We start from the raw sequence: 61,648 nt of genomic DNA on the forward strand, positions 1-61,648 counted from the left end.
TGATAGCTGCTAGTCCTCACAAGTTCAAGGACCACGGGGTGTTCTCCAGTTGCGATGGGAATTTCCTATCCGTCTCCGAGGCTGTGTCATCCTGTGTTTCACAAGCACTTTGCCAAAGGAACAGAGAAACAGCTTTGCTGCTTGTCAGGCACAGCCCGGCCCCAGCTGCCACGAGTACAAGTGCACTTGTGCGCGGTTTTTTCCAAGGGCGTGACCTAGCTGCGATGCAGAGGCCGGGATGCGGGAGGAGCGATCGCCAGGGCATCGCCAGGCCTCCAGACAGGCAACTGGCAAAAGGTGTCCGCATAGCCCTGGGGAGAGGCCGGGAGGAGGACAGCATGCAGAGGTGTAGTGCCCTGTTCCCACAGGGGCCGAGATGAGCACCCGGGCTGTGGGAGCCAGACCGCCCTCCCTCCGGGCATGCAGGAGATACAGGAACTGCAAGAAGCTGCGTCCTGCCTTTGCCACCCACGCGTGACCGAAGCGAAGCCTGCAGAGCAGCACAAGCACAGACAAGGGGAAGAAACCAACCACCAGCACTCACGCCATCTCTTCGAGGGCCTGGTTAACCAACCTTCCTCCAGCCTCATCCATCGTTCAGCATTTCACCGCACGGCAGAGAGCCCAGCAGATCCATGCACAAACACTACTCCTTCCTGATTACTCTGGGTGAAGAAGAGAAAGAAAAACCTCTCCGCAACCAGGAGAGACCAGCATACACACATATGTAGGTCTGTGTAGCACTTCCTACCCACCTTCTGTTGTGCATTTGGACGTCAGACTTTGCATCTGTGGCTAAAGCAACCCACAGTGATTTAGAAGTGATTGCACAGCATTTTGTACTGGGTTAGGAGGAGATTTCTGTTTTGTGTATCATTACGGCAAGCAACAGCGGTTTCTCAGGCTCGGATCTAGCCTTACCACAAGGCGAAGAGGAAATTGCAATTATTTGTTGATGGTTTTTCAAAGCCCTCATCACAGCTCCCCTGAACCCATCACCAGGCAGCCTACATGCCTTCCAAAAGCTGCCAACAGGAGCCCATCGTCTCTGCTCCACCACGACTCACTTCACCACGTACCTGCTTCTCTCCAGCACAAGGGAACACCCCTGCCAAGCCAACTCCCAGGGCGGCTGTGGGAAGACTTGGCTTGGAAAAAAGTAATATTTTAAAGCCCAACATAAAACCCAAAAATGGGGAAAAGGCAGAAAACTTTTCCCCTCAGGTCCCGTCGCCCCCTCCACAGCCCAGAGGCACCGTGACAGTCAGGAGGCACCAGCTTGGAGAAAGGACTTCCCAGAAGAGATGAAGTTCTCTGTGCCCAGAACCAAACTCCACAGAAGTCGTAAGGAATTCAACCAGCTTTTCTAGGGCACAGACCAAGCTTTCAGCTGTCCCCGGGCCACCAGTGTGCTGCCCCAGGAACAGAGCACTAGGCACTACAGGAGTATGTGGATCATCACGTAACTGTACCGGACCTGGAGCCAGACCTCATGCTTTCGTGTCCCTGCTTTCACTCTCCTCACACGCTGCAGCATTTGCTGCTGCCAGAGCGCCCCGTTAGGGCAGCAAACACAGATGAAGCAGGCAGCCCAGCACAGGCAGGGCGATCTTTGGCATGACAGAAAGTCTCCCCACGACGGGCTCCTTCCTTCTGTCTCACAAGGGGACAATAAGCCAAAAAGAGATCTTTACCCATTAGAAATTTTACCTTCTGAATGCCAGGGCATCAGACCTGGATCAGGTAAGGGTTTTGGTGTGCTGATGCTCAACCCAGCCCACCCGGTCTCTAGAAGGACCTGCCGGTGGCTTCCAGCCAGCCCTGAAGGTAACACAAGCAGCAGGCCAACAAAGCTGACCCTTTAACGCAGGCAAACCAAGAACACGGGAGCTCTCGCTGGAGCGCAGTGCTTGTGGCTGAAACCCAGCAGCCCACCACGTGCACGGGGCTGCTAACACAGGCCCTTGCAGCGTCAGGCCCAGCAAGCGATGCAGGAAACAGCTCTACGAAGGCAGGGCTCCCGCTTAGCGGAGACTCTGAGTCAGCTCGAGCTCCGCCACGAAGCTGCGGCCCAACCTCAGAGCTACTCAGCACTCCTCGCCCTGGATCAGTCCAGAAGTCTGGCTGCAGAGGTGGGGTGCAGGCACCGGTTATGGCACAGCTGCCTCCAGGAAGCACCGCTAACCTCTCGCGTTGCAAACGCCCCCAGCCAGGGCGGGCGCCCGCCGCCTTGCATGAAATGCAAGGAGAGATTTGCGTAAGCGGCTGAACCTTGTGGGAGCGGCGCTGGTATTTCGCACGAGGCGATGAGAGGGGCCATCCAAGCAAGAAGGGCTCAGTTGCAATTAGGAGGACAATTTTCTGTAATGTTTTTATTGGGAGGGTTTCACATGCCGATGGTCTCCAGAGGCAGAACTCATGCCTGTGAGGTTTTGCTTCTCAGCCCATCCCTTTGTGTGATACTTAGCTTAAGCTGTATCTGAAAGAATCAGTCTCTCTTATTATCAAAGCCACAAGCCATCTGGTTCCACTTTCCTGGGGAAAGGGAATGAGTGGAAGTCTGGTTTCACTTGGGTTTTCCTTCCCTGGGTTATGGTTTGCTCTATGTTTAATGTTGTTACTGCAATATGATATTTGGGCAGTGGGTGGCCTGTTTCCCCCATTTGAAACTAATTTACAGCTTTGTCTGGCAAAATTGTTGCTTCCAATCAATTAGCACTGACACAGAAATTAAACCATCCTGGGGTCTCGACACAGAAGGAAGCAGGTCCACATTTGTTGGAAGAAATTCTCTATTCAGCGGGGAATCTGGTGGCTCACCCTTGCTCTGTGCCAGGCTGGATTTTTATTTTTAAAGATCCAGACTGCACTTTAAAAGAGATTTAATAGGCAAGACTGAAATCCGTCGTGGATGCTATTTTTGTTTTACAGCCATGACCTTGTTAAGGAGATGGACAAACAAGCCAAAAATGGAACATTAATAAATAAAGCCTGAATCCATCAAAACATCCACCACTGCCTCCATCATTTCTTCTTTGAAAACACTCTGAAGAATTCCCCAGCACCTCCCTCTCCACCATTTCCAACCAGCCTGCTCCAAAGACCAGCTCCCTTCCCATCAGACACCACACACGGTTCAGCTGCTTTCTGAGGGCTTCAGCTTGGCGTGACCTGAGGATGGTATGACAAGACTCACCATACAGAACTCCCCTAGGACTGCTACCTTCCTCCCGTTCTTCCAACACATTTTAGAAACAAATCCCCAAAAATGCAGGTGATACGAGGGGTAGAGAACGCTTCACATCATAAGTGCTGAGCCAGAGCCCAGGCTTGTCCAAAGACTGCCCATGGAAGGCTTGGCTGGCTTCAAAGGCAGCAATCACAGCCACGGAGGGCTTAGGCTCTAGAAACTGAGAATGTAGAGTCCCTGGAGAACAAACACTGCCCTGAGACAGAGGCCAGGCTCCACGGCATGCCTGGCAGCGACGGGGTTTGGGCTCAGAGCTGGGAAGCAACACGACTCACTTAGTGCGGTGATGCCACCCTTAAGCCCTCCTACCAACAGCACCTGGTCTAACCCGCAGTCAGAAGTGCAGCGTTCATTTCTGACGTAGCCCTACGGGGTGCACCAGCGCTGGGTATCAACAACGAGCTTCAACCCAAGGCAGGCCTCCAAACCTCCATGCAGGGTTTCAGCTCTAGACCCAGGAGCCGAGCACGAAGACTGAGCACCCTAGCCAGTGCTGAGCGCCTGGGAAACTCACTGGTTTGCTCTTCACGCCCTGGGCAGGGGGTACACTCCGAGGTCCCGGGTTACACGTATTACAGGACAAAGCTGGGATTAGCCTTGGCAGGGGACAGGTGACAGCAGGCATGCTCGCTTTCTCACATCACTTCTACAAGTACTATGACCCTCTCCGCTTTGCCTCCCCTCCTGCACGCAGCCAGATGGCTCCTTGAACAACCCCCTCCCAATTCGAGGCAGACTCTCCATCTGGCAGTTACAGAGAGCTGATATTTAGAGCCTGGTCAGGAGCTCACATCCTGGTCAGGCACACCTCTGGTCGATGCTGCAGCCATCCAAGCAAAGGAGAACCACCCAGGTCTGCTGCAGAGCCACGCTCAGCCCAGCCTGTGCTGCTGGGACAAGGGCAGGCGCCAGCAGCCTCTGTGCAGAGCAGCGGCACAACATGCAGGAGCGCAGGAGCTCTGGGAAACCAGCATCACCCTGCCTTCACCGTGCAACGGGCAGGACCTGCTGCAGACCACGCGGCCAGGGCTGCCTCTGCTGCAGCTGGGAGAGGGCACCAACCACCAGTGCCTGCAGCCCCTTCCAGAGGCAACGCGCACAGTCGGGGCATTGGGTGGAGGAAACCTTGGCCCCAAGTGCTTTGCTGAACACCAGCCTTGACTTGAGCCCTTTGCTCTTCCGAACACTCAGCCTTCCCTGCGTGCAGGCCAGCACATGAGCCCATGCACTGCTGCTTTGAGATGCTGCCACATGGCACGAGCACTGCACAGACAACTCCTGCAAGAGCTCAGCAGCAGCACCGCCTTCCCCAGACCCAGCAGCTGCTAAGAACTGGAGTTTCTAAACCTTCCTGGAGCATTCGGACCCTCAACAGTGCTGCAGGAGCATGGATTGTTTGGAACGAGCAAACAAAACAAAAAAATCTAACCTCTCTCCCAACAGGAAGAAAAATATTTTCTGAATTATCAAAGTTTTTACAGCTGGTGAGAGACAGCAACGGGGAAGGCTGGAGGGCAGTCCTGGCCAGCAAATTCTAGTAAGAGCATGGGAGAATACTGAACCAGATCGGAAGAAAGGAGATGAAGCAGCTCAGATAAAAACGAGACAGCTGCCAGCCTGGTGCCCATGGAGAAGGGCACCAGAGCCTCGCAGCTGAAGATGCACCAGCTATAGCTGGGAAAACTCCCTGGCTTTGAAGACCACATCTTCCTGGAGACAAACAGCTCTAATCCACACTCCTGAGTAATTCCCTCTTTGGCAACACATCATACCAGCATTGATTCAAACCTCAGGGCAGCTGTACTGGCTTTAATCTAGGTTTTATTTTTGTAAACTACAGTTTCAAGGAGAATGCTCGCTAAGTGGATCTGGGGATGGGTGGCAGGGAGCAGAGCCAGAATCACTAATGTCTGCAGTGGAAACACTTGAGCTTCTTCAAGTCCAGGGACGAAATGTGAAAAGCTTTGATCCTAAAAAGCTAACAGCCCTGTCAGGGAGAAAAGGGGTCAACTTCTTCCACTTTTGCTAGGGCAGCTCCCTCTGCTGTCTTTGCTCACCAGCTGTTACCCAAAGACGCGGGTCAGTTCCAGATGGGCTCACAGCAGTATTTCATCAACATGTGGTCATTAGTCTCCTCTGTAAAGTTATCACCTACGAAGAAACTAGTCTCCACAGACACCAGACTTGAAAAGGAAAATGCCATCCATGCTACCCCATTCGGCAGCCAGCTGGATTGTCCACAGAAAAGAAATTATGTCCACGGGCTATTGCAAAGCCAGACAAGAATCAGTCCCTGCCTCTAACATCCCTTTCGCACGTGGCCTGCTCAGTGGGGATTCAGCAGAGGAATCGGCGCGGTGGACACAGGGGGCACAGCACTGCCTACAAGCATGCTGCGACTAAGAAAGCCGAGTCCACAGAGGCTGGTTGGGCGCTACCCACGACCAGCTCACCCAGTGCCATGTGCAGCGGCCATTTGGTCTCAGCTTCCTCCAAGGACGCTGCCCCTGGACATCAGTAGGAAGAGGCTCTGCTCTGGGGGGGCACGGCAGGACGCTTCACCTCTTTCAGGGGAGAGATGCACCCCAATTCTGTACAATCAGTGCTTCCCCAAGAGATCGTGCTTGGCTGAGCAGGTCCGGCTGAGTCCGGTGTGAACAGAGCTCTTATGGCAGGGTTGTGCTGGAAGCAGACATCCCCTGCAGCGGGAGGAACCAGGGATTTCTTTTATTAGAACCTGTAGTTGACCCCCAACTCTTAGCAACTACAAGTGCTTTTTGCAGGGAAGCAAACAGTCAATCTGACATCTTTGGAAATTAAGAGATCAAGTATTGCAGCCCTGTCATAGCTATGAACCACAGCAGATATACTGCTGCTCTCCAGGCATCCTTGTTTTCTCAATGAAAGAATAATTCAATTGCCTGCCCGCCTACCCTTAGCTTTTTTCATAACTGTGTTAAACCCTCTCATATTGAGGGATTAATGAAAATGGTCTTCAAGGACATTCAGAACCAGGGGAGATGCTCATGGAACAGCCGAAACACCAGACAGGATGGGTAAGTGAGCTGGCATTCGGCCTCCGGCACACAAGGCTGATGGGGGGTGTGCACCTCCTTTAGGTATTCTTCACAGAGCAAACCTTGCTGCTTTCTTTGCGTCCATCACCCTTCACTGCACAAACAGGGTCCAGGACCAGACCTAACTGGTGCTAGAGCAGATACAGTGCAGAAGAATGACGAAGCCATGAAGACTTTTTTTATAAAAGTGGGGGACTTTTCCACCATCTTAGTCTTGTTTTCAACGCTGCTCCTGCTTCAAGGTAATATTCTCAACCACCTGAAGCAGTAGGTTTTATAACAGCTTTCCCTGAACTTCGGAACACTCTTGATAGAGGTTTCCTCTCAATTTCCACTTACTTCCCAGTATTACTTTCGTATTACCTCTGTGCCGCTGAGCACAGTATTCCCCCAAAAGCAGCATTAGGGCAGAGAACGACCAGCCCGCTCTTGTCCACGGCTCTGGCACCATCTGCAGGTTGCAGCGCCGTCGGCAGCCCAGGGCTCCTGCACCTCCCGTCCCCAAAGGGACAAGCAAAGGGCGCACGGGAAGCAGAAGGATCTTCAAAATCGTGTGTTTAACCACAGCAGAACAGCACGCGCCTGGTAACTCGAAGCCCAGCCAGCAGAGAACGACGCCGCAATATGCAATGTGATAGCCTCTCCTATTAACATGAGAATCACTCAATTAAGATCATTCAGCGAAGCAAAAGAGAACTAATAAGTGTATGTGCGAAAAGGGCAGCCTGGTGCTTCGAGATGCCAGCAGAGAGCTCCCTCAGCATTAGCCCGTCCCAATTTCTATTGCATTCAGTTTCACAAATCTCTGCTGCATTTATCCTTCCGGGCCCCCGGAGAGGCACAGCAGCACGCGGACAGAAAGCTGAAGCAAAGAGGCGTTCGGGGACCAAACCAAAACCTGCCCGCAGCCAGTCCAGAAAGCCGAGCGTCTCCCCCAGCTTCTCAGCTTACCACGGAGTGGTCCTTTGTGACAGGAGAACCAGGTCTGCCCGTGCAGATCTTTTGGCACAGGGCAAGTAAACATTTCCAAAGGTCGTGAGCCGAAGAGGGCTTCTAGGAGCCTCACGGGACTGTGGATCCGATCCCGGGTGCTCTTGGGCACATGCCCGGCTCACTAGGGCTCAGAAGCAGCACTCACAAGCCTACTTCAGTATTTCTAAGTCGGGGCCAAAAGATGCCCCAATGAGGTCCAACCAGCCCCAGGAGGAAAGAATGTACCAACTTATAAAGCCTGAATTCCCCAAATCAAGCCCAGTATGCCTTTTTTCCCCCAACCCCCCCTCAACACCGCTCTCTGTTCTCCTGTCCAATCTGCAGGTGAGCCGCCCAAGTACTCATACACGGCAGGAAGAAAACCTTTCAGGGAGCGCATGCCCACTATAACCCTCCCATCAAGGTGTCCACCAGCCGCACACCCATGGCCAAGCCTCTGGGCGACACCTGGACCCGAGCACGTCACTGCGGTCCAGGGGTCCCCAGGCTGGCTCCACACTCCCCTTGGCCTGACAGCTTTACCTGCTCCACCGCAGATGGCAGGGTTCAGCCCCTCAAACGAGGAGGGGATAAGCCTTCCAACACTGGCTAGGAGTGTGTCCCTCCCTCCGTGAGCTGCCGTTTCACTTGCACCATCGCCTGTCGTAGTCCCTGCTGACAAGGCACTTACCAGCAGTTATCTGGTTTTGGCTGGAGCTAGGGGAGTTTATTTCTCATTGTCTGGAGAAGGAAACAGCTGTGATGGTTATAGGGAAGGAACTGCAATGAAAAGCAACCACTGGCACGGGGATGAAGAATTCAGGAGGTCGGAGGTGCTAGAAACCCTGGTTTGCTCAGGAGATGGGTGTAGCAAGGCTGGTCTGATCCAGGGCATCTGGCCCCTTGCCCACCCTCCACAAGCAGCAAAACAGCCTAAGGACTTCCACCCCCGGTGGGAAGCCCAGCTCCCCAGGCAATGAACCAAACCCACGGTGGAAGGTGGATTTTTCCACAGTGACCTGAAGAGGCGTCAGCACAACCTCCCATACCAGGCGCTTGGGTGGGAGCGGGCACGGGGAATTCTTCACCTCGCTCTTTGGCACGGCGGAGGCTGACTTATCTAACAGCTCGATGCCAGTTAAACAGCACCTCCCATAAGGCAAAAACAAACAAGGAGACATGCCTCTGAAGAGCTTTTGGCTCCGATTTTATCGTGGAATGTGCTAAAGATTTCACATTTCTAGTTCTGCCTTTCTGGACACCTGTAAGTGTTTCCTCAAGTATCTACTCAGCACAGCTTAGTATTGAGGAAATTCCACACCTGAGACGTGCACCAAGCCATCCCGCTCAGCTGTCCCGGCTCTCCAGCACACGGGTTAGCTTTAGCAGCATTTAAGTTATTCTGATACTGGCCTTAGAAGAGGCAAAGCCCAAGCACGGAAAATGGAAGAAGCCCTCATTCCACAGACTTTATCACCTAAGAGACTTCAGACGTAACATCCCGGCACAATGAGAAATGCCGCCGGATTGGCATATTTCCTTCCTGAAGATTTTGCAAAATACACTTTTTTTTCCTGCAGCAAAATCAAAGCCAGACTCAGCATCAAATGATTAAAGGTTAAATAAGACTTCAAACAAGTATCATATGATGGGTCATTCTCCTAAGAATTACGGAACATAAACTAGGCTTCGGTTTTAATATCTGCATTTAATTATGGCCATGTCTGAAGGCGATGAGCAGAAAAAATACAAGCTTTGTTACAGATGTGCAATTCCCTCTGGAAATTCTTTGGAAAGGAAAATATTGCTCCACCTGTTAGGTGCAAAACGCTAATGATTTCTCAGCGCTGTGGGGAAAGTGTCCTGAGTTTAGGGTGAAATGCAGTTGGAATTATTTTAAAATAAGCAGAAGATTCCACTAAAATACACTGCCTTTTTATTCTACGGGAAACAAGGTCCGCTGGCTTAGGATGTGAGAATGCAAACACAAAACAGGCTAGAAGGAAACTTCGTAAAGCGTGCTGCGCTGCAGTTGGGTTTCTGCTCAAGAAACTTGGCCTCTAGAAAACATAAGCAACCAACACAGCAAAGAGGAAAGCAACGCGCCCCGCGCTGGAAACCAGCATCTGCTTCCAGGCACATCCTTTTCACACTTCTCTCCATCCCTCACTGAAGCCTGATCACAGCAGCCCTTTAATTAAAAGAGGTGGCTCAATGCACCTTTTTCCTATTGATCTGGAGTCAACAAGAAACCATAAACCAAGAAATTAAAATAATAATTTATAGCCTTTGGCCTGGCTGCCTGCTAGCTCTGTTTGCCATATTGTACACAATGGTTTCCTGCCTCTGCCAGTATATAAACTTGATACAAGAGCTCCAAAAAGAAGAAAGAAAAAAAAAACCCACCCACCCCCCCCACAACCCTATAAGGCTTCCTCTAGAAACCGGCTCTGAGGATGGTTTTCAGCTCACCCTTTGTCTGATCTGGGGCCAATCCTTGGTTCCAACCATAACAGAAAACAGAAAAGATGAAAGGCCAAACTCCGTTTCTTTCCAGCCTGAGCCAGGTGTACAGCTGGCACCAGCAGCCTCCGATGGTAACATGTTCCAGTGAAGACATGTTAAAGCAATAAAAAGAAAATGAGTAACATGTGGCTAAAAACGTCTATTCATTTCACTTATTTTCTATAAATGAATTTTCCCAGGGCAGTGTTTTGGGGTTTCTTTTTAACAGCGTTCAGTTCCACAGGCATAACAGGGTTTCCAAGACAGTGTGATCCCTCTGAGAGGTTTGAAATGCCAGCAAGCATGTCTCTTATAAACTAATAGCCTATTATTTACAATCGTGAGTGGCTCAAATAGCTGATTTAAAACCTTCAAATGACAAAAATTCCTCTGAGGCAAGATGCCAAAGTTGAGCAAACAATTTGTACGGTATGTTAAGTGTAGGGGGAAGCCATAGAACTTGTAATGAAGCCATGTCTTGTGTTTCCAATCAGAGGCAGGCAGAGACTAAATGCGTTATGGCAAGCTACTGAGTGAAACAACAAACCACAGGGGGGGCGGGTGGGTGGGAGGAAGAAGGGGGAAGCAAGGTTGGATTAAAATATTATTTTCTGCGGCTTGTTGAACAACATGACGTAGTTATTCCTTGGTATGGAGAGGATGGGTGCTTCAGAGAGCACAGAGCCATCTGCTGCTTGTCAGATTCCAAAGCAGATTAGAGAATGCGGGTGGTTTGGTTATTTTAAAAAAAATAAAAAAACAAAAATCACTTCTGTTGCCCAGCCTATACAGGAAAACCCACAAGTGACAGCATGAGAGAAAGCACTGAGGTCAGGGCAGCTCCCAGGCAGTACTTCAGAGCAAGTTTCAAAGAACAGCTGATGGGATGGAGATAAACGGGAAAGTGGGGATGAGCTACGGAGGGAGCTTCCCCCAGCGGGCCATGCGAGGCGGCCCCGAGAGGGCTGGCTTTAATGTGCTGATCCTCCAAAGGCCAGCCGTGAGCCGCAGCTGTATTTCCAGAAGGCACCTGATGCCATACCCATGGAACTACCTACCTTTGATGGAAAAGGCAGCACAAAGGCCCCGTACAAGAGATGAGCAGGGAGCAAGCATTGAAGTGGTTGTGTCAGACTGCTCCTAGCACACAACCAGCGTCCTTCACAGCTCGCAGAGCAGCCTGAGGATCACCAGGAGTTAACAGAGAGCAGGTTGTTTGGTGCATGCTTGAGACACCGCGGAGATGGTGTTGAGTGGCTGCCAGCACCCAGGGAGAACAAAGTTTTACAAGTCTAGAAGAGCCTCACCACCCAAAAAGCTTTGGAGCGCTGTGCAGAAGCACAGAGGCATCGCGGCAGTAAGCACTGGGAACGCAGAACAGCCTCTGTGCTGAAGGCCAACGGCGGTGTGAGACCAGAACCGGTACAAAGCTGGCCACGAACCAGTTCAGGTCAGAAGCGACGAGCACCAGCCATGCAAGCAGCAAGGCTCAGCGGAACAACCTCCTCCTCAGAGCGGTCGACAGAGGCATCCAACCTGCTCCTGCTGCAAGGGAGATCATCGCGCTGCCAGGCGTGCCAAACCCCAAACCCCAGCAGGAGCCTGCACAAGCTACTTGCCCTGGCTAAGGTGCTAGAAACAGGCCCTGCAAAGCACCTCGCCCATCAGCTCTCCCCACGCAGGCCAAGAGTTACCCACGTGAAACACTCAAATGAAAACTGCGCATGGAACAGGGTCAGGGAGGCTTAATCACAGCTTTAAGGAGGTTATTGAATGGAATTGGAGCCTTCAGTCTCGATCTCCTCCCCGAAGTATTTCCACGGTTTGTGGGAGTCCAAAGCCCGGTCTCAGGGAGCGTGTCAGAGCGTGCACAATTCAGCTAAGTTCGTGCCAAATGTTAAAAACCATGAGTAATCCCAAAGCACAAGGTTTCTCTAGGCCTGCACAGCTCTGCTTCTGCCAAGTCAGCACACGACTACCCCCTCTTTTTCAATGAAACCCGGTTACATCAGGGTAGGGCAAACTACCTTTACGTTAGAATTAATTGCCATGTCTTCCCCTAAGCATAAGTATTCAGAAGCCCTTGTTTCCCTAAATTGCTTATTTATGGAAATTCTAGTTTTAAGACAAGTTTTAGAATTACTTATTTCTTTTAAAAGGATGCATCTCCCACTTACTCTCCACCTCTTTCCCTTCGTGCCACGCAGCATTTCTACAGCAAACGTGGGAAGCTTTGAAGTGCCCACGCAAACACTCGGAGAAGAAACGCCTCTTCACAATACCTCTGACCAGCTGTACAGAATGCACCACGCAGCAGGCATTTTCCTTCCTACATAAACGCTTCCGCCTAACAGCGTTCATTTCCTATTCATTCATCCTGGATGCTGGCAAAAGTCAGGACGCCTGCCACCTTGTTATTTGTCTGCTATTCATACTGGGCAATGCTTACAGCACTTCAAACCACCCGGCTCTTTTCAGAAGCTTATAAAAGCTAGGAAAGCACCCGTCTAGCCAGGCCATCGCTAGTCTGAGCTTCCCATGACCCGCAATTAATGAAGAGACACTTTTTCCCTTTCCGCTTCCACAAACAGTATTAACACACAGTTTTCAGGTTTGTTTTGATGGCCCAATAGTTTGGGATACCCTATTAGGGATACCCTATTAGGTGAGGGGCTGCGCGGCCGCGCAGAGTGGCAGCCCAGGCTGCAGAGGTCTGACAGGTGGAGCGTTAGCCCGCTCCAGAGGAGCGCGGAGGAGCCGCAGTCCCGCAGAGACGCTGCGCCTGGGCCGGATCCAGGCTCGCCCAGGGAGCGACGCCGGGCAGGGCGCTGCGCGGTTCAGCGCCCATCGGTTCCCCGGTACTGAGCCTCGGGGGATTCCACATTCAGCCACGAGATGACACATCGAACACTGGTCCACCTGAGAAGTTAAAGCTGGCTTGCTGCCCAGCTCCGGCCTATTTGTGGTGTTCACTTCTCCGCCTCCTGTCCCCTACAGCACCTTCCCAGAATTTCAGGACAGTTAAGCCAGTCACATATATGCTCTGTCCTGACGAGGCGAGCCCGCTGACAAAGGTAACGTTATACCTTCCCGTAGCCCAAGCAAAGTCCACCTGCAGTATTTTTAACCTCTCCCAGGCATCTCTATTTCAACAGAAATACAACAGCATCTCATGCCTGAGATGGGAATACACCAGGTAAGCACATTCCTGGGTAAGCGCTTTGTATCAGGGTAGAGCCAGAATCCTCTCGCCAGCTTTCCCTCCCCTGTAGCACTAGTTATACAGTTTATGACTTGCCGTATCGGTGCCGAGCGAATGCTGTCAATTAAGAAAGTCGGCTGGCACAAAAAAACCTCGGAGCCACAGGGCAGAACGTCATCTCTGCCAGAGCCTGCGGGCAGAAGCTCTGTAAGTACATTGCAATTAAATGCATTTGAAACTAACAGGGGAAAGTATGCATCTTTCAGAGACAAACCTGATCGGAACCTTGACGTGACAAGCGAGATGCCTTCTCTTCCCCCCGGCAGTCACTTGCTGAAATAGCAGGTTTGCTAATCAGGGTCTACAGCCCCTCTGGTTCTTTATATTGAATCTAGAAAACTGCACAGCTTTCCCTCTCTCCCCAGCCCCCTCCTGGTCTCAGAAAGGATGCTGAGAAACCAGCTACCATTAGCATAAGAAAAGCTCATCTGAATAACCGTGTGGCCAAACCCAGACCCGCATAGGAGAAAACATCTCCAAATCTCACCCAGCTTCAAGAAGAGACTGGACATAAAACCAGCTTGCAACGCAACAACCAGAGATGGACTACAGCGTAGACCCTCTTTTAGGCGTTTTAATCACTTTTCAGCTCTGAGGTATCCAATACAGGAGGAAAACATGCTGTAAGCACGTAGCCCAGAAGTGCTGATCCAGTATAAACTCCCTGAGCCAGTTCAAACACATTCCTGAAGCGTTGGCACATCAACTTTGTCCTGGCAGGCTCTGTGCCAGATCAGGTAACCTCTGTCCTCAGCCTAGCGTTATCTGATTGCAGAGACGAGGTTATGCCAGAGCAGGTACCATCTGTTATCCCACAGCTGGCAGCAAAACCACAAAGCCAGCATGAGCTCAGGACTGCCTGTTCTAGCTAGTCTGACAAATATGATGACAGGATCATGCTTGAGGTAGACAAATTTGTACTGCCAGGTGATCTGATGGCACACAGGCACGTTGTTAATGATCGCTAGCCCACAGCCGGGAACACTTGAAACACAGCCCACAGCACAAAGCCATTGCTATGAATTCTGCCTAAGCCCAAGAGACATCGATAACAAGCACATACATCAGCGAACGGCGGACCTCTGCCTCAGAGCAAGGAGGCTAAGAGCAGGCTTGGATATAAAAGGCAGGAAGAGAAAGAGGAGGAGACCAGGTCGCCCTGACCAGCCCGATGCTCCCAGGGGCTCCCTTTCTGTCCTGGCTAGCAAACGGACAAACTGCCCGAAGTGGCTCCAAAGAGACTTTTCCGTGCTTGTTCTTGGCCAAGCGCACACCGCAGCAGTGGCGCTGGCTGCCACCAGAGCTCCGACCCTGGGGTGCAGCAAAGCCTTTGGCAAAGGAGTAATTGCAGCGTCCTCACCACTGCGGCTGTCTGAGCAGGCTGGTGTAGATTAAAAACAAACATCTCCTAAGCAGACACCCACATCACTGGGGTGGCTTTTTTTTTGGTTCAGTTGTTGCCTTTTTCTTTTTGATTTTTTTTTTTTAAGGTCAACTCAATTAGAACGAATAAAAATACCCTTAAAAACCGCAGCAGATAGTCAGTGTTTTCAAAGGCACAAGAGCACTTTAGAAGCAGATTGGTTTATTTGTTCCATGTAATTTACTTTAAAATGTGTCCCTGGATTCCCCATCAACTGCATCTGAGATACTGCAAAGGTGACCCGGGAAGTTTTAAATCACATGCTCTACCAGATGCCACAAGTAAACCCTCAGCCAGCCAGGGTTCAGTGTGTGGGCCAGGGCCAGGGGGATTGTGCTGGTGTGTGTTGTGGGGGTGTTTAAATAATCTCACCTCGGCTTTCCAAGGTCACATTTCTGGCAAGGACAGCAGCGAACGCCTGCCGACAGCCTTGACTCTGGGATTCAGAGGAACCATCTCTAAAACAGAACACGACAGACTTGTGCAAGCTGAAGCTGGTGATCTGTTGAAGTGGGTCTGAGCAGCAAGTCTTCATCCATTCAGCTGGGGCAAATCTTTAACCAGAATGGAGTTCCTCCTCCCCTGAGGACCCTCTTGGAGGGGTGAGCAATTGCCTGTCCCTCTTCCTACCAGCAGCCCCCTCCCCACAGCTACCCAGGGGAAGAACTGGGGAGTGGCAGGAGTCCTCTCCTGGGCACAGGGGAATTGTATCCTCCTCCCTCTGCTCTTTTTATACTCTCCTTCAGAAGAGAGAAAAAAAATAGCAGAAGAGTGCCAGGATTCTTCGAAGGTACCTAAATTAATGTATTTTTGTACTTCCTTCACTCTCCCCAGGTAAATCTGAAACCCTAAGAGAACCCTGCCCTGCTCTCCCATCCACCCTAACCTCCTGCAAGTTTCTGCTTTTCACCAGAGAACTCCCTCCTATCACCGTGTGCCATTTCTTAAGGGCCCACTGATTTTCTTCACTTTCTAGCAACAGTAGGAAGTGAGAGACTTAACTGGCCATGGCTGGGAGGAGACTGCTGGGAGAGGGTTACTGTATTTATTTCTGCCTCGGATTCCTTGTACAAAAATACACATGAACACCAGAGGTCCCATGTTTTCCGAGTGCATCACACCCACTCCTTGTACGTGTGGAAGATATCAACACAGCACCTCCAGAAAAACCTCCAACAGCTTGAGAGTGTCAGACTTGAGAGCTGCGATGCATACACACAGTTGTCTTTTATTCAGATTTATAGGGATCTGGCAACCCTGAGCTTCAGATCAGAGCAAGCTGCCAACAGCCCAGGATTCCTAAATGGAGACATGGTCATTTTCTTCTGGGCAGAGGACAACGTGAATATTACCATTTGAAAATACAGGCCCTACAGCTGGAATCCAGTTGATGCTGGAACGCATAGCTCTTGTAAGATCAGCATTTAAAGGTCTTATACCTATCACCTACCCTTTGAACGTGCACTTCTGCGGGCACTTTCCCTTGCAGTCCGCTGCAAAAGCTTCAAGACCCCAAGTCTGTCCATCCAGCAGCAAATAACTGTCCTAGGTATCTGGTTTCTGTAGGGGCACACAAGGTGAGAAAGCAGCTCCCACTTCAGCAGTATGCTTCCTCCCCGCTCCGTTTCGAACTGCAATCTGCCCTTTCCAATTCCTCGCCCATTAGAAGGCACGACAAATGCAGGCGCCACTGCAAGAAGCGCTGCAGGCGTGAGGCCATTTGCGCGCCGCAGAACTGCCGCTGTCGGAGAGGGGAGCTCTGTGCCTCATCAGGCCGCACAGCCAGCCACGAACACATCTCCAAGGAATTAAGCTCGCCAGCTTTATGCCTCAACCAAGCACATTCCCTGACGCAGGCTGATTTGTTCTGTAGCTGTTTTCAATACATGCCATACCAGCACTAGAAAGTGCTCATGCGTACATCATTTCAGCATCCTCTAAGCAGAAGCAGGTCTTCTGGAGTAATTTTCACTTCAGATTTGAAATACAAATGGCAGAAGTGCATGTACTTCCCTGTCTCACTGAAAGGAATTGAAGACTTCGGTAGTTCTTCACATATTACTGGGTAAAACTCAGCCGAGAATTTCCATGTTTTTCCATCTTTACCACACGAGTAGCAATGTTGCATTTCCCCACCAAACAAGCCGACACCGTGTCCTGCTCCAAGAGATGCAGTCTGCCAACTTCTTAAATACAGCTTGACAGGTCTCTTATCTCCTGACCCAAGCACTACCAACAGCAACCAGCATCTTCACAGGTTCATCTCAGCTGCGACTGCACGGATGCAGTCAGAGCGGGGAAGGCCCACTGCCTTTTAATTCATTCCTGAGCTAAAATTAAAGCTTTTCGAAATGTGATGTAACTCGCTAGGGTCCACCCGCAGTCAGCTCTCTCCTCGTTGTAGCTTTCAAGCCTAGAGGGCAATGTTCTCTCTGATTTTTAGGCCATGCACTGGTAGCTTTAATATCATACCTCACCACCCATTCTGCCATTTCCAGTATATTCCTGTAACAGCTCACCAGCTGGAACATATTCCAGTTTCATAATTTCAAGTCAGGCCCATAAATACTTAATGGGTATTTCTCAACCCATTTCTTTTAAGAACCTGTCCATTACTCTTACTTGCATCATGTATTCCTTTTCATCCCTTGGCTTCCTATACACACACACAAAAACCACGCCCCAGCTTTGGCTGTTTCCCTGAAGCTCAAGCCATTTTCACATTCTGGAAGGGTTTTTTATTCTGGTATCCCACAACTGGCACTTTTTCCCCCCCACAAAGTTTCTCTTCCTACTTTTTCCTAGTGAATTTCTCATTGACAAAAAGATCATCTACTTTACCTCTCCCATCCTTGCTTCCCTCAAAAAAATCCTCCACTACTTCTTTCTGAGGAATTTGCGAGCTGGAATACATCTGCGTGGTCAGGCGGTCACCCTTTGTCACAGCCGTGATGTTTATAAACAACTATTTATGGGGTTTTTTTTTTAACCAAAGGCATTTGTATTCCTCCCCATCAAGCCCCTTCGTGCCTGCAGGCAGAGACACTTGCCCAAGTCTGTCGCGACCAGATCACACTACGGCTTCACTTGATCTATACTCGCCAGCTGATCGCTGTGTTACAAGACCTCAGCTCCAGCAAGGAGCATGGCGAGACCAGACACCGACTAGAAGCGTCTTCACACCCAAAGTAATTCTCATACGACACCTGACCCTCAAGATGAGGAACCTTTAAAAGGATCCTGTCTTCCTTTGAAATATCCCCATTATATTATAGAACTCTAAAAATTCTCAGCAGGGCGTCAAGTTAAAGTCTTCTCCACTGTATTCTAAGAGCATGTAAGCAAAAAGCCCAACATTTAATGAAGTGTAAAACTAATTATTATGAAATAAAACTAGCTGTTCACAGAGTGGAAAAACATCGCATTTTCGTGTCCTGTTTTCCTTTAAAATGTATTCCCTTCCCATCATCTCGCATACTTTGCAAATGTAAAAATAAATATTCTTCACAGCAGAGCGCTGGCTTGAAGGCTACAAGTGCAACAATAAAGAGCTTCACAATTTAATGGCCCTTAAATGCTCAACATCTTTTTCACTTAATGTAAAATCCATCTGATCTAATAGCTGTGACTGAATTACATGTATGTTTTTTCTATTAAAAGTTAATTTTCTGAGTTGGCAGAGCAATACAAGCATTAGATTAAAAAAAGCAGTAATCTCTATAAACTTTCCAGGATTCAGAGGTATTTCCAAGTCAGTTACTCAAAACAAAAAGAAGTCACGTACTCACTTTATAAAGTGCTATTACATAATAGGAACATTGTGCCAGCAATCAACGATAAGCCGCGTTACCTCGTTAGAGTTGCTTTACTGTTTCATGGAACAGGTCACAAAACACCCCTTGTGAAGCATCCCTCAAACCTCTCAGATGCATTTCATTTACATTTGACATTTTTGTGACCTCCCATTTCTTCCTTTCATTTACCAGCGATGTTTGTCCACGAATACACGAACACCGAAAGCTTCCTTCACTAGGCAAGTGGTACCTCGCGGCTGATTTTACCAAACACATGGATTATGACTGCCACGGGGACCTCACGGATATGCAGGCACAGCCCAGATTTTACCTTCACGAGTCACTTGAGCCAAAAAAACCCCAAACTTATACGCAGCATTGCCAAGGGACTTGTTCATTCACTCTGAGCCTCGAGACGTCCCCATTTGTACAGTATTAAAACAATCCACACCTATTAAAACTCAAAACGTTAAGCTTATTCTTGCACGCTATGATTTTACAGTATCACCAACACCGAGGTAAAGAGAGAGGCTGAGCTACCATGTACTACATGAAATACTGAATTACAGCGTTCCCAAGGAACTTTAGATTTAGTATCTCATTTCTTTATCTTGCATTTACTTCTAAAGTAGGACTTTCTCCCCCGGGACGTACCTGAAAGTCCAGGTTGGACTTCCTTCCCAAGGGCAGTGCTATGCAAAGGGCAAGGTAAACACAATTACAGCTCCACAACAGCCTAGTGCCACCAAGCTGGCAAAAGCTCTGGGGCACCGCTCCCCCAAAAGGAAGCCACTTGCTGACGTGCAACTGAAATGTTACTCCAGAATATGCACAGCTGGGTTTGGTGGGTTTTCCTTCCCCCCCATCAAGCAGCAACTTCTTAACGTAATTATCTCCTGTTTAGTGCGATATTAACAGGAAGTACAGAGGAGTATTAAGGAAACATTTTAAGTACCAAAAACAAAAGCTAAAACCAAAACCCAACTTCCCAACCCCAGCTACCAATTCACATTTCAAAGCAAGATGGTAATTTTAATTATTCCTTTAAAAATATCTATGTGCTGCTGTGGGTGAAGCCAGTACTCATATGCATGCTTCAAGTAACATGGCATTGGGTTGAAGTTGCAAAAAAGTGACCTTGAAGTCGTTCAACATAACGAGAAACCTCAGATCTGAGCCACTTTAATTTGGCTTTAATACAATAATCAAGTCTCAACACAATAAAAGAACCAAGTGTACAACCTCAGCATTTCCAGGTAGCCGTTGTGGTATGGGCCGAGGAATGGAATAACAGCAACACTTTCAACTAGCCACTTGCTTTTGAAGATGGTTCAAGCTGGTGTTTAAGTGGCACGTTCATCTTCCCCTCCTCATAAAAAGTAAAATACTCTAGCAGAAAGAAATTACTTTGTCTACTAAAAAATAAAAGATGCAAATATAATTGAAAAAGCTTTTAAATAATTAGCCTTACTCTGCAGAAAAAGCATGGTTAGAGATCAAAACACCCATACAGCACACCTGAATATATAAAGCTATCAGAAATATCAGTGAAAAGCACTTTATAATACCCTGTAGATTAGCTGACAGAGCGTATTTCCTGGCAGAGGGAAGGTTTAGACCTATCAAATCTTGAAACAGTTCTACCTAAGTGCAAGTTCCTCTTCAGAGAAAACTCAAATGCATATATACTCATATACTTTTTTCTTCCCCCAAAGTCAAATTAGAGGTTTACAAGAACCTTAAAGAGCCTCTGCTTTCTACCTCAGAACGCAGGCAACTCCTTCAAAGGCCCAAGGAATAAACCATCGTTCCAGTCATTGTTTAAATACAGTGCAGTTTCACTTACACTGTTCCTACTTTAACGTAACCACCTGACTCATTTTGGTGTCCCACAGGCTGGATGAGATAATCCAAACCACCGAAAATTAAATTAAGCTAATAGTGGAATTAGAGCACCCTTCACTTTCAAGTTCCACCAAACGCATGGATTTTGGTAGTGCCAAGAAACTATTCTGCGAAGGTTGTGACCTGATTTCATGCTAAGCAGTGTGAGCTATTAAGTGAATATGCTTTCATTAAAAGCGGTGGTAAACTCCACTGGCTCACCCCCAAACCCAACGACTGATGTAAGAGCCAGCTTGCCCTGCTGGGAGTACAAGTGGCCAGAGAGCCCACTCTGAAGAACTACCTGGTTGAAGCTTTGAGTCTCGATCAACCTCACCACAATTTTACCAACCATAAACTCTGGAAATAAAGAAAAAACCCAGTAATCCCCATGGGCATCTAAAAAAAAACAATATGTTACCTGGTATTCGAGAGCACTCAAGTGAGTTTAGTATCCTTCACTATCCAGGCTAGTTCACCAAACTACTTACATTTCTTTACCTTTTACAGAATTGACCACTACAATAAAAAAAGAAGAAAACATTTTATTGATAATGTAATATGGGAGAAATTTAGAAAACCATACATAGAGCTTCCTCAATAAGGAAACGTACAATATCAAAAGAGTTAGTATCTCAAAACAAATTCTCTCTAATAAGAGTTTCAAGTAATGTAACCATAAAAGAATGGGCTAAAAAGTAACGTATACATACTGAGATGTTTTCTGTAATACTCCTCTAAGAAATTAAAGGAAAGCAGCAGTAGATCTGTTTAACTACAGACACATATTAAGTAAATATATTAAGTGTATTTATATAATAAAAACTGCCTTGCACATTCATCACTAGGTCTGTCTCCTCCTCTGTGGCAGCTGTCTCTTCACTTCTACAAGAGAGCCCAAAAAGGGACAAAAAAAAAGGAAACAAACATAACACTACTAAAAAAGCGAGACCCAAGCCTGTGAGGTTCAGCTTGTTGGGAAGTCCAGTTAACACGAAGCAGAGAAGTCAGCACTCTGACTCAAGTCCTTATTCTTCAGGAACATGGAAGAGGAAGTTTGTCTCTTTCACATCAGGATACCAGATTCCTACTTGCTAGTTACACGAAAACGCTCTCCACCACACAGACCGAAGCTGGCACTTACACTGTTTGCTCTTACGAACAGCCACATACCTTATCAGGCTCATTTTTTCAATTGCTTCCCTTGAATAGCCCCAAATTTCACGTTTTCTTTCATAAAACTTACTTATGGGAACGCCACCCTTCAGTTAAAAATGAAGTCCTGTCTTGTTTAACAGGTAGATTCCAAGCAAATAAAAATTCTCGTTTCATTAATCCTTACTTTTTGCATCTTTCCCCATAAATAAGATTATAGTACATAATTTACAGCTAAGAGGAAAATACCTTAAACTTCCATGAGATAGTGTTTGAAAATCCAATACCAGAATTACCTAGTGTGCAGCTTAATGAGCTGCTCAGTCTACACCCATGTTAAGGCTTAATGAAGAATGAAATTATACAGAAGTAGGACTATTGCATTTCGATCAAAATGCTGCTCTACAAACCATGACACTCCAGTCCCACTATTTTAGCCTACAGTAATCAATACTAAAAAGCATTCAGGAAAAATCCTGGGGGAGAAGGGAAGGGAGGCAAACATAAAAAGTTAGTGTTTTGATGGGAAACCTGAATTTTAAGTCTTGCATAAAGCAAAGGCACTACATCTTAAGCTTATATTTAAATATAAGTCTGTAACTTGGCCAGCCAAGTTACAACATACACCTAAATCCCTTTCATCTACCTTTGCAGCCGACTTGCTAAGCATGTAGTATGTCTTGATCAGCTTGTGACAAAACAGCCACTTTCTCCCAGTCATTAAAGGAGATAGACAGCTACAATACTTAGCCAAGCTCATTGGAGCATAGTTTTATTTTTAACCATCCCACGAGAGTTCAAGTCATAGGATAAATTGAAGATTCTGGGTATAGGCCTTACTTTAATAAGTGGTCAATCAGACATTAAAATAATTTAACTACTATGTCATCATTTTGACAGTCAGCTTGCACACCAAATTTAAAAGACGTTCTACATCTTTTATTAATCTAATGAAAGAAGTGTCAGATCTGAAACTTAGCCTTATTTTCCTGTTTTACAAGGAGAAAATATTTCAGCTCTGTAAGTTGTTTCATATTTGAAGGTTCTAACTGCAGCTATGTTATCATAATGACATAAATCTCGTGAAGGTTATCACTACCGTAATCACAGCACTCCTACAAGACGCAGCAGCCTTCATGAGCAATGGCACTAAGCACGTCAGCAAACAAGTCCCTGCCTCATTCGGATGATCTGTAGTAAAGCAGCTTGCACATCTTCATCCATGTGACCCTAGAGCAAGCAAACACTCAGTTAAAAGAAAAATTAAGAGTCCCATAAAGTATCAACCATCCATTACTAACTAACATCAGGAGATTCTTCAAATTACCCAAAAATCTTAACCCATTGCTGTATTTTCACCACACTGGGAAAAATCTAAAATACTTCAGGAATCCTGCTTTTTTTTTTCTCATGACAGAAAGAAGGGTCTGCCTGTCACAGCAGTTTCCTTTATGAAAATAGGATGTGGGAAAAAGTTACTCTTCCCATCCCCAGGACTCCACAGCCTGCTGCTGTAGTAACGCTCCCTCTTCTGCATGCTTAAGTATCTGAAGTCACAAGACTTGAATTAGCCGCTCAGCTCCTTGTGCGGCGAGAGCCACTGGAGAAGGCTGCGATAAGCTTCCAACTTCTACTCAATTCCTCTCCAGCGTTACCTGGGATGATACAGAATTAACAACATGCTCCCATCACCAGACACCATCACCCTTCGAAGCAGGTGACCGTTCTGTATAGTAACACGTAGACAAATGGTGGTAAGAAGATGGTAGGATAAGAGTACAGCTGTGGCGTGTTTGCTTTTTTGTTGGATCGGTCCGTTCTCAATTAAAATTCTCAACGTGAAAACAGGTACCTTATGTGCTAGTTTCAAGTTTGAGGTCTTCCAGTGTGGCAGTTAGAAACATGTCTTAATCTCTACATCGATATGACAGAATAAAACAATCTCAACTTGGGACTATCATACCTGTACAGCACTAAGAAGATGTGTCCGATAAACTGAAACTACCTCTTGATGCTGCCTTTTAGCATCCTATAAAAAGAAGACAGGAAGAGGAGGTGAAGTCAACAAGTTTCGAACATCTACTCTTGCCTATTTCCAGCTTTGCGGGCTTGGGTTTGTGCACTTACAGACTAGCCAAAGCAGAATTTCAAGGTTAAGGGTGGCTATATCCCCTCCATTAATCGAGAAAAAAGTCACTGCTTCACTTTATTGCTTACTTGCAGCAAAGCAAAAAGGCTATCAGAGACAGGCAGACCTAGTGTGCCAGCCCAGGTGCTGAGGTGAGAAACTGGTTTCATCAACAGGGTTAGCTATTTGGTTAAGATCACCCAATGTTACCAACGCTTTGTGGTCAGCCCTGCAAATACTGTTAAAAACGTACCCTACTTCTGTATAGATTTACAAAGAGCTAACTTTGCTCACATACGTGGCTTTAATTATGAGCTTGAGTGAAGTGATGGGCCACAATCGCATGTGGGCACAAACCCACGGTACTTACCATAGAGCGTTCCCCTTTACTGTTAGTACTTAATGATAAGCAATAGACTTCACAGTGCTTGCAGAAAAGGGAACACAGTCAAATCCATTAAGAAAGGACCACCTCACTCTCTTTCAAGGAAAAAAATACATAACTGGTAGTTTTTGCCTTTAATAGATACGTGAGGAAACGTAGCAACGAAGGATGAGGAAAGGGCTGAGGTACTTAATGCCTTCTTTGCATCAGTCTTTAATAGTAAGACCATTTGCTCTCCACATACACACCCCCCCGATCTGGAAGACAGGGATGGGGAGCAGAACAGAGCCCCCAGAGTCCAGAGGAAATGGTCAGTGACCCACTACACCACCTAGACACACACAAGTCTATGGGCCGGATGAGATCTGCCCGAGAGTGCTGAGGGAGCTCTACTTTTGAAGTCTAAGCCTGCAGTCACCCAGTGCTCCAGTGACTTTCTTTAAAGAAAAAAAGTGTAAGCAATGCTACTGCATGTCAGACACCACCTCAGGTGATTACTTACAGCTAGCTGTTGTTGCAGTGTTTTCACTTGGTTCTGGAGCATTTCAACCTGCTGGTTCTGCCTCTTTGAGGGAATCCCAGTGGTGTAAGTAAGTTGAGACAAGCCATTAAGAGCTTGTTTTAACCGCTCTACATCATTAAGCAGCTCGGTTATCTTGTAAAAGAAAAGCACACAAAAACCTCATTTAAGGATTTCTCAATTACCAAAAACTAATCTCTAACATTTTTTGAAGTCTGATGAAGACCAGCAAGCATCAAAGGGTCTTTGTCCCAGCTTGCCATCACACTGGCTACAAGGCTTTGCAAATACAGAGGACTTCATCTCCATGGCATGCTATCACTGGTTCACATTCTGCTTCCTCGCACTGAAACCTGTGGAGGCACGGACCCTGGAGGTCAGCCAGCGACAAACGACTTATGCTTTAAAGATATTCTAGGTCCAGTTTCTAAAGAGGGCAAGGAACAGTCAGACGGCAGGCCACAGATGCCAAACAAATACAGCTCTAACATACATGCAAACATAACCTACCTAAAGGAGGAACACCAACAGCAAACATTTAACACAAAGCATAGCTCTCAACAACAGAGTGCCTAAATCTCTGTCAAATATCTTCCAGATTCAGAGTTAGTGCTGTTTCTTACTCCTAGATTTTACTGTGAGAAAGCATTTTCATACTAACAATCTGCTAAAGTGAATCAGATGTATTTAAGATCAATAATAAGCCCCGCTGAGGCATTTCAAAAGCCAATTGGTCACAAAATCTTCCTCACATGGGGCAAACAACCTCTTTCACACAGAGAGTGCACAAGTAGTCTATCAACACAGGGAAACTAAGCCAGGAATATTTTTTTGTATTTAAAGGTGAACTGAAAACATTCAAGTCACCAAATCGCTGGAAGAATGAACTTACACGCCCCAGAAGTCTGCACCTCTGCTTGGAAGTTCTAGAGTTTAAATACAACAAGTGATGCCTGAAACATATGAGGAATTAGAAAAACTGGGTGTAATGCTACCAAATCCGGCCTTCCTCTTGGCAGATTTGGGCCAGTCCTGGGTACCTCATGCTCAGTACAAAGTCATGCTTGAAAACCTAAGTAGCTATATCTGAAGTCTAGGTCTTTACTGCTAAACTGATGTCAAGAGCATTAACTGACACATCCTACCTTGTTATCCTTGGCTTCCACCTGCTTTGCAGATTCCTGTATTCTCTTCTGCAAGTCAATAATCGTTGTCAATGATTTATCGCACCTTTCTTTCTGGTCTTTGATTTCTTGCTCGATACTGCAACTCCGTAACTGAAGCATCTCTTTTTCATCCTTTAAAGAAAGCTCGCTCTTCTTCGCTTGCAAAGCCTCCTCACATGCTTCCTCGTACTTTTTATTCAGATTGGACAGGTTTTCAGCTATGCTATTAATCTGGGCCTCCAGAGCACTCTTCATGGATTTGTATTCTGACAGGTCAATCACTTCTTTGCTCTCCAGGTCTGTTAAAGCTTGTTGAGTAAGCTGAATCTCAGACTGCAACTTCACGATTTCCTCATTTTTAACTTTGTTTTCGTCTTCCTTTTCTTTCAAGCTGTTTTTGATTGCTACAATTTCTTGTTCCAGCATTTCCTTCATTTGTGTATATTCTACCAAAGGTATTGAAGATTTTTTTAGATCTGACAACTCCTGCTGTAGTTCTCCTACTTTTAGTGTTTCTTTGTCGTAACATTCCTTCTTGCTTCTGAGGGCTTCCTTTAGATCCTCTATAGTGTGGCCAAGAGCCTTCTTCAAGGCTTCAATTTGTTCTGCTGAAAGATGCTGAGCCTGCATCATTACGGGCTGCTCGGTACTCTCTTGCAGGTCTTCCTTCTCTCCTTTTTGGCCTGTGTATTTCTGCAGCAATTCTCTCAATTGCTTATTCAACTCCTCCATTTTGCTTGCAAACATTTTTTCCATTTCACGGGACTTCTCAGCAAGGATATAGTTCTGCTGCAAGTCGTTTTGGATGGACAGCACGCCATTTTTGAGCTTTTCGTTCTCCTGTTTGCACTTCTTGATTTCCTCCTCGCTTTCTTTGCACTTCTGCACTTGCTCCTGTAGCTGTGCTTCTAGTTCTTTCACTGTGGCTTCAAAGCTTTGTTCTCTGTCTTCAAAGGAGGCAACCGGGGCGTATTTTGACTTAATGCATTCTTGAATTGTGTCAAGCTCCTTCTTTTGGGCTTCAATTTCTGCATGCAACTGTAGAATTTCTTCTTGACCCCTCTTATACTCAGCCATAATGGTGACATTGTTCTCCTGAAGTTCTTGCATGCTTTTATTTAAAGTAGCCACTGTAGTTTCATGATCTTTTAAACTTATATACTCGGATTGTAATTGATTCTGTAGGAGTTTCACTTTGTTTTTCAAAGTTCCATTTTCTTCATTTACCCTCATGAATTCCTGCTTTATCTCTTCAGTTTTTCCCTTCAGATCTGACAGCTCCCTGTTAGTCTTTTCTAGTGTGTTATTCATGACCGTTTTAATCTCTTCATGTGTTGTAGCCAACACGAACTGATCCCTGAGAGTCTCACTCATGACTGTGTTTTCAGAGACTAGTTTGCACACTTTTGCTTGTTCATCATCATATTTCTGCTGAAGCTCAGCAAGCTGCTTTTCAAGTTCAACGCCATTAGATTTTAAAGCTTCCACTTCTTTTTTGTGCTGCTCTGGAGACAGGTACACAGCTTGGAAGTGGCTGATAGTCTCACTTAAGTTATTCTTCTCTGCCAGCAGCTTTTCAGCTTCCGCTTTGCTTTCGTTGTACTTTTTTGTTGTTTCAAAAAGCTTTTTGGTCAGGTCACCAACAGTCAGATCATTTGTTTTCTTCAATTCTTCATGAATTTTTAAAGGCACGTTCTGGCTTTTAATTTCAGTTTTTAGCATTTGGATTTGCTGCTTAAGCATCTTGTTATCGATCTGCAATCTTTCAAGTTCCTTCTGCAGAGACTGATTCTTCTGTGATAATTCAGAAATTGTCTTCCCAAGTTCCTCTTTCCTTTGCTCAAACCCGCTCTTCATTTGTTCGTGGTCTTCTGGCTTTATGTGCTGAGCAAGTTTAGCTTTCTGACTCTCAGATTCCCTCTTTAAAAGCAGAATCTCTGCCTGCAGTTTTTCGTGCTCTCCTTCCATCTCTGCTAACTTCCTCGCTTTCTCATTCACTTCGTTTGATAACAAACTCTTCATGTTTTCAAATTTCTCTGAAGTTACAGAGTGGGCTAACTTTGCTGCTGTTTCTTTGAGCTGCCCTTCTAACTCCATGACATTTCTTCCCCTTTTATCTCGCTCCATCTCCAACTTAACAAGTTCCTTCTGCAACCTTTTATTTTCCTCCACTAGCCTTCCTTCATCTCTCTTAAATTCTGCCACCAGCAATTCATTCTGCTTAATCTGGTTCCTCAGTTTTCCCACCTCAGCAGAGGCTCCTTCATATTTCGTTTTCATTTCTTTCAACTGATCCTTCAGCTCCTCTGTTAGCTTACTGTTTCCCGAAGCAGCTTCACTAGTCAGGTGATCTTTCAGAGCAAGAAAGTGGGTCTGCATTTGCTTAACTTTGCCTTCAGAGTCAAACATCCTTTTCTGTACATCTTTTAAAGCATCTTCCAGTTGTTTTATCTGTCCGTCAGATTCCGCCTTGGTTCTTTCACACTCTGATGCCAGAGCTTTACATTCAGATGCCTTGTGAGACAGTTCTCTCTGCAGTTTGCTAATTTCTTCTTTTGCTGCACCATAGCAGGTCCTCACGTTGTCAAGCTCTTTCTTTAAAGCCTCCTTCTCTGAACTGGATGATTGGTTAGGCAGGGAGAGCTCCAGGGGTCTCAGCATAGACCTGGACTGGAGGTAAATCGGCACGCAAATGAATACCTGTTTACAAGTTTGACAAGCCACGTGTCTATGATGGCTCATATGTACAACTGTCTCAAACCTATGTTGATATGAGCACAAAATTTGTCCGAGAGATCTTTTTTCCTTAGAAACACGCTCATCTACTCTTGCCCATATTATAGAACCTGAGTATTTCAGCCTATAACAGTAAAAATCTTGATATAGCCCTACATTACTGTTTCCCAATCAATGGACCCTACTGACAGTGGAGTGCAGGTACAGTACATTCCTTTCCCTTGTTATTCATATTTAATCACTCATCTGCTAGAAGAAATTCAATAAATTAAGATATTTCCCCTGTGCCTCAAGCATGTGAAAGAAATTTTAAAAGGAACCAGAACAGAGTATGTCATGGCTAACAGAACCTTCTCTCTGAAAAGACTGAAGAAAACAGTCATCTAATTTACTGTCCAGTAAAGGATCTCTCAAAAAACAGTTTTGCTCCCCTGCCACGTGGTCTTCACGGCCAACCTTCGCTTCCCTACGAGCCGTGATGGCTATTACATGGCACAGGCTGGCTCCAACGATCTCAATCTCGTTCCAAGGTCCAGAGAGCAGTACGTGCTTCCAGTCATGACTAGCTTAGAGCCACTTAATTCCTGCCTTGGGACATGGTTTGGGGTTTTTTTTTGGTTGGCTTCCCTTTTTTTTTTTTTTTTTAAGAATTGCACATCAACTAATTTTAAACTTCAACTAAGAATAAAGAAAATCCTAAGACCATTTGGATAACTATGTAAAACATGGCAGAAGAGACTGGATTTCTATGTTACCAGCAGAACATACAAATATTGGTGAAATCTGGCAAGAAAGCATAGGATGTTGAGATTTATTTCTAGCTGTCACTCACGCCTGGAAGCATTCCAGCTGAAATACTCAAGTGTTAGAACAGTTTGTCAGTTAGGACCAATCCCTGTCACATATGATTCTCTGTAAGGGCCTGACAGGCCTTGTTAATATCTGAATTGGGGCTTTAAAAGGTAGCTATCTATCAGCAAACAAAGTCAGCAGCTAATTATTATATAGCTGGCAGGAAAATAAAGTCTTCTAAGTTTTAGCTGAATTTAAAATAGGAAAAAATTCTGGAGGTGAACAACCAGTTGCACTTTACTCTGCCTTTTGATCCAGCTTTAAGAATGTTCATAACAGACCGTTTAGATTTGACATTTTCCCAGCATTTAGAGCTATGTCACATACGTAACTCTAGAGGGCACCAGCAGTTAAAAATAAACTCAAAGCAAGTGTTACAGAAAATCTTGTATTCAGAAGCAATGTTTAATATATGTACATTTATATTTAGTTTTCCCAAGCATAACTATCTTAGAATTCTCTCAAGTGGCAAAATATTTATTACCTGTGATTCCACAGCAAACACTTGGCCTTGCTTAAGTAATAAATCTTCTTTCCCTAGATTTGCAAAGCAAACAGCACTTAGTCTCTGTTTAAAAACAGTAAAACATCATCACAAGAACTATGATTTTCCTTCCTAATTTTATTCTGTTCAACGGGACTGCGCTAAGCTGCAGGCTGGCGTTTAAGTACTTGGTATTAAAGCAACTCCTCCTTAATTAAGTCACATAGGAAGTCTGGGTAAACTCCCACTAACCAAAAAAATACCCCTACTATGCTTTGCATAACAATACAGAGCCTGGCAGTTGTGAAAGCCACCTGGAGCTGGCTGCAGGCCTGCACATGAACACTCCAGGGAAAAGCACCTGCTTGCACTCCAAACAAGCGATCCTCCCCAACAGGCAGTCCAGCAGCTCTCGCGACAGCTCATGACAGAGTAGTATTTTAAGTTACACAAGTGCAAGACAGGCCTGTAACCGAGTTGGATGCAAAAGACCTCAGTTTCTGCAAACAGATTTGTTGCCAATACAAGTGTAAACTGAGATCTTGTGTTTGAAGTCACTTTCAAACCTGCCTACGCTCAAGCTTTCACGATGACCACAGTTTTCTTGTCACAAGCTAGACGTGAGCGTTGTTTAAGATATGAAGAACGGAAAGGGGAAGACTCAGCCTGGAGCACGGGCCTTGCTCAGCTTGTTTTTCACATCATTAGAAGATGTGCAGGGTTACAATGCACCTTTCCTTCACAAGACCAGTCGCTCGTAAGCGAGACTGATCAATAGTGCCCTAGCACTCAGGTCTGTGCTTTGAGGCGTGGGCACACACCTTAGGCTTGGCTGTAGTGAAGACCAACAAAAGGAAGAGATGGCAGAAAAAACTCTACCCTTCACCTCTGTATTTTAACACTGTGTCACGCATGGCAAGTTCTAAGAATTAAATATACTTACTGTTACCGAAGTTACTTCCAGATCCCACAAAGTCAGCCTAAAAGAAAACAAGAAACAAAAATAAAACTGAAAATTCATTTCAAAGTTTTATTACATGTTAAGCTAGGGATTAAAGGGCAGGGCAAGCTTTTACAACGAGATAGCTATTTAAGACTTTCAACAATTTAAAATTGCCTAAGTATTTACTACTGTAAATATCAATTGCTATATTACATTTCAAATCAATTAACATACTTCATAATATTTGAGCTTAGCTTTGAGAGCTTCAATAGTTCTTAAGCTTTCTTCCTGCTGCTTTTCCTTGGCAGTTAGGATTTTCTTCAACTCATCTTTCTGAAAGAGAAAGAGTGCCAAATAGCCAAAGCCACAAGAATGGCCAGATTTATAAGATCTCAAGCAATCCCAGAAAAGTTAGGGAGAACTTCAACCAAGATCAGCACTGAAAGGACACCGAAAGTTTTGATTCTGAAGCTCTTGCACAACACTGCTATTCTACAGAGGAGTCCTGAAGCATCAGTCAAGTGAATATGCACCAACATAATTTGCTATTGTTTAATTTATTTGCATTTATTAGCCTTGCATTACCGAAAGTCATTAAAGAGATACTTTTAATATTACACTTGCTTTAAAGGAGCCATAGGTATTACATGTATTATTTGTAGCAATAGAAATGCTGTATAAACTACGTACATATCAATAGGTATTTCATTAGCATTTATAGGTATAGCTTTTCTTGACAGTTTTAAATACCATTACTTAAATGCAAGAGTCACTTCCCCTATTTCATAGTTCTATTACACTTTAAGGTGATGTATCGTACCTCATTTTCAAGATCATCTGCAAACATTTGTTCCTGCAAAAATAACAAAAAAATTCCCCCACAAATCATTTTCCAATAATGTTTCAGGGGCTCATACACAGTTCACTAGCTGACGAGTCTACCCCAGTTTCTAATGCTACGTGCTTCTGACTGCTGCCCTTCCATTTACCATCTAACCTCCGGCAAGAGAAAAAAATAAGCAGAAGTTAAGGATGTTTGACAGCGTCATGCCTCTTGACTTGCATAATTGGAAAGATATTCCAGTTTCCTAGTATCTAAATCATACTCTACTGGGGCAGAAAGTACAGATTTCAGTAGAAGTTTGGCGATTTTGGAAAGTGAGCGTTAAGTGAGCAGTTTGTGGTTTTTGTTTGTTTAGGAAGGCAATGCTTAAGAGACAAGTTCAGACAAGCCAATGATTACGAGAAGAAATAGTCTTTCTATCCATGTGCTACATTTAGGGGAAGCTGCATACACTTTTTAAATGCACCTCTGCAAAAATACAGTGAATGAACAAACATGAGTCTCCGCAAAGAAAAAAATTAATCCTGTTTTTATTTTCCTCTTCAGTTATGCTGGTCATTTAGACCTCTGAGAAGAGGGAACTTTTTTAAAAACACGCTTTCAAATTTGGGTGAGAAACTCCCTGTTGAAAACCCTTGTTTCTATTTTTGCCAATTGAAGATTTTTCTGTGTTTCCACTTACAACAGCAGCTGGAAAATAAGAACTGGTTAAGGTAAAGTACTGACACACACCACCTACATTTAATCGTGCAGATGAAGTTTACTCTCTAAATTACAACATAGCAGAACATCCCATGGTTCATGTTACATTGCAAAGTAGAGCCATAAACGTTATTACTCAGGTTTATGAGTACCAGTGAATGATGTTTTAACATGTCGCCTCACATTTTGAATACTACTACAAGACCAAAGGCTTCTGCAGCAGAAAATGACAGTGACACATAGAAATAGTTCTTGGACTTGAGGATCTTAAGGCCTCTTCCAGCTTAAAGGATTCTGTGAATTCACAGGAAAGCAGTGAAGACAGCATCTTAATCACACGTGCTTTCCTTTCTACCTCTACCAGCCTTCATTGCCAGTGCCAGGTGGTTATTACAGCTTTCAAGACAAGTTATTCCAATAGTAGGTTTACCTCGTTCAGTTGCAGCTGTAGCCCACTGATTCTATCCAGCAGCATCCTTTGCCCCTCTTGCGCTTCCCTCATTCGATCTTTCAAATCTTGATTTTCTAACTCCAACTCCTTAAAAAGTAAGTAAAAGAAAAATTAATAAAATAAAAAACCCACCACACTACACACAGATTGGGAGAACTAAAGAATCTGAATCAACAATTTTAACAGATACTAAAGACACCAAGCCTCACCTAACAAAACCCCTAATGATTTTGTGGCCTTACTCCAGGTCTGTTTCACTCTGAAGGTTTACAGAAGCACAAGCTCCAGAGTGTTGAAGATTTTTTGACTCCAGCTAGCTCATTGCCATAGCAGCATACATACAGGTTTTGAAAGTATGAGCAGAGTAAGATTACATTCAATGCTGACAGCACTCAATAGGCTGCTTATCTGCTGTCTATTAACAAGTAAAAGGAACTAATGTCAAAAGAGTTCCTGACACCCAACCACTGCAGCCAAAGGTGTAATGAAAAAGCCTTAAGAGCACGGAAGCGTAACCACCTCTAAACGTGCTAACTGTTCCGGCAGCCACGAGGATCGCCCTAGTAACGTGTGACTCCAACACATGAAAACAATAGAGGTCTTTGCGCTGTCAATCAGTTCAGTGCTCACATGCAAACAATAAAGCATGTTCAACTCTTGCCTGATCATCGCCTTCTTAACTGTGGTAACTACTTTAGCTCAAACCAGAGAAGTTGCATTTAGAGATCTTTATCCTTTTATTACAAAGCATTTCAGAACGAAGGCCTCAATTTCTCAGTGGTTTGTTCCCCATAGCTTAAACGTTGTTTACCTTTTTGAAAACTGTAATGACATAGTAACGAGATGAGAAAATTAATACTGGTTAATAGAACAATTATGACACAGGGTATTTTTAGTACAACACTTAATGTTAATAAAATAAATCTTCCTCATTTGTGACCCTATGATTTTACTGCAGGCAAAAGTACTAGACAGAAGGTTAAGAGACAGGAAAAGTTAAGACATGAAGAGACTTGCAACTACTTATTACACAAACAAGTATTTCTTTTTGCTGAAGTTCACAGCTTATCTGCATAATTGCCACATTACACAGTCACGCAATTAAGTTTTAAGTAAACAGCAATATATGACCTTTCTTAATGGAATCAGTAATGCTTACTTACAGGCACATCTTGTCTTTAGCATGTCTGGTTCATTATGCACATGGGAATACGCAAGTCACAGGAATCCTTCTCGCTTACCTGAGCACTATGTTCCTTCTGATACAGCTTGACATTCACCTCCTCCTGCCCGTGCAGCCGATTCCACTTCTGCGGTATATTAGTAATCTATTATTGCAACAGTAAAGTATTAATTTATATTATTCCTGTTGTGTCCTACAGACATCCATTTCTGGGGACAGCGGGCTGCTCTCAGCCTCCATTTCAGCTTCCACTGGGGGGCAACACTACCAACATTCATTTTGACAGACTGCTTCTCACTAAGAAGTCACTCATGATCTCATCCAGACACTAAGTGGGATGCTTGTCAAAACTCTAACCCTGAATATGCAGATCATCGCATATTTTTCAAATAGAAATAGACACACCATCTGATTACAGAGGGAATCTTCTCAGCTACATATGAAGTTAAGAATTCAAAAAATACTGAACTAGTTTTGCGTCATAACTCAGTCTTAATCACCCTCTCAACACCAGTGACACACCGCCTTAGGAGGTCCTTTGTATAAGCAGCCTTACCTTTCGTTCAGGCTGCCCTTTCTTCAAGGTGTCTCTTGCTGGAAAAGCACCACAAAAACAGGAAGTTAAAAAAAATGCATCTCTTTCGGACTCATGTACCACGTTCAGCTAATTCTATCAAGTTTTGATCTTGGGAGGACATTTCAAGAAACAGATTCACCACCGCCCCAGTTAATCAGATATGGAAACATTTGCAAGGACAAAGCTCTTCTATAAATCAGGCTAAATAACTCCTATGATCAATACCGCGACCCCAGGTTCAGCAGTGTTATTACCTCAAGGCATCAGAGCCTGCATTAATCTTAAAAGCTTTACTGAACCCAAACAAAACCCAAAAGCTTTCTTTCCCCTCCCAACCAGGCAGTTTATCGCCTTTTTGTTCAAAGGACTACAGCTGCCCTCCGAAAGACAGTTCAAGTGAAAGAAAGATTGTTATAGCCATGTTCTTCGTACCTTTGCTGGAATCCTCAACAGCAGCTTTTATTAAAGCCAAAATGTCAATATTGTCACCAATTCTGGCATAGTAAGCACAGTCATGACCGAGGCCATCAGTCAAACTAACATCCGCACCATTTTTGAGCAAAACTTCTACTGCATCCTTGCAGCCGTATTCACAGCCTAACATTAAGGCAGTCCTGAGGACGGGGAGAAAGATTGCATTCAGAGACTCGGGGATCTCACGCTGTAACGGAGCAATCACAGAAATAATCCTTTGTACACTTTGGTCTAATCATGGAAACTTGAGTCAAGGAATCTTTCCTCTATCAAGAGGGGACACTAAGCTTTAAAAAGTCATTTAGTCAATGTTTTTGTTCGCTTTTTAACAAATATTTAGACACTACAACAGCAGTATTTTCATGAAACCCAGCATAAACCTGCTGCCTTTGAAAGACTCATGCGACTTTTGGCTTCCTCTCTACGTAGATACAAATCTCAATAGACACAACAAACACAAGACAAGAAGTTTAGGCAACGCTGGGAGATGCAAGTGCTTGGGAGCCCTGGCAATGCCTTCCAAACACTTGCCAGCTTCACAGCATACAATGCAAGCTCCCACGCTTTGTCCCACAGCTGCCTCATGTCCATTGGCCACCAGGCAGTCATCCTCCAAGAAATAACTGGCAGGAGTAGCAGCAACAAATAAAACCCTTCCCCCAGTGCCCTTCCACGAATATAGAAGCAAACGCTTCAAGGTCCCTTCGGAGCTCCAGTGCGACTCAAGTACTTCTTGACAGAGTACCACTTTTGCCACGACCCATCTTGCATATTGATCCCAAAGGGTGCAAGATGCAGCTTTGGACAGACAAACCCTTAAAGCAACCAGCTGCAGTTTCTCTGCTGGCAGTAAAAAGCCTGTACGTGTTTTAGATGCAAGAACAAGCAATAAAAAAAGCCATGCTTATCTGCGTTACTGAACCGGCACATCTACTTGCAAACTAAATCCAGGTTCTTTTCCACTGAATTTAGCATATTTATTCTGCAGCCTGAAAGCCAAGGGATAGCTTTCTAGCCTTTGCACGCAGCAGGCATCCTGACAACCCTCTGCATGCATTACCTGTTTTGTTTGTCCCTTGCATTAACATCCGCTCCTCTGTCTATCAGAAGCTGACACACTGTAGGACGACACATCTGAGTGGCCAGCACTAGTGGCGTCCTCCCATCCTGAAGAGAGGAAGGGGGGAAGAAGTAAGGAAAGGGAGAGAAAGCAGAGAAGGCACAAGACCTCTAATAGGGTTTGTACCGGAGAGGGCTGTGAGTGGCAACTTACTCCATCTTTTGAATTCACTGAGGCCCCATGATCACACAGTAGTTGTATGCTAGAGGAACAGTCCGACATAGCTTTCAAGAGACAAAGACCAAGTTATACTGCTGAAAACAGCCTTCGTGTAACCTCAAATACCTCCTTGGGTGTATTTGTTTCACAAAAATTAGTACAACTCAGTTAAAGTACAACAAGGCTCTACAACTTAGTTCTCTCACAACCGTCCCAAAAGCATGTGAATGGAATCAAACACCCCTGTCCAAGGCACCACATAGCAAAACAAGGCTTCAGACAATCTGAATTAAAGGTATCTTAATGTACTAACATCATTGCTCTAGAACGCTGCTCACAGTATTGCTTAAGATGTCACTAGACAATTTATGAGCATCAGAAGAGACTTTCAGACCTACAACCTCTGCTAAGTCTGTTACAAGTTTGTTACTGAGGACAAGTGTCATAACATAAAATGTTTTCTCCTACTTCTGTCACCAAAATTAAGAGAGAAGAATTTGGCCCATCTGAAAGTTAATCCATCAATTAAATCTAGACATCATACTCCAGCTGCCAGAAAAGCAAAACCTTTTACCTGCATCGTGAAGAGCTGTTCTTCCTTGGAGATCCACGTTCTCCGTTGGACAGTTGTACTGTTAAAATAGTAACCCCCGTTATCAGTTCGGAATCAGACTGCGCTTACAAAACATTAAATATTTTGAGGTTTTAATTAAAGCAATAAAAATGATTTAAGGAGAAAAAAATTAAGTTTGTAGTTTGCAAATATACATGACACATGAAATCCATGACACATGAAAGGAAGAGCTATGGGTACATGCACTTTAATGCTTGAAACACATCGATCAAAAGTTGTAGAAGTAAATTAAGACCGTGCAAAGAGCACGTGCAATTCACCACAGACTTCCCAAACACTTTCAAACATTCATCCACTAGGGCTAAGATTCTCCACTACTTGTCATTAGTCTGTCGCTACCAGTATCACTACTAGTTCTGGCACTCCACAGAAAATGTGTCATTTATAGCTGCATGGAGACTCGCATCAAATAAACAGAAGATGAAAAGAACCCATTAGAAATTAAAAAAAAAAACAAACAAAATCAAAAGAGCATAAGCTGACCAGCAGTAAATGAAGAAAAAACAAATATCACACAAACCTAAGACAACCCCCCACTCTTGTTTCATTAATGAAACATTACAGAGATAAATGCCCATCTTTTGAAGAAAACACTACTTTTGAGCAGACCTTTCAGGGTTACTGTTCCTACATGCAAATGTATTCAGAAAAGGAGCACCAGGCTTTAAGAGACACTCAGCTCCACTTTCTTTAAGTAGAAACTGCAGCTTGATTTGATTGCCTACGTGAAGAAAGGAAAAGATGCTTTTCTTTATTTTAGCACTCTCTCAGCCACAACCTGTTAATACAAAAGGGTCTTTTCCCCATGACTGTCTTATTTTGAAAAAATAATGTAATTTAAAAAGAGAGAGATGACTGGCATATCCCAATTTCGAGTCAGTATATTTAAAAGCACCTTTTGCCTTCTCAAGAATAAAGACCATAACAATAGACAGACTGGATTTTTCAATACCTGCAACAGCTTCTGCAAACATAAAACATGTCCGTATTTTGCAGCTAGGTGCAATGCGTTTCTACCTAAAAAGAGAGAAATTAACATCAACTGAGGATCCATTTTGAACATACATTTAGAAATACCACCCAAACTCAACACGCCTGTGCTGTTTCTCCAAGTCTATGAGCAATCACATAACACTAATTCGTAAGAAATCAAGTTGTACTTCACTAAAGCACTAGCAGCCTATTTCATCTCAACAAAAAAAAAAGGTCTTCTGCCTCCTCCATAATTCCATATGCTTCATTACTGCTCATGCGTTAGATGTATGAAACATCAAGACACGTGTGGCATTAGCCTGCAAGGCTGATTTCACAACAGGAGACAGTTCAGATCAACATCCACATCAGTTTAGGTACAATGGTCACTTCCCCTCCTTATTGCCACTGGTGCTATGACTAAGTCATCTCATATATACTTCATTATTTGCTAAATAGTCTTATTTTAGACAAACTGCAACCAAGGATTCAAGTTCATGAATAGCAAAATTAATCTCAAAATACTGCAAACAACTCCATAAAAGTCTTAAAAAAAAATCTGTCATATGAAAGCAGGCTAGATTATTTCTGTAAGGAAGTTGAAAACAAGGCAGTATTTGTTAAATGTATAAAGGTAAGCCATGTGAGGCAAAATTAGCATCCATTTTTAATTACCTCTTTCATAACCCTCACGTAAACTCCAGTCTCACACACGTAAACCAAGAAGGTAGTGCAGAGGCACTCTGAAGGGCTTGATATGGGTACATGAACACCCACCATATCATTTCATTCTAATCCTCATCGCGTACCGTACCTTACAAGTCTCTGTGAAATACCCTTAGTATTTAAGCGAACACAAATTCATTTAAAACAGTTTTTATATTGTTATTCTCAACCAGAAATACTGATCTCACCAGAGAGACTGGAGGAGGCTATATACAAGGTTACAGCAGCACAAAGCCGAAGTTCACTAGTCCTGCTGCACGTCAGGGGCGCTCATGAACCTGTGTTACTGGCCACAACCAGTTTCCGCTAAGTTCGGCAACAAGTCACACAGAGGATAGCTTTTCTGCCAACCACAGGGATGTCCATGAAAGGCAGAACATCCACCCTGTAGTTTAGCTTAATCCCAACTCCACAACCAAAACCAAGCTGAGAACCTCTGCAAGTTGCACTTGGACATTTGAGGAAGCCTACCTGCAGCATCAGTGGCTGTGATATCAACTCCGTGAATAAGGATGGTGTTCAAGCAATCCAGGTTTCCCTTTGACGCTACAACATGGAATCTAAAAGTAGAAAATACCTTGCTTAAGCACATCTGTGTTATAGACAAAAATGGTAATATTAACCAGGAAAGTCAAAGCAAGCAGCTGCATACTAAAAGCATTACACAGTACAAATCCAGCTTTGGACCGCTTCCAAATCCAGTTGAGTGTTTTACAGATTTTATTTTAAGGAACAAGATGACTTTTTGGAGAAGTAGCCATTATTTACCCTGAATCAGTGAGCCAGGTGAAAAACCAATGCGCTTTCCATTTCTCTAACATTCAAATATGGCAGAAGCAAGTATGCAAATGCTGATCTTCACTTTGAAGTGAAGATTTTTTTAATGAGCATTTGGCATTCTAGATATCAGCTATCCTAGTTTAGATGAGGCTGGAATCTAACATGATGTATTACATAGATTTAGATATTAAAAGGAGTTTTTAGAGCAGCAAGATTTAGGAATTGAGTAACTTTCAGTAGCTTCCCAACAGCACTACTGGAGTATCAGAAGTTACTTACGCAGATCTCCCTTCCACATCCAGTTTAGTAGGACTGACTCCTTTTTTGGCAAGGATTGATGAAACCTTTTCCACATCGCCCCTTTCAGCTGCTTTCATTAACCTGTCATCATATTTGTTCCAGTCTGTGTTCAGCTGAATACGAGAGAATTAGAAAAGAAAGTCAGCTTTTGGTACAGTATTGATCTGCTAAAGCAACTGCAATAAGGGGCTGAATCGTATGCAATTGGCAGTGGGGGGGGAACAAAACTATCTCGGTTTACAGAGTTGTACCTGTTAAGATGCTTAGAGTTATTTGTGTATAACAACACTGCAGCATTTCAGTCACGCTGTTCGCATGGGATGTACGGTGCTCTGGTTAAGTCATTTTGGTCCTAAAGGAGACCTTTAGGATTGAGCCTCTTTGGTTTTCCTCTTTCTGCTTTGTTCTGTCTAGTAAGACTAAAACTAAAGCCACGCACAGTAGATCCCTATCCTCATTCTCAAATAAAAAGCTTGCAAACAGTTTCTCGTACTAGGTTGTCTTTAGACACCTCCTTCTGGCCCCTCTGCCTGCCATGTGAGGCTGCCCAGACAAGCTATCTTTTCACTTCATCTTTACTTTCTCTTCTCACATCATGGATACTTCGATCCTGACCAAAAAAAATACGCCTCTCCCCCCACGGTGGTAGATCAACAAACATGAAACACCGCTACACGGGGCTGTGATAAACTAAGGACATCACACAACGACAGAAGGGCTAGCATGTGTACTTCACACATACACACGTTATAGAAGAGCAACTTGTAATATCTCAAAACCATCTCGGTGTGTTCAGAAGGGATGTCAGAAGTCACGCAGACAGGGAACCCCTCACAAGACCAGCTATAGCTCTGCGCTGTTGTCCTGGTGCTCGTCTAACTCTCAACAGCTCCGCTGAAGGAAAGGGAAAGGAAAGGAAACTGCAATGTCCGAGGGGACCTGCATTTTCCCTAATGCCCAGTTATCACATTTTAGTCTCTCCACTACGCACATTACGAACTGTCCCCCACTTTTCTCTCTCACACCTATGTATGTGAAAAGCTGTCTCTTTGTCTCATTCCCTTTAGGGAAGTCACATCAACTGTCCTCTCGCATCGACAAAGCAATTAACTCGATTAACTGTTTGAAAACTGGAGAGTTTCTTGTTCATCTTGTTTGGCAGTTGGACTGGATGATCATTGTAGGTCCCTTCCAACTGAAACAGTCAATCATCTGAATTGTAACTCTCTAAATAAGGCAATAATTTCATTTCTATATATTAATTATCGGTCCACGCCTCAAAAATTACAAATTAACATAGATGCAACACAAAGGAACAGATAAGTGAGGAACTGCAAGTAACAGAGCCCAAAATAGTACTGCTACAACTTCCAATCTACGTAATCATCTCCAGCATAAGCTTTTCAGTATTCATTAAAAACCCAAACTGTTTCAAAAGGAAGTGAGCAGATAAAACACAGCTGCTACAATTTTCCTCTCTATCAACCCTGACGGAGTAAAGGTGCCAGAGAACTCAACAGGTGAGACCAAGCTTTGAGAGATATTTTGAACAGGACAGTTATAAGATGTGATCAACGGCAGGCTTCAGTTTTCATGAATTCAACAGTCAGCAACACATGAAATATGTACTAAATTTAGCCCTCCCTTAAGTTCACGTTTATCAAGAACAGCTGAGCTTCCCAGCTTTGCTGAAAGTTAGTTTTTCATGCCCAACGCATAACTAAAACTGATGAAAGAACATCAGAAAACCAAAACACAGAGACTCTTATTTTCACCTTACCAACAAGTTGCTTTTCCTCAAAACATTCTTTCACCCTCTCACAGGGGTGCCGAGTTTGACGCCACTTCCCAACCCTCGTAAGAGCAGGCTGCTGCCAAGAAGAGCCTCCCTCCCCTCCCCAGCCACTCTCCCTCCGCTTCACATGCCTCCGGCCAGGAGAGCACGCTCACCCTGCAGCTGCCCAGCAAGCTGATCCATAAGAAAACATCTTTGGAAAGAACTGCCGTTGAACCAGCTCGCTGCCCTGATCGGCCCGCAGCCAGGTACCAAGGAAGGAAAGGCACAAGCACGCAGCGGGGGATGGCAGCGGATCCGATCCAACGCCGGACCGGACCTCAACCCCACACGGCACGAAACCAAATGCTGAAACGCTGGGAGTCAGTGTGCAATCACACACAACATCAGTACAGAAATGTGCTTGAATTTTCAACTCATTGAATCTGGCCACTCTTAAAAATACATCTGACCCAGCTCCAGCAGGTCCCAAGCAGTTTTCGTATTTTAACATCAAATGGAGGCACTAAAAATATGCAAGAGGACACAGTTTTTCCTGACTCTGTCAGACTGTTCAAAGGGTGAAAGTCTAGCTAAGTGTGATATTCAGGAGATGAACATCTGTTGAGCTGCAGAAGAAAAGTTCAAAGTTTATAGCTTTAAGTTGTCTGCAATTACCAAAGCAATGTACAGTGCAAAGAGAGTACAAGTCGGTTATAAATAGACCACCACATATTCACTCTCAGACATTTGTCGCCCCCGCTTTTTCCTTGTTTACTTCAAATTTAGAATTTCTGGCCACAGGCCAAGCATCCCATCCCAAAACACGGAGCCTGCTCTCTTCATTGCCTAACCATCCTTTCTGAATTGCTTTACACTCTTCGGGAAATTCTGTTCTGAGACAGAAACCTCACAGCTAAGCTGGACACTGATGATTTGATATTCAAGAAGCTTTTAACAGAAGAAAAGGCTTATAAAGGAGTATTATATTCAAATCTAACTCTACACAGCAAAAGAATTTGCTGATAATGGGGATACATAAGCAGCCTGTAGGTGCATGAAGTTACTTAGCACTGTGGATCAGAAGTTCCATGCCTCACTGAATAAAGAGCATTAAAACCGGTAAACATAATACTTTCCAAAACAGAGGAGCTGAGAACGTTTTTGTTTCTTTAAGTGAGAAAGCAGCCTATCAATCCCGTACCCTTCATGCTGGCTGGGTTCATCACACACTCCTCCGCCTCCTTAAGAGCACCAAACCCACTACGCAGAAGTCTGAGTAGTCTTCATGTGAAAGCAAGAACAATAGTGGATAAAACCCAAAAGCTACGCACAACCTTCATGTTAAAAAATAGTTGCATTCTATCAAAACAGAACTACCTTCTCCCTAGGACTGTCTTACTAGCAAAGATGGAAATTTTTGAAGATTTCACATAAGGACCGGAAGACCCGCAATGGAAAGAGCCAATGCCCCTTAGCCAGTTCTCAAAGGGGTCAGAGCCCAGAGCTGCAGCAAGCAAGGTCTCTCCTTGCACCAGAGCCAGGGTTTGCCAGGTAAAAGAGGAGGTACAAAAAAACCCCAAACAACAAAAACAAAACCCCACTGCCACCACCCTGCATCTGTAGAATGGTTTGCCCCATGGAGTTGTAATGATGAGGCCTGGCTGGCACGACGAGGCCTTCACGCTGGCGACACGGCTGCTCACAGCAAGCATTGCGATGGTATTCCCCCCACAGCTCGCAAAGCTTCCTCAGCTATAAGCTACCTTACTATGCAAGTTTCGTGTTTTATTTTTAAATACCTTAGCAACTATACATACATAGCAGCAAGCTCTGTTCCCCCTAAGTTCTTTTGCATATGACACATTTCACATCCTTAGAGGAAGGCGATCGCATCTTGCGTGTTTGCAAGCAGGTTCAGATTGCTGAGTTTCATACTTGCAGCTTATACTTGCTAGCACAAACTCAAATCTACAGAAAACCCTTCATCAACCATTCCTCCTTCCTATTTTGTAGATCTTCTGATTAACAAGAGCATTTTTTAAGTTACTATCACCTTAATAGAAATATTTTTCCTTTACTTGTAACACTTAGGAAGTATATACAATTTACTTAGGATGTACTAAATCAAAAATTGCCATGAAAGCATTTAACATTTAAAGAAAATTCCTCACAGGAAGCGCTGTTAAAGCCAGACATGACTCTCATTGATTAAAAAGGAACAGTTACAAAACATTTACAAAATTCAGTCTTTCACATTTTTGCAGTTGTAACCTACTGCCATTGATATGAAATCTAAGATACCCACTGCGTCTTTAGCTGCACAAGAGAACCAAGAAGTCATCATAGAAGCGCAGCTCCTTGCTGCCAGAAGCAATCAATTTATCTTGCATCAAGTTACAAACCACCGCAGCTCACAAAGCGCCAAGCCAGAGTTCATGCAGGCTGCTTCAAGAAACGTATTCTCTCCACCGCCCTGAATTCATTTTGCTCCATCCTTCACTTAGCTTGGATCCCCAAGTATATTTTCCCCATCTTCAGGATCATCTTCAGACTTCATAACTCTCAAAGAAAAAAAACACGCAGGCTCCCCCTGGCCAGAGGCTGCCCAGCCGGCGAAGCCCTTCGCGGGGCCGGCGCCTGCTCAGCCTGTCCCTCCCCAGCAATCCCCAAGAAAACCCTCCCGGAGCTTTGGAGCTTTTGTTTCTGTGTTGCGACAGACTGCCAGAGTGACTCAGACTCACAAGTAAATATTGCCCAGATCTAAAATATCTTGTAAACAATACGTAGACAGTCTCATCAGCCCAGATCTATTTTCTGATAATCCAGTACTTGATAGCCAAGCGATAGAAAGCAATAGCTATTAATACATTCCCCGCGTGCTCATGCCCTGAGTAACGCATTTTAGATTTGATAGTTAACTAACAAGACAAGCATGCACGAAACTTTACTACGGTGCTGTTATGTTCTGCAGACATGCAAACACTCACTTTAAAATAACAAACATTAGTCAAATTAACTGTCCACTGACATTAACAAAGGTCATACTTATCGCCACTAATAACAGAGGAGGACTGAAATACTCGCAGGAGTAATTTTTTCCCATTCCACCGCACCAAAGCCGAAGCCAGACTCACGATCAGACTTCAGACAGTTACAACTGCCGAGCAGATGGAATGCATGATCCTATTTTGACAGAAATGTAACCGATTTTAAATTAGAAAACACACATGCCTCTGTTTTTTAAAAAAAAAAAACATCTCCTTTTACAGTGATGAAACCCATTCTGAATGGAACCTGGTTTCAGCTTACTGCTGCTGCCAGTCTGTCTCCCAACATGTTAAATGAGAGGAGTCACAGAGGCTGTCAAAACATTAAATAGACAGCATAATGATTAACAGCAGGGAAGATGTAGACTCTCACAAGTTTTAAATTTAAATGGAGATCTCCCGAGTGCCATATTTAGAGGACTAGGTCAACACGACAAGCAATGTGCTGTTTTGTCTGCAGAAGAGAAACATGGTGCATAGCCAGAAAAACGCCACGCACACACCCTGGAGGACACACACAAGAGACTGCAAATAACCTAATAATTGGGTCTTCTCAGGAAAGAGGTTTTTAAAAATCACTCACTCATATCTGCACAAACTCGCTCTTTCCCAGTAACTGCTAAACTATTCCACATCACTTGCTGTGAGCACCAGCCCTTTGCCTCGCAGCACTAACGTGTTTCTCAGAGAACCTCCCAAGGCTTCTCTGCAATTAGCCGCTCGAAAACACTGCAATGACTGTGTCATCTCCAGTTATCTCCTGACCAGAACCGAGTCTGTCTCCTCAAGCCAAAAATGGCATTTTGGGGGAAAAAAAGTAAATACAGTTCACAAGCGACAGCAACAGCAGAAATAAAAACCCACTGAACTGAAATCAGTTTGGTGAGAAACCATGTAGGTAAGCCTACACCTTCCAGGTGAACAGGCTTTGATTTATCTGTCCCAAATGTTTCACTTCTCTCCATTTTTATCTGCCTGCAGACATTCCTCATGACTCATGAGCTGCACTCATCCGGCAGCCCCTTCATGCTGGAGATCCTCCCAAGACAGTAGACCACAAGATTTAGGATTGCTAAGCTGCATTCCCCACTCCTGCCCAGCTCAGACTAAGCACAGACAGCAGTTGTCAGAAAAAACAGCTTTCATGGCTCCATCAGCACTGAGCAGCTTTGGTAAACACAGCCCGGCTACAAACTCACCCCAATTAAATTGTTCTCCACAGCAGCTGAATCTCAGAGAGCTGAAGGGCAGAAACTAATGAAGCATGCCTGCGTTGCATTCTTTCAGTGTAACCAAAGTTTGGAACCCAATTCAGATTTGTTATTTCAGAACAAGGCCATCACCAGATACACCAGCAGTGCAGACCTCTGGAGATGCTGCCAATCGTTCCCCAGATGCCTAGCTGAGGCCAATATTGCCCATTTTCTGTACCCCCAGGGCACCTCTTTCACCTATGCTCAGCCTCCCAGGAACTCTTCCCAACTCCAGGTCTCCAAAGATAAGGGAGTATCCCCTCTCCAGCGCCTGGCGAGGCCCAAACGCAGTACTTGCTCCTATCAGCTCGTATCTGGTCTGTCTCAGTTCAAGGGCTCTGTACTGAGCAGGTACGTCCATCTGGTAGCGTAACGCCATCAGGAGCGGGGCAGATACACATGTACATGCCAGCATGCTCAGAAAAAGAACAGAAACTGCCCAAGCACAGAATACTTTTCCAAAAGCTCTCCTAGTTTTCAATCAATGATTTAAACTTCCTGGGCTAGAGGGATTCTATCCACATGCTTAATAATTCTGAATGAATTGCTCTATTAACTTCCCCAGTTTTTCCTCAGGTCCAGGTAAGCTTTCCGCATCCTCAGCACCCTTTGGTAAAGGGCTGTACAACTTCACTACATGTTGCATGAACAATTATCTACTTCTATTCTCTCCGAACCCAAAACCCCTCATCTTACCAGATACTGAGCAGATCAGAAGTCAAGCTACTCCCCCTATCTGCAGTTCTCATCTTGTAGGTATCTTTGGACATCACATAACATCACACATCCTCCTGTGCTGCACACCGCAGTACTCTCAACCAGCAGATAAACAATATCGCCACTCGGTCGTCTGCTGAGAAGAGCACACACAGCATAGGTCAGAGCCAAAGTTTATAGGAGGCTCTTTAAAAATACAGCCTTTGCAAACAAGCCTGTTTGTGATGTCCTCAACCGTCATTACAATTAAGTATTTAAAGAAGAGCAGTGAGAGCATTAATGAGGGCCACTAGAGGTATTTACACTAAGGGCACAGTCAGTACCCAGACTAATTACTCTGAGCAAAGCAAGACGAGATGTTCTAGTTACTGAAGGCAGTGGAAAGGGCACACCGTTGCTGGCAATGAAAGCCACCGGGTGCTATCAGCAAGGGTAGTTCTCACAGGCTGCAAAAAAATATATAAAATATATATGTATCTGTACACTGCTGACTGCCTGAGAAGCAACTAGCAAAGTTAATGTTTAAATATTACTGTTATAGGATATATATTTATAAACAAACATGCACCATACTGATGGAATATGAGCTTGAAGCCACTAGGCATCTTCTCCCTCTCAACCAACCAACCAAAAGACAGGCAGAGTCCCTGAAGCCATGCACGGTATTACTGCACACTGACCACCCAGCCTGGTGTCCCCACTGAGGAGCTCCGAGCAAAGAGAGTGCTTTATTAGTGAGCCTGAGACACAAGGGGAGAGAACAATACTGGGGTTATGGGGGCCCAAACAGGACAGACAAATGAAGAACCCAACCCTGAAGACCTCTGGAAAGCAACAATCCATGACCCTTTAGTCCCAACAGCTCTTCTGGGATTTTTCTCAACCCAAATAGTCTCCAGAGGGAAATTCTAGCAGCCAGAAGGGAAGTTCCAAGACTTTTCATGCCAGCAAAGAGCCCAGAAGAGATTTCTGGTCACCAGCCTGCACACAATCCGTGAGGTACGACTCCCATTTGAAAAGGCACTGACCTTTTCACAAAGACAATACAAAGCCGGGGGGACAAGAAATACTGGGCTTAATATTGCAGTGAAGCAAATTGTGACAAGTAAACTTGTTGCTGAAATAGAAGTCCTGCTCAGGGAACTCCCGCCTGAGCTGGGAACTCCTCATCCAGAGTCTCTAAACACTTTTGCCTACAGGAGCTGCAGAACACCACTATGTAAATAAACACCATATTTAAATAAAACATGGACAATCTTTAGCAGTCATTAAACTCGCTTCAGAAATACCCGTTGTAATTCAAAGCCGTTCTTAAACCTTTCAGCCTGAAAGCTGACATAAACCTGTGAAAGCGAACACATCTCCCCATCACTGCTGGGCTAGGCAGATAATCCTATTAATGGAAAAAACCCAAGGGGACACATCTCCCTCTAATGCCATTAGCGGGTGACATAAGCACATAAAACACACTGAGAGCAGAGAGTTCTGGTAAAACACTGCCATCGCCACTTACAGCAAGTGCCCACAAATACACCAACGGTCTTACAAATTCTCTGGACAAAAACAATAACATCACACTTTCATGGAAGTAGTTATAAAACACATACTGCAGTTCCTAAAGTCTGTGAGGGCCATTAGATAGAACAATTCTTGACAAAGAAGTGACAAGAATTATTAATTTTAGGCCATTCTTTCTAACAACACATTAATTTCCCCAGTTTAGGTCTCATGGAGTTTTCCTGCAGAGGAAGGTGGACTCGCACTGACAAAGGAGTTACTTGAAAAATGTACATGTCATGTAAACCGAGCAGAGATGAGAAGGGCAGGCCCGGCACATCTATCAGCCCGCACATTTCATTTTCCTGCTTGTTCTACGGAGGTCAGAGTCCATTTGCAATCCAAACTAACATCTGAACAGCCACGCCCTGCGATTTTATGGCACAAGACGATCGCTTTTGAAGTAGTTTGACATATTTAAAGACCGCACAGACCGGCGAAATGAAAGGACATGTCAGACTACTGAAAGGATTTTTTTTTAAAGATATGCACCAGCTGTAGCTTCCCCCTACAGTCCAGATGCACATCAGCTAATAACCGTCTATCTTGCAGGCTCTGGCTTATCTGCAGACGCCTGGAAAATACTGCAGATACCAGGTTTGGGAAAGCATTAGCTCAGATGCGTAGGGGGGAAGTGACATTTTATATTTTATAAATGTATCTTGCTTATCAGGATATGTCTGTATTCACACAAAAACATTCTGGAGTTTAAAACTGCAGGAGTAAGATGTACTGTTTAGTCTACATAAGGAAAAATTCAGACCTAGCTTGAACACAGGGTTCTTGGTCCACCCAGCAGGTTCCCGCACGCAGCACGTTATGTTATCACCTCAATTACTGCAATTTCTCCATCTACAGAAAAGTCACTGAATGCTACAGAGTGGGCGAGGCTTAGCCTAAACAGTGATCAAAAATAACAGCCTTCCTAGGACCACTCTGGTGCTGCGCTGCTCCCAAAGTGCTCGTCTCAAGAATCCACATTAACAGCTGTGCTGCTGCACAGCTTGTTTGTATGTAACTGCATCCTGTAATTAATACAGGTAACAGTCTCCTCAAACAGGTTAAAGCAAAAACAAACAGTAACCATCGAAAAACTCATCATAAACATTCCTGATTTCACCTTATACTTAGGGCATTTTCCTTCCTCCTACGAGTTAGCATACCCCATCAAGGTCAAGAAAGTATTCAAATCTACTTCTAGCTATCCCTGCGACACGTCAAATACTCCTCTCAAAGCCATTATGAGGGGTCTACACCTGTGTCAAACAGTACATGTCCATCTGCAAGGAGCGGCATGGACCCACCTGCACAGCCAGATACTCTTTTCCACATGGCTGGGGTAGGGGGAAGAAACCACCCGCGTCACCTACAACAGCGCACAAGGTAGAGCGGACACGTCAAAGAACTCCGCATACAGCTCCTGAAGGATACAAAGTCTGCTAGGATTGTTTTGAACCACAACTTCCTCATGCCTCATTGCCAACATACAATTCAAGTGCGCTTTACTGATAAAATGTCCTCAAATTCTCAGCCCTGACATCCAGATCAACCTGGACACTAATAGAAGCGATCAGAACTACTTATGCACTCTGGAAACAAACAGTGCTTTTGCAGCTGCATTTTAAAACAGTCTGTTAAGTACATTTTACAGTAACTGGAGCCAGACTTGCACGCACCAAAGAACATTACACCTTTTTATGGCATCGAGAGCTTCACAGCTTTCACCTCAAAATAACGGGGAGCCCCAGAAGCCCAGGTCCTGCTGCAGCCCAGCTTTGCCCCACAAGCGCCCAGGAGAAAGTATTTCCCCTTTAAATGGGGAGAAAGTGGCAGCGAGGTCAGAGTCCATCTGCCTTCATCTGCCATTAAAAGCAGCATTATCACACTGCCTTCCTCGGACATGAGGCAAACCATTAGTTTGAAATGACAAGCTCTCAGGCGAGCACCGATTAATTTGGATACTTCCATTGATTAATAACGAAGCATCAGAAAATATCAGGGGGTGATGAAGCACGACGTGACTATTGCATTTAGCATGCAGGGAAGCAGCCTCAAGCACATATGTATGTATGGAGAAGGGAATACCACGTCACAGCCCGACCCGATCCTGTTAGGCCACCACTAAGTAATGAAAATACAGAGACAGTATCAGTCTCTCAGATGTTACAAGGATTTGCTTGCTAATAAATATTAATATTTAAATACTGACAAAGTACTATATAAGCTATATCTGAGCAAAAGGTCAGGTGAACTTAAACCAGATAACCAAACAGCCTTATCTGCAAAACTATGCCTGCAAATCAGCTAAGGATATTTAGCTTGCATGCAGGCACTTACTGTACCTCCCATTTTTAAAATACTTTTAATTGCTACATTCCAAAAGTGATAAAGCATAGATAAATACTCCTTTTTAAGGAGCCTGACAATTACAATGCACCTGTAAACAGGCTGCACCGCAAAGCTTTTGCTGAACCACTAATTGCCTGTCTTGACTAACCTCGTGTTTCTTCAACATCAACCACAACCATCACACAAACAAGCGCCTAATTCTATTCAACTAAATGCAAATGAATCACAAAGATTTTTATTTTTTCAAGGAACTCACACATTAGCACAAGCCTTAATAAAGCTTCCTGGAACCCAAACATACTCTAAAGAGTAACCACAGTCAGTCTCGGATTTGACATTTGAATATTAGAGTGCTGCTGAGCCTTGGCTGCGCTGCCTGAAGATGGCATCGTAAAGTCACTGTAGGCTGCCCACAGCAGAGACGAGGGAGGCAGGCGAGAGGGAACGGTAGCTTTGCTCCTGTCAACAGCAGCAATGCTGGAAAAATTCTGCTGATAGGTCACAGCCTGTGATCAGTGTAGCTGGCACAAACTGTTTTGTCTTTGCACAGAGCAGTCGCGACAAAATGCCATGAAAATCTTGTTTACTTACGAACCGACGCGCACCGCCAGCAGCACAAGATTTTTCTTTTAAGAAATTCAACACAGACGTGATCTGGAATCTTTGGTTAAAACGAGGGTACCAAACATCTATTTTTTTACTTCATTCCTTCAATTACTCATGTGTATCCTACAGCACACTGGTGCTACAAATAATTTTTAGCAGTTATCCTACTGTTCGTACTAAGATGTAGAGTTGCCGATTAGCACATTCAGACAACAGACAGTATTCTTCCATTCCCCTACTAAAAGCGGTCGGGTCAGAACACGAGGTGATACCTCCCCGCTCTGCTGCTGACAGGGCAGTAGGAGCTGTTTACTCGTGTATTGGGCCAACCCACAGAGTCCCACGCCTTACGGAGTGGCAGAGCCATCATTCAACAGAACTGGGCAGTCTCTACAGGAAAAAAAAGCGTTAAAACAGCCTTGAATGAGGTCAGCTGTCACTAGCTACAGAACTTGTTCAGATACTAATTTAATAATCACAGATCATCATCACAGGGCAAGTGCTCAGACATCTACCTTTGTTTCTTGCACAATGGTTTCCGCTAATTATGTGCAATGTTCAGTTTGTCTTAATTAAAAAAAAAAGCCACCATCACTTCTCCCAGGGGAGAAAGGGTTGACAGAAGTTTCCACATGGTTTTACATCTGCTCATTCTCATTACTAGCAGGTGCTCCAGGCAGCGCTGCTGATCTCTGAAGCGCGTGCATATCTCACACCAGCTCTGCCTTCGACATCCCATCTTCGGATGCAAACAACTCCGGAGAGATGGAGACCTGCCCCTGCTCCACAATACAGCTTTAGCTGCGCTCGACGTGCTCCCAAGGATCCCACGTTTCACAGTAAGCAGCCATCCTCTGGCAAGCAGTCCAGAAGCCCCCTTCCCCAAAATCCAGGCCTCGTCACAAAGGACAGAAAGGTTAAAACCCCCACATCAATAAGACAATGCACCTCAAGCTTCACAGAGCACCTCCACAGCTATTTTCCAAGCGTTAAAGAAATAAGCAGGCAACCTTTCCCCCCACCCAGAGGCCAACAGTTAGAATCTCACTAGCGGGAATCGATTAGCAAAGGTCAGAAACAAAAATAACTTTGTAGAACAATAAACCAACCTTTCCCCAACCATCTTCAAGAAAAACCAACCCGTGAGCATTCTGTATTCGCTTCTTGTCATACAGCTACAGACAGAACCTCTAACTTGACCGGCAGAACACATTTCCTACACACAAACTAGATCACAAGCACACGCTGATAAGATCAGCCCGTATTTTGGAATCTCAGAAATCCTAGCAGCACATGCTGCTGTGGGCACCCAATAGGATCGACTACATTCATTAAAATCTATCTTGTAAATGTTGGTGAGCAAGGCATCACCTCTGAAAGTGAGGACCATGCCCTCAGGGCTTCATGCTCCACAGAACCCAGTGTTAAAAGTTTCCAGCCCGCGCCACTGCAAACGGCAAGCATTTATCTCACTATCCAGAGCACTGAAGTTACCCAACAGGCTGCACAGATTATTTTCCAAGCACCATCAGCCAGCTGGACTTAGCAAAACCAGGTAATTCCATTTTCAGACAAAACATTAGGGATAATTGTGGAATATCATTTTTACTTTCTGCTGCTTTTCATGGCTCCATCACGAGACAGGTAATAAAGTCACTTCCAAAAGATCACCACCAGAAGACACAGGGCACGTTACTATTACCTTAACCTGGAGGAAAATTGTCAGAAGCGCAATGAAGGGATTAAGTTTCTCTCCACCCCAGGGAAATAGCACTGGCTGGGGACAGGAGGGAGGGATGAACTTTCTCAAACAGGCAACCCTTTAACACCCATTTCAAGCAGGATCTATAAAGCTCACGCTGCCAGGATTCCCACCCACTTCCCTTCCCTCCCCAGCAGTTCAAAACAGGGACCCAGCTTCACCCAAGCATCCACCCTTCAGCCTCACTATTAACACCCACCCATGCCATTGAATTTCCACCCCCCATACAGAAGGTTATAAGTTGGTGTTTGATTAGCCAGTGATCACATACCAAAATATGTAATAAACAGGGGAAATAAGCCATAGGTACAAACCCCAGGTTTTAAAAGGATCTCAGGGAATGTAATCTCCCTCCATATATTTTTAGAATAAGCTTTGGCTCTTAGAAGTATGAAGACCGCTCAAACCCACTTTGAAAGGGAGGCTTGTTGAGCCTTCACCTACGGAAGTGAAAAATCTCCATGTCTATTCAAAAACAAATATGGATGCTGTAAGCATTTGTTGAAATGTAATTATTATAGGCTTACTTTGAAATAACAAACAGTTCTAAAGTTTAGGAGGACTAATGAATAACATAAACCAGTGCCAGCCTACACATTACAAATTATCATAACAGACTTCTGAATCACTCCTTTGCACAGTGAGGTGCTCAGCACAGTGATACACTTCCACACAGAGCTGTTATTTTGTCAGACGAGTTCAGTCAGCACTTTACAAGCCTGAATATCTACATATCTTTCAAATGAGCTATTATTTTCAGGTAAGTTTCAGATCCAAGACAAATGTGCAGGAGTATTTTAAAGATAGCTAATATCTCAAAAGATGACTGATAAAAGTCAGTGTATCACATTAAGCTGCTCTTTTCCGCTATTCCATGTCGCCAGCGGCAAGTTCAGCAAATCAGCGCAGGAAGCTCCCAGGGAAGCGTTTACTGCACGGTCACAATTAAAGATGATTTACCACACAAAGTAATGTCCGAATAAAGCTGTCTTCAGTTAAAGACCTCTCTCATCAAAAGTCATCTGCAGAGATGGATGAAGTACGAAATGAAAGCCAGTAAGGTCATTTAAAGCCAGTTAACAGCAGCCTGAGTTTTGGGAGCCATAGTGAACAAGCCACAGACAATTGCACCGTCACAAAGGTGCCTCATTTCCAGAGGCTGCAACTCCCCCAGACCCGCTATTCCCACACTGGATGATCAGAAATCACAACTGCATAAAGTCACTAACCACTCTGAAAGCTTTCTGTCCACTTTCTAAGTAAATCCTCCTTTGGTGCACAGGGATAAGTGCTCTGATTTTGCCACAGAAATTACTGAAGTTGAACAAGTTACTGACAACGCCATGCACGCCTATCTCGGCAAGCCCCGGGGCAGGTTGCCAGTCGGAGCTCAGCACTGGCTCCGAAGGCTCTTATGGAAAAAAAAAAAAAAGGTGTTAATTTCTGCTGGGGACAAAAAGCAAAACTGAAGGCAGAGGTAACATGCAGTTGCACGCTTGTTTTCCGAGCTGCACTTCATCCAGGGCAGCCTGAACAGGGGACTGGGTACGAGGAGTAGTGCATGTTCTCATACCGCATTTCCTCACGCCAGCGCTCAGAGACTACCACCCCCCGCAAAGACCACCAGAGACACCCCCCCCGCCGTGCCTCCTCCCCCCGCAAAGACCACCAGAGACCCCCCCGCCGTGCCTCCTCCCCCCGCAAAGACCACGCCAGGGTATCACCACCTGCCCTTTAAGCCCTCACCCTCACACCTCAAGGGACCTCCAACCCTCCAGCAGACCCCCAACTCACTGAAACCCACCTGCCCCAGAAGAGTTCGCTCTCCACAGACTCGCCCCTCCACAGGTTACCCCAGCTCTCACACGCCCTCTGCCCCCAGCAAAGCCCCGGCTCCCCAGGGAGCCGGGACCCCCTGTGCTCTGCCCCATGCAATGCCCAGCTCCCAGGCACCCCCCGGAGCCCCCAGACCTCGCCCCTCAGCCCCACCCTTACCTCCAAGCTCCCCCACACATACCCAGCGCTCCCTGCCCCCCTCCCCAGGGAGCTGCCCGCCAGCAGAGCTCAGCCCCACGGCTCCAGCCCCAGAGCCCAGCACGCCCCGGCCCCATCCGCCCTCACAGGGGCCCCCAGTGAGGGGGCCCCTCATCCCCCTCCTCCCCCTCCTCCCCCTCCTCCCCCGCCCTGCCGCCACGCACCACGCTGCCCCCGATGACCGCTTCGTGCTTCTTCAGGCGGGACTTGAGGCTCTTCATGGTGCGGCCCCGGGCGAGGCGGGCGGGCGGCCCCGGCGCCCCCTCGATGCGGACGCTGTCTCGCACCCGCCGCCGCCGCCGCCACGGCCGGGACGCGCCAGCCGCCGCCCGCCGCGGCACCCCTACCCCGCCGCCCCGCCCGCCCGGCACTCGCAGCCAATCACCGCCTGAGCGGGCGCCGCAGCCAATCAGCGGGAGGAGCAGGGGGTGGGACTTCCTCGTTTTGGAATAGGGATTTTCAATGATCCGTCATGGGGGCGGAGCTTTATCCCGCGCGGAGTCGCCCGGCCGCCAGGGGGCGCGCCGCGGGCGGGGTAGGGGTAGGGGCAGGGGCAGGCGGTGCGCCGCTCTGGCGCCCGGACGGCCTCTCAGGGGTACCACAGAGAGGGCGGTCGCTCTCCTCCGGGGAGGCATCGCCTCCATCATGGAATGGTTTGGGTTGGAAGGTACCTTCAGAGCCCATCCAGTCCAACCCCCTGCAGTGAGCAGGGACATCTTCAACTAGACCAGGTTGCTCAGAGCCCCGTCCAGCCTGGCCTTGAGTGTCTCTAGGGTTGTGGCCTCCACTACCTCTCTGGGCAACCCATTCCAGCACTTCACCACCCTCATTGTGAAAAATTTCTTCCTTATATCTGGTCTAAATCTCCCCTCCTTTAGTTTAAAGCCATCCCCCCTTGTCCTGTCACAGCAGGCGTTGCTAAAGAGGTCGCCCCCATCCTTCCTACAGCCCCCCTTTAAGCACAGGAAGGCCACAATAAGGTCCCCCGCAGCTTCTCTTCCCCGGGCTGCACAACCCCAGCTCTCCCAGCCCGGCCTCGCAGCAGGGGGGCTCCAGCCCTCGGAGCATTTCTGTGCCCCCTCTGGCCCCGCTCCAACAGCCCCGTGTCTGTCCCGTGCTGAGGAGCCCCGAGCTGGACGCACAGGCAGACGGAGCACCCAGGCCTGGTGGCGGGAGGGAGAGGGCAGGAGTCAGGCAGACGCTGGCCAGGAGTGGAAAATGCAAACTGATCGCTGGCCTCGCAAACATCCCCCCCCTTAATAAAGAAGGCGTTTATTCACAAGAGATCTTACAAGCTGAGTAGAGGCAGCATTTAAAACAACGTAATTAACTCCCCGCTTCTGTGTAAGGAATGTCTGAGGGTGGCAGTTTGCTCGTTTTGGTCACTACTTTGTTCAGCCCAAAGTCTATTTAACATCTCCTTTTCATCACATTACTCACAGCCCTGTCACACACAATGCCACAGCACTGGGAAGTTTAAAGTCACGCAGAGTTTTGAGACTGTTTAATTACAACCCATGGATTGTGTTTAAACTCTAAAACCTTGCGTATTACAGCAGGACTGGAGCTATTCAATCAATACATCTCTCTAACACAAGCAGAGCTCTAGGTAAATGTCACTGCTTTTTAATCAGTTCAGGCCAACCGTGTATTCAAACACTTCAGTTTCTCTGTAGATGGCCTGTTTAGAGGCAAAGATACCTGGTGTCTTCAAACACATACTGTCATTTTGTGCACAGCAGGGTCACTGGGAAGTATCAGCATGCTCCGAAATGAAAACCTTCCCCAGACGAGTCTAACCCCCAGCCTAACCACATCTAAAAGGGATTAAGCCCAGATTTAAACTCTTTGGAGAAAAGTCATCCATGCCCTGAATGCCATTTACTGGTTTCGGTGTTCTCTTCTTCAGAGCCGTGCTTTCAGGCAGCCTCTCTCCTTTCCCCCGTGGATGCCTCCACGCTTTCAAGGCACTGACAGAAACTCCAAGACTCCAGCATCTCCTCAGAGCAGGAGCCAACACCTCTTACCACCTCTGTCGTTCGGCCAGCCAGCCCCACTCCAGCTCTCAAGGGCTGGAAAGTTCCCTTGGAAGGCTGGCTACCACCACTTCAGCCGGTATGGCCACCCTGTCACCGCCGGCACGGGGAATCTGACCCTGCCTGGCCCAAATCAAAGTGATGTGGTGGGTAAAATGACAGCGGCAGCTGGCAGGCAGTGAGGTCAGGGTTCCCCGGTTATTTTCTACCCATGGCAATACAAGCAGTGGTTTCCTTTAGCTGAAGGTAGGGAATTGAAAAAGCAAATTCCTAGAGCGCACCCAAGCCACAGCACCTCAAAAGGGTGTTTGCGTAAGGATCTGCACAAACATGAGCCAGCAGCATTCATGTCCGCTCACGAATCGAAGTGCAAAGCTAAGACCCAGCACCAGTCTAAGCTGGAGCAGATGAACTGGTTTGAGCTGTTCAAATCAGAACCACTGTCTGCCAAGTTGTTGCAGAAAATAGCTGGTTCATTAAAAAATAAGTTTTTCATTATTACATTTCATTAATAATTCATCAAAAATAAGTTTTTTATTACCAAAAGTTTCAGCTTTATAAAATATTATCTGACTTTCAGACCCAAGCTAACAGTAGTACCTTTCTCCTCCTTCCACCAAACTTACACTGTTTAAAGGAAGCTCCTTCTGAGCCACTCCAGTACAAGGGAAAGCAGAATTTTAAAAATAACTCCTTGCTATCATGTCAGTGCTGAGAAGCTGCACATAGCCGTTCCAAGAGCTCAACCAATTCCAGAGCCGTTCCCTGTCCCCAGATAATCACACCCATGCATGTGTTTGCACCAGCCAGCTGGGTCTCTGCTCGCTTGAAGGCTCGGCAGCCACTGCAGTAAGAGCACAGCATCTGCTTTGCGAAGCAGCTTCCTCCTGCTGGCGTCAATCGTGGGTGAAGCCTGTCCCAGTCGTGCCACGTTCCTCGCTAGCCAGCTCAGTCCAGGGTAAAGCAATCAGCCAGGTCAGCCAGAGCAGAGCCTTCCCCTTTTTTCACTCCTGTCAAACAGACAGCTTCTTATCTAAACACCATCTTTCAGCCCTAGTGCCGCATGTGTCAGCACAAGAACAAGATGTTTCACGTTAAATTACTAGGGACTGACTTGCACGTTAGACTGGCATCCAGGCGGTACAGATTCAGGAGGGAACCCAGCTAATCTTGGTGCCTCAGCAGCACGTACTGCAGCTTTCACCTTTGACTCACCGGCCCAAGCCGGGCCGTGGCAGTGTGGTCTGGGCAGACGTCCGTGCTCTGGCCCTTCCCCTGACCACGCTGCCAGATCTACTCCCTGATTCTGGACGCATCTACTACAGTCGTTCTCCAGTCTTCTCACTTTGCTCTCCAAATTAAATCAACCCGCTGCTGCTAAGATTCTTGGCATGGAGTTCCCACTACATCACCCCTCTCCACATCCCACCCCCTCTCTGCCTATTAGCTAGATAGACCCCTGCCTGTTCTGCAGTACGCTCTCACCGTCGCTCCAGTACTAGTTCTTGGCTTTTACTGCCTCATTCCCCACTTGTCTGGCTAGACTTTCTCCCAGGTCTCTTGTCAGTGAGACGAGCCAATACAAGCCAATCTGCTACGGCTTGTGTTTGCTTTGCGTGGGCACAAACAGTCGAGCACAAGCCAAGGGTAGGTAGATAAGGTCGCTTCACCGCCGACAGACAGAGACCCCATGGAAATTTGTTCCGCTGCCTCCCCAGCTCCACGTATTTCTTCCTCTATCCTTCAAACCATAGGTTTCTTTGGAACAGGGGCTGATGCTGACAGTACGTCTCCGGGTACGCTGACGTGGGGTTTGGTGGGCGCCCATTAGGTGCTCGTGCATCAGCCGTCTGCACACACGCAGCCACGGTCCTCGCTCCCCGCCACCACGGGCGGCCACCCACGGGGACAGGCAAGGGCTGCTGAGCGCGGCAGGGGTTACTGCTGCTTCAGTAACCGTGGCTAAAACCTGACCTAAGCAAGCAGCTTCTGTAGCTCAGAAACTATCACACTCTGTATCTGCTCAAACATTTCAGTTTTGCGACAACCTTCACTTACAGCAGCACAACAAAGGGTGTATTTATTCCAACAATGTTTGTGTGATATGTACTGAGTTAATGGCACACAAAATTTGCTGGCTGATGCTCTAACAGGCCTGGGATCTAATTAATCTCTGGCAAGTTCCCCTGAAATAGAAGCGGTGTTGGCCTGCACATCTCGCAGCCGAGACAAACTAATTGGAGCCAAGCTGTACAGTGAGAGGGGAGGAAGGAATAGCTGCGCCATGGTGGAGGTTTTTTCAGAGTTATAGTGCCAAGGTCTGCGTTCCTGCTCTACTAGAGGAGCACCATTTGTGCAATTCTCTTACCCGCAGCCAGAGTTCAAGAAGTATTTGAATTGGAGTCACGAGCTAGCACAAGGCTAGGTGGTCATGCACTCCACCAGGCGAGGTGCTCCCAACTTTCTGAGCTGGTGAGCAGCAGAGACGGCTGTGCAGTGGTTTTCTGCCGGGGCTGTGACTCCAGGACCTCCAGAGCCACGACATCTTCCCTGCAGCCATGCAGGGAGCTGGCTGGGGAGCGCCTGCTGAACACACCACCGCATGGCAACATCTGTCTCCAATAACAGCCTTAACAAGCTTCGGATCTCAGCTATTTTGTAAGACAGAAAAGCGGATCGGTCTGAATACACCACACTTCTCCAGGCACTTGGCTTATCAATCAGTTTGTTAACAGGACGTAAAAATCAAACCCCAACATGACTGAAAGGGAAACGCGCTCCTCGCTTTCTATTTCTACGTGGGTCATTAAATTACCCAGCCGCTTCCTGCATCGCTTGCTGCCTTAATCACCCAGATAAATGAGTCTCCATGCCAGGCACACGCATGGAGGAGGATATAATTTTATGTCCCTTTGCTCTTGAACCCGTGAAGCATACGGCAAGGATACAGCGAGGCCCTGCTGTCCTGGGGCCTCGTACAGCCCGACTCGTGCCCTGGATGCAGCGCCCCAGCAGAAGCACGCTTCTCTGGCCGGTGCCTTTCTCAGCTGGGTCTTGTGCACACACCAGGCGCCTTCCCCGGAGCAGCCTGCAGCGACAGCCACGCAGAACCGGAGCATGCAGGCAGTCGCTGGCATGCCAGGCAGGCCCCGGAGCCCGGCTGCTCTGCCTGCTGCTGACTCCCACCTTCCCCAACGGCCGCCTCTCCCCGTCCCCCAGAAGCACCAGCCGTGGGCGCACAAACCTGCCTGCACGCCCCGCTGCTGCTGCGCCGGGGATGGGGAGGAGGCACGGCTGCAGGTACGAGCAAGCAAGCGGTGGGAAGTCTTTAACAACGCACAGCCAAAGCAATCCGGTGTCCAAGCTGTCGTTTTACTCCTTTCACCCCCATTTTGTTCTGGGTTCCAAGAAAAGGAGAAGGCAGGAAACATGTTTAGACAGAAACCTCCATGCAGCCAGTGTTTACACACTGTGCTCCTGAACCACTCTGGCACGATGCCAAGCTTAGGAAAAAACAAAGCGGGTGCCAGCCTCTTGGGAGCTGAATTTGATAAAAGCTCGGCTGCCAGCTTGGCTGCTCTCACTTACTCCTCGCGGCTGTTTCAGAACAGCGCCAGGCAGCCGCAGGAAACACTCAGCCCTGCACACGAAGCACAGGGCCCAGACCAAGCACGACACCGCGCCTGCCGTGAAGAGCTGCTTGTGCCTAACCAACGGGGCAGCAACGGGAATGGGAACAGGCGGGATACAACTTCCCAAAGCTGCACGTCAGGTCAGAAGTGGGTGTAGGAACTAGGGCTGCTGCCTCCCGCCAAGCAGCCGACAGCACAGGCTGTCCTACGATTCACCACTGATTAAAACACACCCCAGAAGAAGATAACACCCCAAAGGAAGGGAATCTGTTTTGGCAGTGGGAGCGGGTAGAGCTCAGGCTGTGGATGAAGGCTGAGGCAGAACAGCTCCTCAGTTCTTCCCACACACGCACACGTTTGCAGGGAAGTGGCTAATTTAATTTTCATGGCTGCATGGGACTGCAGCTCCAGTTGTAAGGGGAAGGTTTTGAAATACTGCTGGGGAAGATGTACACATAAAGGCATCTTCTCTTGGGTCTCCAAGCCTTGCCGAGCACCTCTGCTGCTGAGAGAAAGCAAATACATTTTCAGAGAAGTGAAATTGATGTGATGAGGCAACAGCACTGAGAGACAGCCAGTAAACCTGGACTTTTAGCACTGTGGTCCGCAGCATCTGTGTGATAAATTATATTAATGAAGCAGCACATTTCAATGGGTGGGAGGGAGCTGAATTTCCACATGAGACTAAAGGCAGCATGTCACACACAGACTGCAGCGTTCACCCCAGAAAGCCGTGACTGACCTCTGGGTAACAGGCTCTGTGGTCGTACCCAAGGATGTGAATGCTGCGTAGCCAGAATTAGTAGCAGAAGCGGGTGCAAGAGACATACCAAAAACTTCTCGAGTTCACACATGCATCAGGAAATCATCACCATTCAATTCTGGCTCCCCACACTGCAAAGAAAAGCAGGGTTTTCTGCTGCCTCGGTTTATCGGCAGGAGGAGGCAGGAGCCTCCATCAGATAACGCGACTCCTGTAACATCGTAGCTCCTGGCCGGGGCCCTCCCGGGATGCTGTGGTACCCATGGCAAATCTGCAGAGACTGAAACAGCAAACGCTGTGCCACCGGAGAGCCCGGCGTAGCCCTGCAAGGCCCGCTGGGTTAGCAAAGCAGTTCAGGAATGGCCGTGGAGGCGGAAAACATGAAGCTAGCATGTGGAAATGTGGAGATCCTGAACTCACCCTGCCAGTACTCCCTGACAAGCAGCTCCTCCGTGGGCTGGCTGACAGCAGAGAGCTGAAGGGGAACTGCAGGGGCTGTTCTGTCCTGGCAGGCTCTTAAACTGCCCGGCAGCCTGGTTTCTGCCTCCGCTCGGAGCAGAGGCGAAGGGACCATCGGTAACCTCCGTGCCCGGAGCAGCGCTGCTGGGGCTGCACCAAGTGAAATACGGCAATGACGGGACAGAGGCCCATCACCCA

At 46.0% G+C, this 61,648-nt stretch overlaps 1 protein-coding gene across 2 annotated transcripts; it reads right to left on the reverse strand.

The window, feature by feature from the left end:
* Positions 1-20,696: 20,696 nt before the first annotated feature.
* Positions 20,697-54,891, reverse strand: UACA (uveal autoantigen with coiled-coil domains and ankyrin repeats). 2 transcript variants are annotated; one of them, XM_075100841.1, is made up of 19 exons: positions 54,725-54,891; positions 39,438-39,571; positions 38,850-38,938; positions 37,633-37,697; positions 36,621-36,678; positions 36,041-36,111; positions 35,828-35,934; positions 34,726-34,907; positions 34,273-34,310; positions 33,775-33,861; positions 32,513-32,620; positions 31,357-31,389; positions 30,771-30,869; positions 30,537-30,573; positions 29,594-29,646; positions 25,501-28,191; positions 24,338-24,490; positions 23,286-23,351; positions 20,697-22,552 (listed from the first exon to the last, which is right to left on the reverse strand). In XM_075100841.1, the coding sequence occupies exons 1-19, from the start codon at positions 54,779-54,781 to the stop codon at positions 22,481-22,483; spliced, it is 4,200 nt and encodes a 1,399-aa protein (XP_074956942.1). In that variant the 5' UTR covers positions 54,782-54,891; the 3' UTR covers positions 20,697-22,480. The 2 variants fall into 2 exon arrangements, with proteins under 2 accessions (XP_074956942.1, XP_074956943.1); XM_075100842.1 differs by lacking the exon at positions 54,725-54,891 and adding an exon at positions 43,541-43,607.
* Positions 54,892-61,648: the final 6,757 nt, after the last annotated feature.

The sequence above is a fragment of the Phalacrocorax aristotelis genome, chromosome 7 (genome assembly GCF_949628215.1).
Source record: "Phalacrocorax aristotelis chromosome 7, bGulAri2.1, whole genome shotgun sequence".
Lineage (NCBI taxonomy): Eukaryota > Metazoa > Chordata > Aves > Suliformes > Phalacrocoracidae > Phalacrocorax > Phalacrocorax aristotelis.

Bases quoted from the DNA above. Each gene is read 5' to 3' on its own strand.
- UACA (XM_075100841.1), bottom strand. From the start codon at position 54,781: ATGAAGAGCCTCAAGTCCCGCCTGAAGAAGCACGAAGCGGTCATCGGG. The intron at 29,647-30,536 runs GTAAGTATATTT...TTGCAAATCTAG, and splicing joins TGGAAGTAACTTCGGTAACA to GGAAAGAAGATTTATTACTT. The intron at 22,553-23,285 runs GTATGATAGTCC...TGCTTGCTCTAG, and splicing joins ATCTTCTTAGTGCTGTACAG to GGTCACATGGATGAAGATGT.